Source organism: Oncorhynchus clarkii, chromosome 13, assembly GCF_045791955.1.
Source record: "Oncorhynchus clarkii lewisi isolate Uvic-CL-2024 chromosome 13, UVic_Ocla_1.0, whole genome shotgun sequence".
Taxonomy (NCBI): Eukaryota; Metazoa; Chordata; class Actinopteri; order Salmoniformes; family Salmonidae; genus Oncorhynchus; species Oncorhynchus clarkii.
Window position 1 is genome coordinate 33,978,350 of NC_092159.1, and position 72,089 is coordinate 34,050,438.

At 42.2% G+C, this 72,089-nt stretch overlaps 1 pseudogene; it reads right to left on the reverse strand.

Annotated features, from left to right (window-relative positions):
* Positions 1–457: 457 nt before the first annotated feature.
* Positions 458–43,577, reverse strand: LOC139423548 (integrin alpha-IIb-like; annotated as a pseudogene).
* Between the last annotated feature and the right edge of the window lie 28,512 nt (positions 43,578–72,089).

The following is a 72,089-nucleotide window of genomic DNA, read 5'->3' on the forward strand; positions in this document are numbered from 1 at the left end:
AGATGATATGTTTATTTCAATACAAAATAGAATAGCTAATAGCTAGATACCCTTTTTTAAATGATGCATCTTTAGAAAGTGTGCAGTTATAGGGAGTAGAATAGTACTACCTCAATCATCCTGACTAACCAGTGTCTCGCTACTTTTATAGCCTCGCTACTGTACATAGCCTTGTCTTTTTTACTGTTGTTTTATTTCTTTACCTACCTATTGTTCACCTAATACCTTTTTTGCACTATTGGTTAGAGCCTGTAAGTAAGCATTTCACTGTAAGGTCTACCTACACCTGTTGAATTCGTCGCACGTGACAAATAAACGTTGATTTGAACAAGAAGCCCATTGCAACATTTACAAACAGTAAATGAAACAGTTTAAAACTCATAAAAAGGGTGGGCGTCTGTGTCAAAACAAATAAATACATAAAACACCAGGGTTTCCAGGGTGATACAGTAGTTGTTTATTCTTGCTTGTTCTCTGCGTTTGGGGGCATCTCAGTGTATTCAGACTGTCCAGCCCCAGCTAGCTGTTCTGCATTATCATCATCATCATCACACGGGGGACGGTTGCGATTAAAGAACCCCACCTGAAGCACAAACACAAAACATTTACATTTCCACATATTATTTTCGGATTCAGGTTTCCTATGTATGTCATTGAGGTCATTCTCCTTTATGTCCCTTCCTTTTTTTGTCTCCATACCAACCAATAGTTACAGGTTTGAGAAAAAACATATAATTCAAAAAGACTGAGTGATCAATACTTAGATGATAGCTGAGTAGCACCATCTAAATGCTACCCAGTTATGGGGCCCAATCTTGCACCACCTTCTGTTTTAACTATGTCAGTACATTACCTTCCAGAAGATCAGAGCTAGCAGAGCGAGGAGGAAAAGGCCAGAGACCACAGCCACAATGATCCACCACACCGGCACCTCCTTCTCTCCATCAGGAGCCCTCCACACCACACTGGTATGGGTCTTCACACATATACACACATGGTCAATTGGCTCCAATTCAATTTGTCCAATGACTACTGAAGAAATGGTTGCTTTGTGAGATATCGTTGCGTGTACATGCCTCAAGTAAGTCATTTACGTCGTTAGTGAATAAATGTTGTCTACACACAAGCAGAAGTGGAAATGGGAAACTTTGGTTCATTTTTTACCTCAGCCTGTCCACTTGGCAGCTCTTCAGGCTGGATCTTAGAGGGCATATCTATAACCGCATAGCGTGCTGTAGAGTGGAGGACATCATTCTCATGAGGCCTCTAGGGGAAACAGAATGAGGGTTTCATAATCCTTATGGAATAATGTCAAATAAGTAAGATCCTACAAAATGCTATCTCAATTTGATGCAGAGCTGTCTTGGAGCACTTTTCCTTTCTGCCTATGATTGTAGCTATGGTGAAATATTGTGTGGAAAATATGTCACTGTGATATGCTATAGGCTCCCATATTAGTCTCTCTCTCTCTCTTTTTCTCACCTCCAGGAAGGTTTGTACCCAGAGTCGGGACATCACCTTCACCACAGCGCTCCAGTCTCTTTCCAGACCTTTGGCCTCACACACAAACCTAAGACAGGTATCTCCACTGGTGCAGTTCTGTGGAGAAATCGAGAGAGGACCACACCGAAGTGTCAACGTTTTCCCCCATGACACATCAATGGAATGTCCCCATCCACTTGAGAGATGCAATATTTTGTTGTACAACCCCCTCTTGTGGCATATATAGAATATTGCAAGTTGTCTCTGAAATTGCAGTAAAGTGGAACTAGCCTACTGTACAGCATCAACTAAAGACAAAACAGTTTGATTGTACACGGATGCATGTCATTATGTTAATCGCATGAAGCGACACTTGTTTACCACGTGAACGGTCTCTTTGCGCTGAGGCTCCGGCCGTTCCACCTCATTCTGTTTAACCTTGTACACTCTACCAACAGTAGCATTCCCAGTCTTAACCAACTGCCAAAACAAAAGAGTGTTCCCCAATTTCATATAACCAAAACATCATCAAAAGAACAATAGAAAATATGGTTTGCTTTCCCTTTAAATAAAACATAATGAACGGAAAAAGCAACTTGGTTTTTCCGTTACAGAAATATTTGCTGTCTGGCACACTGCATGGCCACAACATGGCTACCTCTCTCACCTGATATGGGTCGATGTCAGGGGAGTCAGTGTGGCAGATGAGGAAATCCTCGGAGGCGTTAGCGAACACATCGAGCAGTAAGTCTCCATGGTGATGGGTGGGGATCTCTACTACCACCCTGGCGTTGACCATGCTCGGACCCAGGTTTCTCAACGGAGTGTTTCAACACAAAAACACGTGCTTTCAGATTTCACTCACTAAGTTGTATCTCATTGTCTTTGTATAAATATGAAATAACGTACACAAGCGTACTCTATAACGGCCTTTTGAACTCTTCAAATAGATGTTGTGCATTTTGGCCTAAAACTGCACAAACCTCAGAGAGACCGATGTCTTAAACGCTTTGTTTCTTTTCTGAGTGAACCACTGAGTGAACCATATAAGGTTACCTCATAGACGTGTTCCACTAGCGTGCCAACCTCCTCCAGGTCAGCAGGCTGCTCCTTCTGTTCCCACTTGGCAATGGGCAGGACACACTCAGGTGGAGAGGAGCCCCTGTCCAAAAAACAACAGGCTACAAAGGTGGACCAAACGCTGAGGACAACACTGAGAACATTAGCCTGGTCCTAGATAGGTTTGTACTGTCTTGCCAACACTTATATGGTTGTTGTCATGCATGGCAGTGCAGACAGTAGATCCGGCATCCAATAGATTGCCTCATTTCTCACTGATCTTAGTGGGATATAGGGATCAGACTGCTTCAGGATGCTTCATTTGCACCTCTTAGTCATATAGTTAAATAGTCCTGGTGATAATTAGTAACTACATGTCCTGGGAAAGCCAATAACTACAAGGACAAGAGGAAACCATGCTGTTACTCTACCGTAATACGCTCACATTAGGACAACATCTTCCAATGGCAAACATCACTAATCCCTTTTGGATGTTAGATATTCAGTCTGCTACTTGTCTGGCAAGGCAGCTCTGAATTGTCACACAGAAAGTGTGTCTCAGGAGTCAGGAGGAGTGCTCATTTCCATGGTAGAACAAAACAGCACAGTTTATGGCTCTGAGGATAATTGGAGGACAATAAGGAAAGCCCACCCACCCCCGCATCTCCAGAGCTGCCTCAGCGCTGACATCGATCCTCAGATGGGCCACATTATACTGTCAGGATTCTGGCTGTTCTTGCTAGAGATTATAAAGGAAGGAAGAAGCTGAACCAATGTTGAACATTTCCCTTGTGTCATTAGAAAAGCCACAAATCTTCAGGTGACACCTTGAATGTCTGAAATACAGACAACTGGATTAACAAGCATGTCAACTATATGTATCTCAGAGACTCTAAATATGCCTTACATTGTGTTGATTTCCCCATTAAAATGTTGTATTACAAACACAAAAACAATGCCTTGGTAGCATCGAGGGCATTAAAGTCTCAACCTTTTGATCTGTAATGTGAATGACATGTGGCTCTCCACCTTCTCCAGGTTCCCCACGCTGAATAACAGACCAGCCTGGAGCTACGACAGACAGAGAGAAAAACATACTGTACAGTATCATTCAGACTGACAACAGAGCTATTGCAAACACATAGTCACATGTCATCCACGTCCGTTGACAGTAAAGACCCAGAACGGCCGGAAGACTCCTTGATGCTTTCACACATTCACAGGAACCCAGAGCACACAGTGACATGTCTGGGTAACACATCCACACCTCTCCCCTTGCACTAGCTATGGTTAGTGGTTACCACAGAAATCCTATTGAATTACTATTATTTTATGTGTAATTCTATGCCAATGGGTCTCCATCGGTCTCTGCTTGGCACTCAGATAGCATTAAGGAGATTAGATTAGTGTCCTGTCTTTCAAGCTGCCTCACACTACAGAAACAGGAGATAGGCTCCTGCTCCAATGACCAATTACCTTCTGGCCCTGCTTCATAGGGTTCCCCAGCTCACAGACCACCACCACTGTCTGGTTCTCCTTCTTCTGAGCACAGATCAACCTGCTGAAGCCCTGGGGGAGTTGGAAAACTAATTATATAGTACACTATTTTTGACCAGGGCCCATGAGGCTCTTGTCAAAAGTAGTACACTACTGTTTAAAGGGAATAGGGTGCCATTTCAGATTCAGACAGTGTGTTTTACATAGGGCCAGTAGGTAATGCTGACCATGTAACCTGACCAGCAAAACTCTGGGCTCATACAGTGCCTTGCGAAAGTATTCGGCCCCCTTGAACTTTGCGACCTTTTGCCACATTTCAGGCTTCAAACATAAAGATATAAAACTGTATTTTTTTGTGAAGAATCAACAACAAGTGGGACACAATCATGAACGACATTTATTGGATATTTCAAACTTTTTTAACAAATCAAAAACTGAAAAATTGGGCGTGCAAAATTATTCAGCCCCTTTACTTTCAGTGCAGCAAACTCTCTCCAGAAGTTCAGTGAGGATCTCTGAATGATCCAATGTTGACCTAAATGACTAATGATGATAAATACAATCCACCTGTGTGTAATCAAGTCTTCGTATAAATGCACCTGCACTGTGATAGTCTCAGAGGTCCGTTAAAAGCGCAGAGAGCATCATGAAGAACAAGGAACACACCAGGCAGGTCCGAGATACTGTTGTGAAGAAGTTTAAAGCCGGATTTGGATACAAAAAGATTTCCCAAGCTTTAAACATCCCAAGGTGCACTGTGCAAGCGATAATATTGAAATGGAAGGAGTATCAGACCACTGCAAATCTACCAAGACCTGGCCGTCCCTCTAAACCTTCAGCTCATACAAGGAGAAGACTGATCAGAGATGCAGCCAAGAGGCCCATGATCACTCTGGATGAACTGCAGAGATCTACAGCTGAGGTGGGAGACTCTGTCCATAGGACAACAATCAGTCGTATATTGCACAAATCTGGCCTTTATGGAAGAGTGGCAAGAAGAAAGACATTTCTTAAAGATATCCATAAAAAGTGTTGTTTAAAGTTTGCCACAAGCCACCTGGGAGACACACCAAACATGTGGAAGAAGGTGCTCTGGTCAGATGAAACCAAAATTGAACTTTTTGGCAACAATGTAAAACGTTATGTTTGGCGTAAAAGCAACATAGCTGAACACACCATCCCCACTGTCAAACATGGTGGTGGCAGCATCATGGTTTGGGCCTGCTTTTCTTCAGCAGGGACACGGAAGATGGTTAAAATTGATGGGAAGATGGATGGAGCCAAATACAAGACCATTCTGGAAGAAAACCTGATGGAGTCTGCAAAAGACCTGAGACTGGGACGGAGATTTGTCTTCCAACAAGACAATGATCCAAAACATAAAGCAAAATCTACAATGGAATGGTTCAAAAATAAACATATCCAGGTGTTAGAATGGCCAAGTCAATGTCCAGACCTGAATCCAATCGAGAATCTGTGGCAAGAACTGAAAACTGCTGTTCACAAATGCTCTCCATCCAACCTCACTGAGCTCGAGCTGTTTTGCAAGGAGGAATGGGAAAAAATGTCAGTCTCTAGATGTGCAAAACTGATAGAGACATACCCCAAGCGACTTACAGCTGTAATCGCAGCAAAAGGTGGCGCTACAAAGTATTAACTTAAGGGGGCTGAATAATTTTGCACGCCCAATTTTTCAGTTTTTGATTTGTTAAAAAAGTTTGAAATATCCAATAAATGTCGTTCCACTTCATGATTGTGTCCCACTTGTTGTTGATTCTTCACAAAAAAAATACAGTTTTATGTTTGAAGCCTGAAATGTGGCAAAAGGTTGCAAAGTTCAAGGGGGTCGAATACTTTCGCAAGGCACTGTAGTTTTTCTTGCAGGTCACATGCGTGGGCCAGTTGATGTCACTCTGTTAACAATTCCCTTTTATTATGAACAGGAGAGTCACAGTCACCTCTCTGTCAGTCACCATACTCTGGTAGTGTGTGTTAGCTGGTGGGCGTATCTCCACCTTGGTCTCGTAGGCCCCCTCTCCTCTGTTCTCCGCTGTGATGACCAGCAGGGCAGGGTGGTCATCCCCTATCAGAAGACGGTCGGTACCTCTGAGGATGGGTCAAAGGTAGAGGCGTGAAGGGTTGTATAGTAGACAGGAATAAAATGCTCTAACTAGACAATAATTTCCCTGATATTCAGTTACCTGCATGGTTCGTAGTACAAATAAAAAGTCAAATGTAACCCTATTTTCCCTCACACTGATCTCATGAGATCTCCCTTTGCCAATGTCTTGAAAATGTAGAGTGACCAAGAAAACAGATGACACTACTGAGTGATGTGGAACTCAGGGGAGTTTGACACTCACGCTTCAGAAGTCAGCCTCAGGTCAGGGACACAGACATTGTCCTCTCCGCAGTCCAGAATGATCCTGGTCTGCACAACACACAGATACATACACACATTTTTATACCCAAAGAAACAAACACATTTGCTAATTCATAGGTTGCAACTATGTAATTACCACTTAGAAAATGTTATTCCTTTGCAAACTAAAATGTATTAATACATTAAGAATGTGATGTCACCTGTGCGACCACAGCTCTCTGGCCATGCAGTATGGTCTCCTGGGAGTTGGAGTTGGACAGGCTGTAGTTCAGGGAGATGAAGATGGGGCTCAGCTTGTCCTTGAACTCTGACTCATGCTGGAAAGAGAGACAGGATGCAGTATTGACCGTATCTTGAACAAACAGAAAACTCAAACTCAAGGAGAAAATGTATCTTTCCTCAGGAACAAATTACTTCAGTATGCGTCTCCTACCTATCTCCTCTGGAATGCTGTGGCCAGACACACTAATGCACATCATGACTGTGAAGCTGTAAGGAGAGAGACAGACCACATCAGTCATAATGTTATTCTGATTTTACAATAACAATTTCACACAACACCACGGGAAAGACCAGTCTCACACAGCCAGGAACTGTCCAGGCATGTCACACATCTCAGTAATATGTTAGGAACCTAGAGGAACACTACAGGAATTCTACATAGTGCCAATACGTGCATTCTTGCCGTGCCCACCAACATTTGTCCATCAGAAATGTTCTTCCCAGTTGGCCAAAAATATTCCTGCAGCAGTGAGTTTGGTTAATGACATAGTCACGGGAGGTAGGGGTGCTGAGGGTGCTGCAGCACCCCCTGAAAAATCAGAATAAAAATAACATTGATAAAAAAACAAAATAAATGGTCACAAATGTATTGCACTGGACCTTTAATAGGGCTGTATTAGCGGACCAATATAGTGTCTGTAGTGAAGGGCACCACCCCTCCCCTCAAATAAAAAAACTATATCAAATATACAATCACAATTAACGCAACAACCCCACCCCCAAACAACTTCTCGAGGCTATGGTTAATGCCGACACTAGCGGTATGATACTCTGGTATGAGAATAATCTTTACCAGGCCACAGGCTCGTTGGTGGTGGTGCGCTCACACTCCTTCACATCTGGGTTCAGGAAGTCAGGGTAGAGGGAGAGTTGGGTCTTTGCCATCACCACGGCTTGAGCCCTGGTACCACCCCACACAGACAGAGAACAAACGTTCTGGGTACATTGTGAATGCAAATGTTAAACTTCGACAGATAACATTTCTCAAGTTAATTTAAAGCACATATGTCAGAGTCAAGGCCCGCGGGCCACATCCGGCCCGCAAGAAGGTTTTTTACGGCCCCTGGGATGATCTTGATTTATTATTAGAACCGGCCCGCAGCAAGCCGGCAGCCCGCAGATCTTTTACACGCACCAATACTACATTTCCCACAATGCAAAGGTGACGCACCGAGCAGTAGGCTGCTTCATTTCAATATTCATTGGCACAGCAGTCGTCAGCATCACAGTAAAATTAACTTTCAGATACCCATCAAAAATGGCAAAACGGAAGGTGGATACTGAGAACCGGGGGTTTCAAACAAGGTGGGAGTCGGAGTATATGTTCACGAAGGTAGCTGGAAAACCTGTGTGTCTTCTGTGTGGAGAAAGTGTGGCGGTACTGAAAGAGTATAATCTGAGACGACATTATGAAACGAAACACGCGGACAAAAACAAGAATATGGACATGGAACAAAGGCTACAAAAGGCAGAGGAATTAAAACGAGGCCTCAAATCTCGACAGGCTCTGTTCAAAAAAGCCAAATCACAAGGCCAGGCTGCTGTCAAGGCCAGTTTTATTTTGGCAGAAGAGATCGCTAAATCAGCCCGGCCATTTACGGAGGGGGATTTCATCAAAAACTGCATGATTAAAGTTTGTGACGAAGTTTGCCCAGAAAAAAGGCAACTCTTTTTAAATGTGAGTCTGAGCAGAAACACCATTGCCGAGAGAGTAGACCAGTTGTCCATCAATCTAAAAGAGCAGCTTGTGAAAAAGGGAAAAGATTTTATTGCATATTCCTTGGCTGTGGATGAGAGCACCGACATTTCTGACATTGCCCAGTTGTCAATTTTCATCCGCGGAGTGGACTCCAACCTAAGCGTGACAGAGGAGTTTTTGGCTTTACGTCCTATGCATGGCACAACTACGGGGCATGATTTGTATGAAGAGGTGTCAAGATGTGTAAATGAGATGGAGCTGCCTTGGGAAAAACTCGTGGGTTTGACAACCGACGGAGCACCTGCGATGTGTGGACACAGGAGCGGACTGGTGGCGAAGATACGGGAAAAGATGCAAGAGGAAAACGCGACAGGTGAGCTGACAGCTTATCATTGTATCATACACCAGGAAGCGTTGTGCGGTAAAGCCTTGAAAATGGAGCATGTAATGAGCATCATCACGCGCACAGTTAACTTTATCAGAGCCAAAGGTTTGAATCACCGCCAGTTCAAGGCATTTCTGACGGAGTTAGAAACGGAGCATGGTGATTTGCCTTATCACACAGAGGTGCGATGGCTAAGCCAGGGAAAGGTGCTTCAAAGATGTTTCGAGCTTCGTGAGGAGATTTGTCTGTTCTTGGACAGCAAAGGGAAAGACACAACACAACTCCGAGACGAAATGTTTCTGTGTGAAATGGCTTTTCTGTGTGACATTACGAGTCATCTGAATGCAATAAACTTGCAGCTGCAGGGTCGGGATCGTGTCATCTCTGATATGTACAGTACAGTGAAGGCATTTAAAACCAAACTGACTCTGTGGGAGACGCAGATGCGGAAAGAAAATTTGAGCCACTTTCCCAGCTGCCAGACCATGAAAGAGAAGCTCTCTACCAGTGCGTTCCCGAGCACACAGTTGGCTGATAAAATAGGTATGCTTGCCGCTGACTTTCGACGCCGATTTGCTGACTTTGAAGCACAAAAAAGCAGGTTGGAACTGCTCGGTAACCCATTTGCTGTTGACGTGGAAAGCTCACCACCAAACCTCCAAATGGAGTTGATTGACCTCCAATGCAATGATGCACTGAGGGCAAAATATGCGGCAGTGGGTGCTGCGGAGTTCGCCCGTTTCCTCCCCGGCACAATGCCCCAGCTGCGCATCCAGGCTGCTCAAACGTTGTCTATGTTTGGCAGCACATACCTGTGTGAACAACTGTTTTCTTTGATGAACCTGAACAAAACATCACACAGAAGTCGACTTACTGCTGAACACCTCCACTCAATTCTGAGGATTTCTTCAGCTCAGAGCCTTACCCCGAACATTGATGAACTTGTGGAAAAGATGGGACACCACCAAGTATCACCCTCAACCTCAAACAAGTGAACATTACTGTGCAATCACATATTTAGAGTTTTTACTCAGTTCAAGTTTAAAAGTTAAAATTGAATATTTGTTTTCACTGCATGTTACTTCTCCTTAAACAAAGTGTTGTTTTTGATTAATAGATTTTTGCACTTTATTTTTTTGTATTTCAATCCAATTATATTTTAAAAATATTTCAGTTGAGTGGATGATAGAAAATTGCTATTATTGTTTTTTCTTTGAAGTAAATTTAGCCCACTTTTGCTAAAATAGAAAATATAGTCTACTGATGGTGCCTTGAATACCGGTTTCTTTCATTTAATGTTCATGTTATGGGGATATTTATATAAAGGAAATTTGTCTTTTGTGTCTGTTGAAAATTAAAGATTACTGACAGAGCCATAAGAAAATATTGCTTTATTTATCTGATCATATTGTAATATATTTGTTAGGTTTTCAGTAGGTTCAATTAGGTTCACTAGACTATATGCGTCATTTAAAAATTTTTCAATGAACATTCGAACAGTCCGGCCCTCGTCTTGTAGCTGATTTTTTTATTTGGCCCTCCGTCCATTTGACTTTGACACCCCTGATTTAAAGTAACAAATAAAGTGCTTGTTTACCTCACACTACTGTACCGGTACACAGCAATCTTATTGACTCCCCATTCACCAACAATTAGATCTGTGAGGCCACAAAGATTGATAGTAACAAGTTGCAAGCTCTTATTTTTCTAGTCTTGAAACAAGAAATATAGGGTCATGAAACAGCTTTGGAATGTACATTATCGACAGCACTTTCTCATGAAAGGGTACCAAAAAATAGTCAATGGGATTGATCGCCCTTTGGTAACAGCCAGGACCTCTGCTTTCATATCACAGTGACTCCTAAGAAACTCAATGTAGAAAACAAAACTATTTTCAAGGAAATAGGTCAGCTGAAAAAAAAGAAATTGTTTTCACAGTGACCAGTTTGTCTCAAAGAGTTGAACTGTAACAGCCTCACTGGGGAGTGTCTTTAAAAGCCAGAGGTGTTGCACATCAAAAAAGCATTGCTGTGTTGAGAGTAGCTGAACTAGTTTCCGAGGGACACCAAATGTATCCCTATTAGGTTCTCTCCCCCGGACAAATGTCGGCCCCTCCACTGGATGAGTGACCTTTCTGTTTCTCTCTCGTGTGTCCAAGAAACTTTGCCTTTGCCTCCAGGGGACGTTTTTACTGGGGCTGAAAGGAACGAGGACTTTGTTAAGTCGTGGCAATATGTCCTTGGGTAGTAGTCAGCTACAAAGAAAAGGACAACAGAAATCTTTGCTGTTGCTGTCGTTGAACTGCGCCAGAGGCTGATGGTTGGAGTCGTAAGGGAACAGAGTGACCTCCAAGTGATCTTACAGTTTGACATCTCCAAGTGGTCTTGGCAGGATTGACACTGTGGCTTGACAAGAGAGGTAGGGACATTGTTGGAAATTGTTGGCGGAGTAAGGTTTGTTGTTCCATAACTTCTCAGATCCTGATGAGATTATTATTTCACGATTGTGGGCTAGAATGAATTACTTCGAGTCAAAACACATGTATAACCCAAATATAATCAAATCCACATCTATTTTAAATCAAGGTAAGCAAGCCCACAGTTTCCGAAGAGTTTGTTTTCAGACTAACCTGGGTAACCATTTAAATCAATGTCAGTGGCTCCTCTTAGGGTGAAGCCAAACTGTGCTGGAGAGCCTGGGGACCGGAAGGGACTCTCAATGACCTGGGTATACTGGGGAGACAGTCCATCGCTAGACCCCATGGAAATGAAAACCCTTCCTTCAATGCCTGAGGATGGGGCTCCCACAGCAACATCTGAGAGAGAGGGGGAGAGCGAGAGAGACAGAAACGCTTTATAGTGATGAGTAATCCATGGACAGAGTGCATTGAAACACTGCTATAACAAAAGCATTCCCCACCATTAGACAATTTAGCATTTCAATCATGAAATCAAAGATTGTTTCAGAAAGGAGATTCAAGTGTTTTGCAGAGGATATTTTCACATTTAATATCATTCCTTGTTTTAAGTTACAGAGAAAAGCAGATACTACTGATTCTGCTGCCCCCGAGGCAGTTACTATATGAGAAGGGAAGATACATATATTATAAGTCAAATGACTGTATATCAGAGCTTCACCATTAAAACCGTCATTGTCCAGGTCACTGAGGGGGGGCGATGATGCTGCCAATGCGTCCATACACCTGGGAACCTGTCAGCTTCTGGTCTGGCTTGGAGTGGACGATGGAGCGCCCTCTCTGCAGGTACACACTCACCTGGGAAAGGGTTACACACATCCATTATCTCGGAGCAAGTGCTGGGTATTTAAAAAAGCATTGTTATTGTCATCACATGTTATAGATTTATTTGATAACATTTTGACCACCCAGGGCTCATCAGGTTTTCACTCACCTGGCACACCTCCTGCAACTACTGGCCCGACACACGCTCCATGAAGAGGGGCGCCCCGATTAGGATGTCATCTCGTCTGTGGTAAACAGAGAACAGAGCAAGAATGGCTCAATGGCTCAATCTCTTTTTTCATGGTTCCTCGAGACAACAAGCCGGCGACCAGTGGCTTAGATGTTATCAGATGGTTGATTCATGTTTAATACTTCAATGATTATGGACTAAAAAAAAGTAAGTAAGAGAGTTCTGACATACCCATCATTGTTAAATATCAGTTACTGCAACGCTGTGGCCAAAGTAAGAGGCCACCTGCAAGATGAAAGTTGCATGTGGTTTTGAGTGGACTTACATTGCTCATCACTCAGATATCAACACAAAGCCCTATCTGTATAGACATGTCACATAGTGATCACTTCTTCATCACTCTCCTGCAAACAAGTAAATAAAAATAAAATATGAATAGTCTCACCTGAGAGCCTAAGAATGTGTATTTCATTCCCAAAAAAGTCAATTGTATTTCCATTATAGATTTTGAACTGGATACAAAACCAAAACATTAGCTTACATCACTCTCTAATAAATTAACATTAAAAGTAAATGATCATAACACAATCGGGAGCCCTTACTGAGCCTGCTGTGTTGCAGTCATTAGGCACTCCAACCACATAATCTGAAACAGAAAATACATACTTGTACTGGATTTTAAACACAAAACAGACTTAATTCATTCATTATTGAGAAACGTTTCAACCCTTTCTATCTTGTACAGCTGTCACTATCTCACCCAGTCACATAAAGTGTAGGAAGTGTAATTTTATAGCCTGGGCACCACTCTGTAGCCCAATGTGCTACCATTCCAATCCTTGTCATGGCAAAAATGAACCAATGTTTGGCATGACAATGAGTTGGAATGATAGTACAAACTGGGACCAGGTTAGTAATTATCTGGTTGTGTGAACACTTTTGACGGAAACTTTCTTTCTCACCTGGTATGGAGTCTCCAGTAAACTCACCAGCGGCCACAGAATAACCTGTTGGTGAACCAGTGTAATGCATTAACCTTTCTGGTTGATTGAACTAATGATAATGTCTCTGAATATCATTGGACCGAATATTTTAGGCCAGTGGTTCTCAAAGCTCTTCTCGGGGTAGCACACCTGATTCAACTTGTCAACTAATCATCAAACCCTTGATTAGGTGAATTTGGTTTACTAGCTCAATCATCAAACCCTTGATTAGGTGAATTTGGTTTGCTAGCTCAGGGCTACAACAAAATTGTGAAACATCTGGGCGTCTCTGAGAAGAGGCATGAAAACCATTGCTTTAGACCACAAGTCTTGCGTGTAACTCTCTTACCATGGTAACGATCGCATCCACCAGTCTCAGGGGAATGGGTTTGTCCAGCCACATAAGGTTTGGCATTCGGGCTCTTGGCACTGTTGACCATGTCAGGCAGTCCTGCACTGATGATCTGACCTGCAACAGAAAGGTTAAGCGCCACAAACAGCATTTTGAGAAGACACTTTAGTAATGTTTATACATATTTATACATATGTATTCCATAATATTCCACAGTAATACTAGTAAACTAAAGCAGACAGGTTGCCTCCCACATGAACAATGTTTGACATTGTTTACCAGGACTAGTAATTTGATAATTCATCATGCTCAGTCATCATCAACCTTCCCAGAGACATCCTAACAACAGGGCTGTTAATGTACACGTTTATCCTAGGAGTGTTGATGAAAGCAATAATGGAAGCCATCATAATTATGGAAGCCACCAGCCTAAGAACCATTTATGGTGACATTTTATATTTCTTGTATTTTAGTGTTTGTCCACCCCATTTTTGGTCAATGCTCTAGCAGCAGGAGCAACCGACCCCCATTTCCCAGCAGCCTCAGCAAGTGTGGCATCCAGCTCCAATGACCCAGCAGCAAATGTTATGCCCCAGCAATTTTATGCCCTAGCAGTTTTACATCTGTGTGGTAGGCAATCTAGTTTAACCAGGCTAATCATTTTGTTTACACACTCTGAAACACCAGATGGGACATGTTACCTTGAAAGTAGTAGCCTCCAGGGGCACCAATAAGGAGCCTTCCCTCCTAGAATAGTACAGCAAGAAACAAATCAAATCATTGTTATAGATGGTATCATAACACTGTTGGCGTAATTACTACCTGACAGTAGCATAAACTATGTGGATCTAACCATTACTGATCTAATCTGCTACATTACTGTGTAATATACAACCTTATATGAATCAAAAGGATCAAGTTTGATGAGAAATGTTTGGAGTGCGGGCACCTTTGTTATGTCGGAGATAAATCCCACTTCACAGTATCGTCTGTCGTTATCTGAGAATCAATATTAGGATCAAAGATGAAAGCACACAGAGTGGGGAAAAAACAGCAGGCAAACTTGTGAACATGAAGTCAACTGCTGTTTTAAGAAGGAATACCCTAGTAGTTCTGTGGCATAGCAGGGACAATAATCCTCCTTTTGAGTGGACAACAGAGGAACCTGTTACTGTACTGTACAGGTACTAATGGGATGACTAAGATCTCTTACTGTACTTCAGGACTTTGTAAACCTTCTCAGTCATGATGTCTCTGCAGGGGGAGAAGTTGACCGTTTCCCCTGTCATTGTGTTCAACACTAGCCAGTTCCCCACTGGAGTGTTCTGGGACTCATCACGTTCACCCACGTCTATCACGTTCCAGTGGAACAGGGGGGCACAGGCCTGGCGCAGGGGGATGGAGGGAGAGAGAGAAGGGAGGAGAGAGAGAAAGAGAAAGAGGGGGAGAAGGAAAGTGATATAGAGAAAAAGAGAAGGGTAAATCAAAGTGATGTAGAGAATGACAGCAAGAGAAAGAAAGTAAATTAAGAAGGACCAGAGGCATACAAACATTGGTAGAAAAAGAGAAGGGGGTCGGTGGTCGGGAGAAACAAAATGTTAGAAGGAGAATGACAGTGCAAGAGGAAAGAAAATACATTAACGCTACAGAACATTCTAGACGATTCTGTGCTTCCAACTTTGTGGCAACAGTTTGTGGAAGGCCCTTTCCTGTTTCAGCATGACAATGTCCCATTGACAAAGCGAGGTCCATACAGAAATGGAGCCCTTACCTCAACCCCATCAAACACATTTGGTATGAATTGGAACGCCGACTGCGAGCCAAGCCTAATCGCCAAACATCAGTGCCCAATCTCACTAATGTTCTTGTGGATGAATGGAAGAAAGTCCCTGCAGCAATGTTACAGCATCTAGTGGAAAGCCTTCCCAGAAGAGTGGAGTCTGTTATTTTTAAAAATATATATATTTCACCTTTATTTAACCACGTAGGCTAGTTGAGAACAAGTTCTCATTTACGACTGCGACCTGGCCAAGATAAAGCATAGCAGTGTGAACAGACAACACAGAGTTACACATGGAGTAAACAATTAACAAGTCAATAACACAGTAGAAAAAATAAATAAAAATAAATATATAGCAGCACAGGGGAGAACAAATCCATAATAATGCCCATGATTTTGGAATGAGATGTTTGACGAGCAGGTGTCCACATACTTTTGGTCATGTAGTGTATATGCTGGTATTACTCTTATATTAAATTGGGCAAGGTATGTGGAACTGGAATGGCTTTTCATCAGATGCTTGTCTGAAATCCCAAAGAGGTTAAGATTTCCCTTCACTGGAACTAAGGGGCCTAACCCGAACCATGAAAAACAGCCCCAGACCATTATTCCTCCTCCACCAAACTTAACATTTGGCACAATGCATTTGGGAAGGAAGCGTTCTCCTGGCATCCGCCAAACACAGATTCGTCTGATGGACTGCCAGATGGTGAAAAGTCATTCATCACTCCAAAAAAAACGCATTTCCACTGCTCCAGAGTCCAACGGAGGCGAGCTTTACACCACTTCAGCCGACGCTTGGCATTCCTCATGGTGAGCTTAGGCTTGTGTGTGGCTGCTCAGCCATGGAAACCCATTTCATGAAGCTCCCGACAAACAGTTATTGTGCTGATGTTGCTTCCAGAGGCAGTTTGGAACTCGGTAGTGAGTGTTGCAACCGCGGACAGATGATTTTTACGTACTACGCACTTCAGCACTCAACAGTCCCATTCTGTCAGCTTGTGTGGCCTAGCACTAGCACTTGTTGCTCAAAGACTTTTCCACTTCACAATAACAGCACTCACAGTTGACCGGGGCAGCTCTAGGAGGGTGGAAGTTTGACAAACTGACTCGTTGGAAAGGTGGCCTCCTATGACAGTGCCACATTGAAAGTCACTGAGAGCTTCAGTAAGGCCATTTTACCATTAATGTTTGTCTATGGAGATTGCATGGCGGTGTGCTCAATTTTATACACCTGTCAGCAACGGGTGTAGCTGAAATAGCCGAATCCACATGTTTTTACTTACTTTCATGTATACAGTGTAGTTTAACAGATACCATAAAAACGATGCAACGCCTACTGAATGATGCAAAGTCAAAACTTAACAAATAGTACACTGCATTACTTACGTTTTGTTGCTAAACTGATAGAAATCTGCAGAGAAGCCAAAGAAGCTTCCCTCAGGGCCAGAGAACTCAGTGAAGTTAACCAGGTTTAGATTTAAGGTGTCAGAGTAATGTGGGAGAGCAAATAGCAGGAGACCCATCATTTGTATTGATGTATGAATGCGGTGTTCCTCCATCTTTATCAGCTATAACGCTTCTCTATCTCTGTCAACTCCCTTACCTAAAGGAAAGTACCCTCAAGTGAAACTGTAATCCAAATTTCTTGCCAAATGTGTTCTTCCTATGTGAGTAATTCTTATCATCTTCGTTTGTTTCCGCAAGGCAGGGAACTTACACAGTAATGTCGAAAGGGCTGTCATAGGTAGTGCAGAGTTATTGATGTGAGTTGAAGGATTTTTTTCTTGCTAAGCAAAATTTATTTGCGGCTCTCATTGCATTGTAGTGAGTGGAGTGTAACTAACTGCTTCCTGTAGATAGGACTTTGCAGAGAATATTTTGCACAATGAAGTGAAGATATGGGAGTCTGTCAGAACAGAACTCAGCTCTCACACACCTTAGCACATACATTTATAGTTATATTAACTTACAAACAATGTCTCTCATAGTACATAAATTAATTTTAAAAAAATGGCACTTTAATTTGCAAATAAATTCATAAAAAATCCTACAATGTGATTTTCTGGATTTTTTCTCTCTCATTTTGTCCGTCATAGTTGAAGTGTACCTATGATGAAAATTACAGGCCTCTCTCATCTTTTTAAGTGGGAGAACTTGCACAATTGGTGGCTGACTAAATACTTTTTTGCCCCACTGTATAGCGTCATACCCAAGAAGAATGTGTGTAGATTGATGAGGAAAAAAAGCTATTTAATACATTTTACAACAAGGTTGTAAACTAACAATGTGGAAAAAGTAAAGGGGTCGGAATACTTTCCGAAGGCACTGTAGCGGTGTAGGAGTCCACCTTGGGGCCCTTCAAACAAAACACAATCATTTCATTGATACAGGCCTGGTTCGAGGCCCCTGGTCTGTCCCGGGTTGGGTTATGCCAAATGCAAACGGCTTGTAAATTGTGATCCGTCCCAATGACCCCTGTTCCAATGTGCGCTTTTTGGTCTGATCGTCTCTGACTACTGAGTCACAGGTTTGCGTCTCAAATGACACCCTATATAGGGTACTCCATTTGACCAGAGCCCATTGGTCACTCCTACTTTTGACCAAGGGCTAAGGGTGCCATTTGCGACGCAGCCAACATCACGTAGCAGCTAAGTTGTATTTTGGTGATGGCTTTATGACCTTGGCAGCAGAGTCAGAAGTCGTGATGCACACTGCCAGAACCATTTGAAGATGGAAATGGTCAGACCTAAGCGGAGCTTTTATTATTGACCTTCTCTGGCTTTTTTATTGCAGTTGAAATAATCTAATAAAGGAATCATAAACACTTTATTGCACGACTGGAAAGCTTTTTTTGAAAGGGCTTCTGTGCTGTAGTAAGCCCATCATAAATGTGGTAAAATGTCAATGTGGTTTCATTGACTTGTTTTCATGCAATGTTTGGTACACTGAACAATCCTTGAAATCATTAGCTATGCGTCAGTCATGTACCCTTGATGTTATTAATATGGAAACGAGGGATGGAAATGGATGACTGCTTAAAGTGTGTGTTTGTGTGCACGCACTTGTGCATACATGTATGCACATGTGTTCTTATCCCTTAGTTGTCTAATGTCACCAGATGTCTTTCGGACAGCCAGTAAACCAGCTTAAAACGACACGTTGAACAGCATGCTTTTAAAGACTATTTTCACTAGAGGGCAACGTTGTTTCTTTGAAACAGACCAGCTCAGTCAGATGTACTGTAGTAGTATTCACCAAAACTTGTCAAGGGGGAACTACAGTAAGCAGGCTTATGCTCATCCACTCATCAGGTCCTCCCTCAAAATACAACGTAGTTCATTAATCTGTTCAGTGCTTTGATATAGTGCTCCAGGTTTGCTTTGCAAATAAGCAGTGCTAAAAACATGACAACAAATCCCTCTCCTACTGTACGTCTGCACTCGTTTAAAACAGCTTCATCGCCCCCACCAACACGAAGCAGTGAGCCTAATCAAACAACTCAGGATATCCATGATCTTGTTTAAGTGTACATGTCAATTTATAAAGATGACATGAAAAGCCAATTAATTGTACAATGTGTTAGTTCACATTACTTACTATACAAAAGCGTGAAATAGAGATTGAGACAGGAAGAATCCAAGAGAGGCAGGCTGTTGAATAGAGAAAAGGCAGTGGTCCAGGAGGAACACCAACAATCTCATGGTGCCTCACATACTATTGTATTCTGACATGACATTGAAAGAAGAGCTGATGGGGAGAGAAGCTTATGTTGGCAGGCAAGTGGCATGTGATCAAGGCTCGAGGCGCCAGGCTCCAAGGTCTCCCGTTTGTCCGGCTCTGGGATGATTAGTGATAGCCAGGAGTGCTCACTGGAACCTAATTGCTGAATAAATAGTAGTGTCGCTAAGGGGTGTTGTTCAACTGGTCAATTGCTTGATAAAGAGTGATTCCCATGGCTAAATGGTAGACGGTGATCATCAGCAGGAGCCCTAGAGAGGTTTTACAGTGAACTGTGGCAGACTATTAGGGCTTCTATCAGTCACTCCTCTCCATTCAGTTGCTTTAGTTACAGGGGCTGTGCTTGTCTTTGCTATCTATAAAATCCCTGATTTGGAACAGAGTGCTCAATAGTTCTCGAATAATACAGCAAATCAAAATCAAATCAAATCAAATGTATTTATATCGCCCTTCTTACATCTGCTGATATGGCAAAGTGCTGTAAAGAAACCCAGCCTAAAACCCCAAACAGCAAGCAATGCAGGTGTAGAAGCACGGTGGCTAGGAAAAACTCCCTAGAAAGGCCAAAACCTAGGAAGAAACCTAGAGAGGAACCAGGGTACCGTTTTTTCAAACTGTTCAAAACACTTACATTCAATTTGCATGAGCTAAATACGGTCTGAAATTTCCAACTTAAATTGACATTTTCAGCACTAGAAGAACCGTTATGTCCGTATTTGTAAAATGTCGTATTCATCATTAAGACAAAAGTAGATACATTTGCACAAGTATTCTGGTAGCCTTTGTCAAAATTGACAACATTTAACATGACAAAGTGATAAAAAACATGTTTTACGTTATTCTCTATGGTCAAAAATACTAACCCTAACACATCCCATTACCCATTAACCAACCACAATGTGCTCGCTGAGATACTTTACGGTGATACTTGGAATCCTCCCTGAAGCTTCATATCACCGTGAAGAGTTGTTGATACAGTATATGACACATACTCCTTGTCTCATCGTGTTGGACGGACATTCTAAAAAGATGGAATATTTAGCTAGATTCTCTCCCCGTAGTATGCTGTACCTGCATGCATACTATGCAATGACACTCCACTCACATAAATAATGTGATTTCATTATTATTTCAAGATTGAGGACCTTTCTCTGATGGGGAACCAATAAATGGAGCCCCTGACTCAATAAATTGAGTCCCTGACTCAATAAACCGCTCAGCTAGTCTCCAGATTGTTTATACTGGAGAGAGACTTATCTTCACCCTGTCTGTACAGGAGAATAGGTTAGTGTTGGATACCGGACACAGAGGATACTCCAGTCCAGACCAGTCTTCTAGATCATTCTTCATCATCTGGCTCTTCATGACCAGAATGACATTAAATCAGAAGGGATATTCAGGGCTTATTTCCAATATGTCCTCTCGAGAGGCTACCTCAAAAAGTGAGGGCTGGAGATTTCAGCCGACCAAGTTTATGTGGAAAAACAGGGAGGTGGGACCCTTTGATCCTGGAACCATTTCCTTTTTTGACCAAATGCTTTCAGGACTGGACTGGTCATAGCAGTACATTTACTTCCTATGCACAGGGGTGCTCATGGGAATGGAAGATTTATTTAATCACTGAGTTTGACCTTTTTGACCTGAAGATCACAAATGCATCCAAGCCACATACTTAAAAGTTGATTAAGTTTATTTATCATGAAATTACATTTTAATTCACAATGCAGATATGATCCTGCGTATGACCAATGTGGTAACAATACCATGTTGGTAAATAGTCATTTTCTGTTCGACCGAATAGGAAAACATCTGTGTGAGCATTTGAAATTAGATCAGGATAAAAAAAATGTAGTTAGGTAGTCCAACATTCTCCCCGACATCCAACCATCCCAGGAGCAGGGTAGAAAGGAAGGTGATCGGGCTGCTTCGGCCTGCCAGCCAGCCACATCCCAAACAGTTGCACCTGAATCATTCCAGCTAGTCAAAGTACAGAAAATGAATCAATCAATAATTTTGCCAACATTGTCCCCAGTACTTTGACTTCGGTTTGCAGTATGACAAAGTCACTCACAAATATTGCTTATGCAGATGTTATTAGCAGCTTCTGTGGTAGCTACAGTGCCTTCAGAAAGTGTTCATACCCATTGGCTTATTCTACATTTTGTTGTACAGCCTGAATTCAAAATGGATTCAGATGATTTATTTTCTCACCCATCTACACACAAAAAGTTTCTCTCAAATTTTCTGCAATTTGTTTACATCAATGTTAGTGAGCATTTCGCCTTTGCCATCCACCAGACAGGTGTGGCATATCAAGCTGATTAAACAGCATGATCATCACACAGATGCACCTTGGACAATAAAATGCCACTCTAAAATGCACAGTTTTGTCACACAACACAACTCCACAGATGTCTCAAGTTTTGAGTGAGTGTGTAATTGGCATGCTGATTGCAGAAATGTCCACCAGAAATGTTAATGTTAGTTTCTCTACCATAAGCCACCTCAGTAGTTTTAGAGAATTTGGCAGTACGTCCAACTAGCCTCTCAACTGCAGACCACGTGTAACCACACCAACCCAGGACCTCCACATCCGGCTTCATCAACTGCGGGATAGTCTGAGACCAGCTGATGAAACTGAGGGTTTGCACAAGAATTTCTACACCAACTGTCCCATCTCAGGAAAGATCATCTGCGTGCTCATCTTCCTCACAGACTTCAGTGGGCAAAGGCTCATTTTCGATGGCCATCAGCATGCTGGAAAAGTGTGATGTAAGGATGAATCTCGGTTTCAATGATACTGGGCAGATGGCATATATGGCTTTGTATTGGCGAGAGGTTTGCTGATGTCAATGTTGTGAAAAGAGTGCCCCATGGTGGCGGTGGGGTTATGGTATGGGCAGGCATAAGGTATGGGTGGACAACGAACACAATTGCATTTTATTGATTGCAATTTGAATGCACAGAGATACCGTGACGAGATCCTGAGGCCCATTGCCATGCCATTCATCCGCCGACATTACCTCATGTTTCATAATGGTAATGCCCCATGTCGTAAGGATCTGTACACAATTCCTGGAAGCTAAAAATGTCCCAGTTCTTCCTTGATCTGCATACTCACCAGACATGTCACCCATTGAGCATGTTTGGGATGGTATGGATTGATGTGTACGACAGCATTTTCCAGTTACCGGCAATATCCAGCAACTTTGCACAGCAATTGAAGAGTGGGACAACATTCCACAGGCCACAATCAACAGCCTGATCAACTCTGCAAATGAGATGTCTCGCTGCGTGAGGCCAATGGTGGTCACACCAGATACTGAATGGTTTTCTGATCCACTCACCTACCCTTTTTTTAAAGGTATCTGTGACCAACAGATGCATATCTGTATTCCCAGTCGTGAAATCCATAGATTAGGGCCAAATGAATTTATTTCAATTTACTGATTTTCCTTATATGAACTGTAACTCAGAATTCAAAATTCAAAATTTTCAAAATTGTTGGATGTTGCGTTTATATTTTTGTTCAACATACGTATCCACACAATGGATACAATTCCAGCTGTGTGTCTTTCTGGGTAAGTCTCTAAGAGCTTTCCACACTTGGATTGTGCAACATTTGCCAATTATTCTTTTCACAATTCTTCAAGCTCTGTCAAATTGGTTGTTGATTATTGCTACACAACCATTTTCAGGTCTTGCCATAGATTTTCAAGTAGATTTATTTTTCAAGTAGACTGTAACTCGGCCACTCGGGAACATACACACAGGATGGCGCAGATGAAGATGGCAGCATCGCAACTAGCTCTTAGGAAACTTTGCAGTATTTCGTTTTTTATGTACTATTTTTTACATTATCATCTCAGGCAATGTTTGGATATTAGAGCGGCGGTAACTCACCAGAACTACCAGCAATTACGACCAGGAATACGACTTCCCTGGATTAGATCCTTTGTTCACTCTCTTCAGATCAATTTAACTTATTCCACAGGCCGACCCAAAACATTGCCGGCGGAGGAGAGGCACTCGAGGCAGCCTGCTGGTTCGACTTAGGAGGCGCACACACCACCTACCGCTTCCGAGTATATTACTCCCTAATATTCAGTCCTTGGAAAAACAAAGTTGATGTGCTTAGAGCAAGGATTTCTTTCTAGATAGACATCGGGCCTGTAACATACTTTGTTTCATGGAAACATGGCTCTCTCGGGATACTCTATGGGAGTCGATAAAGACACCAGGATTCTCACTACATCGCGCAGACAGGAATAAATATCTCTCCGGAAGCAGAAGGGCGGAAGGGGGTGTTAAATGATTAATGGCTCATTGTGTAATTCTAGGAACATCCAGGAACTCAAATAATTTTGTTCACCCAACCTAGAATAGCTCACAATTAAATGCTGACCTTATCTCCCAAGAGAATTCTCCTCCGTCATCGCCGTGGTCGTTTACATCCCACCTCAAGCCGAAACCTCGACAGCCCTATAAGAATTCACTGGACTTTGTGCAAAATGGAAACCACATATCCTGACGCTTTATTTATTGTAGCTGGGGATTTTAACAAAGCAAATCTGAGGATTAGGCTGCCGACATTCTATCAACATATTGACTGTCCTACTCGTGCTACCAAGTCTCTCGACCATTCAAACTTCCTGAATGCTTACAAGGCCCTCCCCCGCCCTCCTTTTGGAAAATCTGACCACGACTCCATCTTGCTCCTCCCGTCCTATAGGCAGAAACTCAAACAGGAAGTGCCTGTGCGTCGTACTGTTCAACGCTGGTCTGACCAATCGGAATCCACGCTTTCAGGATTGTTTTAATCATGTGGACTGGGATATGTTCCGGGTAGCTTATGAAAATCATCTAGACGCATACACGGATATGGTGACTGAGTTTATAAAGAAGTGTATATTGCGAATTGACGCATTTAACCATGGCAAGCGACTGGTAACTGGCGACTGGCACAAAACTGCCGACTGGCTCAGACACAAGACGTTTGTGGCAGGGACTATGGACATCAAAAGGAAAAACAGCCACGTTGGCAAGACCGACGTATTGTTTCGGGACAGGCTAAACATGTTCTTCGCACGCTTTGAGGGTAACCCAGTGCCAACGACACAGCCCAGCCCGCTAACAAGGACTGTGTGCTCTCCTTCTTCGTGGCCGATGTGAGTAAAATGTTTAAACGTCGCAAGGCTGCCGGCCCAGACAGCATCCCTAGCCGCATCCTCAGAGCCTACACAGACCAGCTGGCTGGTGTGTTTACGGAAATATTCAATCTCTCCCTATCCCAGTCTGCTGTCCCCACATGCGCCTAGATGGCCACCATTGTTCCTGTACTCAAGAAGACAAAGGTAACTGAACTTAATGACTATCGCACTGTAACACTCACCTCTGTCATCATGAAGTGACTGGTCAAGGATCATATCACCTCTACCTTACCTGCCACCTTAGACCCACTTCAATTTGCTTACCACCCAAGTAGATCCACAGACGATGCAATCGCCGTCACTCTACATACTGCCCTATCCCGTCTGGACAACAGGAATACCTATGTAAGAATGATGTTTATTGACTACAGCTCAGCATTCAGCACCATAGTACCCTCCAAGCATCATTACGCTAAAGGCCCTGGGTCTGAACCCCACCCTGTGCAACTGTGTCCTGGACTTCCTGATGGGACGCCCCCACCTCCACTTTGCTGATCCACAACACTTGGGCCCCACAAGGGTGTGTGCTCAGCCTCCTTCTGTACTCCCTGTTCACCCATGACTGCGTGGCCAAGCACACTTCCAACTCAATCATCAAGTTTTCAGATGACACAACAGTAGGCTATATTAACAATGATGACGATTAACAATGATGACGAGGCTCTGGGAATGTGGTGCCTGGAAAACACCCTCACTCAATGTCAACAAAACAAAGGAGATGAACAGCAGAGGGTGGACCCCCCTTATCTACACCGAAGGGACCACAGTGGAGAAGGTGGAAAGCTTCTCCACTGAAATGGACCACCCACACAGACAGTGTGGTGAAGAATGTGCAACAGAGCCTCTTCAACCTCAGGAGGCTAAAGAAATTTGGCTTGTCACCTAAAACCCTCACAAACTATTGCAGATGCACAATTGAAAGCATCCTGTCGGGCTGTATCACAGCCTGGTATGGCAACTGCACCGCCCTCAGCGGCAAGGCTGAGACAATGAAGATCTGTGAAGTTATTTGAATTTTTGCAAATTATCTTTGAAAGACAGGGTCCTGAAAAAGGGATGTTTTTTTGTTGTTGCTGAGTTTATGTACTGTATCTTAGTCCGTTTCGCTCTGACATCGCTCGTCCATATGTACATAGTCTCAATTCATTCCTACTTAGATGGTTGTGTATTTGGTATAAGTTGTGTAATTTATTGGATATTACAAGAAGCTAGAAGTACAAGCATTTCGCTACACTCACAATAACATCTGCTTATCACGTGTATGTGACCAATAAAATGGATTTGATCTGGTAAGTCACTCCAGTGTAGATTTGGCCTTGTTTTAGGTTATTGTCCTGCTGAAAGGTGAATTCATCTGTCTGGTGGAAAACAGAATAAAACAGGTTTTCCACTAGGATTTTACCATTCCTTTAAATGTTTTATCCTGAAAAACTTCTCAGTTGTTAATGATTACAGGCTTACCATAACATGACACAGCCACCGCTATGCTCAAATATATGGAGCATGGTGATATTGGATTTTCCCCAAACATGACACTTTGTATTGTATTCAGGACAAAAAAATGATTGGTTATGCCAATTCTTTTGCAGTATTACTTTATTACCTTTTTGCAAACAGAGGGCAAGTTTTAGAAAAAATGTTTTATTCTGTTCTGGCTTTCTTTTCACTCTGTGAATTAGGTTAGTATTGTGGACTAACTACCATGTTGTTGATCTATCCTTAGATTTAAATGACTGTGATAGGAGAACACCAACTGTTTGTTTTAAAAAAGTCTCTCACCATTGGCCTTATGATAAAATCCCTGAGCTGTTTCCTTCCTCTCCGGCAACTGAGTTGGTGTGCGGTACAGAGATGAGTTAGTCATTCAAAAATCCTTTTGAATACTATTACACACAGTGAGTCCATGCAACTTATGTGACTTGTTAAGCAAATGTTTAATACTGAACTTATTTAGGCTTGCCATAACAAAGGGGTTGAATACTTATTTCATTTGTAAAAATGTTGAAAAACAATTCCACTGACATTATGGGGTATTGTATGTAGGCAAGTGACAAAACAAATGGGTGGCAGTGAATGAATGAATGAAGGCATTGTAGCAAACTAGCTTTAGCTTGGTACCTAGCGCTAGCACCAATGTAACCAACCTGAAAACTGCAATCGTTTTCAATACTAGCAATGATTTAGGAATCCATGCGACTGAGTATTAGCTAGGCAGTCACTTGTTGTTCTCTTAATGAAATTAAACTTCAGTTTATGAAAATAACTAGCTTAGATAGGTGATGGTTCGAGGCCTTTAAACATGAAGTTGATCGATCCCTTCGAGTGAGGAGGAGATTTATTTTGTATATGACAGTAAAACATTATAACTATAACATTTGTTGGCACCTTCAATTCTTGCACATTTACTCAAAGTATATTTCAGCACTCGGCCCTGCTGAACAACTAAACTTGGAACCAATCAGAACTCCCATACAGACCCCTCGCGATGAAGGCAGCCAATACAATGTAAACATAGCCTCTTGTGAAAATGCAAGCTGCTGTCTGATGAAGATGAACAGATATAACTAGCTAGCTCCCAGACTGAAATAAGATAAATCTGTTTGAGTGCACTTGAAATATGCAGATTTCAATACAAATTGTCTTAATCATATAAAGAGGTAACTCCGTTGACCATTTGTCCAATTTATTGAAAGCTAGCCAATGTTACAGACTAGCCTAGCCAGCCACTGTAAATGTACACTTGTGTTTCATTGGCTATCTCTGTCAGTGAATTCAACAGTTGACTCATGTTTTGTCAAGATTATACAGTGAGTCTCATTTCAAGTAACTCACTGCAGGCTTCAATAAACATTCAATCATACACTGAGTGTACAAAGCATTAGGAGCATTTTCCTAATATTGAGTTGCACACCCTTTTACCCTCAGAACAGCCTCAATTCATAGGGGCATGGACTCCACAAGGTGTCAAAAGCATTCCACAGGAATGCTGTCAGAGGTTGAATCCAATGCTTCCCACCGTTGTGTCAAGTTGTCTGGATGTCCTTTGGGTGGTGGATCGTTCTTAATACACACAGGAAACTGTTGAGCATGAAAAATTCAGCAGTGTCGCAGTCCTTGACACACACAAACCGATGCGCCTGGCAGCTACTACCATACCCCGTTCAAAGGCATTTAAATATGTTGTCTTGCCCATTCACCCTCTGAATGGCAAACACACTCAATTGTCTCGAGGCTTAAAAAATTGTCTTTAACATGCCTCCTCCCCTTCACCGACACGGAATGAAGTCCATTTAACATGTGACATCAATAAGGTGCCATGGCTTTCACCTGATCAGTCTGTCATAGAAAGAGCAGGTGTTCCTAGTGTTTTGAAACACTCAGTGTATACTTTGCATAGGAACCCAATTAAAAGCATTTAGATAAACATGCGTGTGTGTTTGCATGAATGGTTTAAAAATGACAGCTGCATATGCATATTAGCCCATACATGTGAAGTTCCCCAGCAATAAAACCAAAAATGTCGCTCAAACACCTCACTAACGAGGTGACACCGGTGCTGTTTACGTGCTGTACCTGCTAAAAGTCCAACCTCAAAACATAAATGGAAAAACTGAAACCTGTAATACATAGCATACCTTGCAATACAATCTTCTCTTATAACAGTTATACAGTTATACAATAAGATAACCAGAGTTAGATTTCTAATCCAGATAATAAACCATAACAGTTCCTAATACCATGGTGGGCATGCATAATGTTGGATGCATTGGAATATAACGTATGGAGAATGATCAAGAGCCTTTAAGATGATGTAAAACGCAGTTGGGAAATGAATGTTTGAGTTTCAAATACTACATGTTCAGTGAATGTGAGTATATTTAGGTGGTTTAAATTATTAACTTTCTAACTAAAAGTGAACACTGCCAAAGTTTTCCATAATGTACATTTCATGCATATACAAAGAACACCATCACAAATAGTGTTTTATGTATTGAGTACCGAAGTAAATAGCTAAGGTGTCTCAGGCAGTATTTGAAGTATCTATACTGAAAAAATATATAAATGCAACATGTAACAATTTTAACAATTTTAATGGAGTTACAGCTCACATAAAGAAATCAGTCAATTGAAAATCATTAGGCCCTATGGACTTCATATGACTGGGCAGGGGCACCACCAGGGATGAGCCTGGGATGGCATAGACCCACCCTCTGGGGGGCCAGGTCCAGCCAGTCAGAAGGAGTTCTTCCTCACAAAGGGCTTTATTACAGACGGAAATACTCCTCAGTTTCATCAGCTGCCCGGGTGGCTGATCTCAGACGATCCCGCAGGTGAAAAAGCAGGATGTGGAGGTCCTGAGCTGGCATGGTTGCACGTGGTTTGCGGTTGTGAGGCCGTTTGCACGTACTGCCAAATTGTATAAAATTATGTTGGAGGCGGCTTATGGTAGAAAAATGTACATTCAATTCTCTAGAAAAATCTCTGGTTGACATTCTTGCAGTCAACATGCAATTTGCACACTCCCTCATCTTAAGATATCTATGTCATTGCGTTTTGCAACAAAACTGCACATTTTAGAGTGGCCCTTTATTGTCCGCAGCACAAGGTTCTAGATATGCCACACCTGTCAGGTGGATGGAATATCTTGGCAAAGGAGAAATGCTCACAAACAAGGACGTCAATAAATTTGTGAACAAAATTGGAGACGAATAAGCTTTTTGTGCATATGGAAACATTTCTTTTATTTCAGCTCATGAAACATGGGAACAACACTTTGCATGTCACGTTTATATTTTTGTTCAGTAGTGTAACCTACCAATCAATGTATATCAAGTGCTGTGGAAGGCACAATCCTATAATGTTGCAGTCCAGAAATGAGAGCTTTACCATCTATGCCAAAAGCCTAGGCCGCTGATGGAGTCTGAAGGACTGTCGTCAACACATGCTTCTCTCTACGGACATTTGTGTGCCCAGCTCCATTGGCATATCGAAAGGATCCCACCCTCGTCACCAATGTAGCTGATTGATGTAGAGACATTTACATGACATTTGTCATTTAGCAGACACTCTTATCCAGAGCGACTTGCAGCTGGAACTAGGTGCCTTCCACAAGGGCATATCAACAGATTTCTTTCACCAAGTCGGCTCAGGGATTCAAACCAGCAACCATTCAGTTACTAGGCCCAACGCTACTAACTGCCAAATGTGGTCTCAATGTCTTAATAGTGACGACAGGGCTAGTTCAAACTGAAGGACTTGGTGAATAGATCATGGGAGAGAAAAGTGAGACAATCATGAATAATGATGCTCAAACAAGTATGTGCGTCTGTAGTGGGTGTTCAACTCTAAGATGCACTAGACTGTAAGACAAAATCCAGAAATTAAAACAGGCAAATGCATATGTGGTCCCAATGTTTAAATAGTGACAGCAGGGCTAGTTCAAACTGCAGTAAGATGGTTCTCCTCGCATATGAATGAATCAGCCCTTGCTTGGTGAATAGCTCTTGGTTGATCTCTGGAATCATGTGAGACAAGAATAAATCAAATAAATCATCACAACAAAGGAATGCAGTTAAGCTAAATGAACATCCTGACAGTCTGAGGTAGGCTGCTCTGCAATCATCCTACTCCAACTATTGACAGAGATAATGAGACATTTCTTATTTGTCAATATGAATGGAATTAGTGGGTCCTGCCTTGACTGTATTAGATTTACACATCTTGTCCAATAGATTTTTGTAGTCCTAAATTATTACTCGGAATCAGGGCCGGATTACGTAGTCATAGTGTCACGATCCTCGTAATGAGTAGACCAAGGCGCAGCGTGCGTAGAGTTCCACATTTTTAATAAACCGAAACTCAGCAAAGCAAAGAAAAACAAAACAAAACAAAACAAAACAAAACAAAACAAAACAAAACAAAACGTGACGCTACTGGTGCACACAGGCAACTATCCGTAGACAAGATCCCACAAACACAAATGAGGAAATGGCTACCTAAATATGATCCCCAATCAGAGACAACGATAAACAGCTGCCTCTGATTGGGTACCATATCAGGCCACCATAGAAATACAAAATCACCTAGATGACCCACCCAAGTCACTATCACGCCCCAACCAACACAGAGAATAAACAGCTTACTATTGTCAGGGCGTGACACATAGGCCCTGTGGCTTTGTATTTTTGTATAACCCTCCAAATAGCAAAGCAAATTAGTAGTCAGACCCTTTGCTATGAGACTCGAATTGAGCTCAGGTGCATCCTGTTTCCATTGATCATCCTTAAGATATTTCTGGAAAAGATTTGGAAAGGCACAAACGTGTCTATATAAGGCTGACCGTGCATGTCAGAGCCAAAACCAAGGCATGAGGTTGAAGGAATTGTCTGTAAATCCAAATCCAATTTTATTTGTCACATACACATGGTTAGCAGATGTTAATGTGAGTGTAGCGAAATGCTTGTGCTTCTAGTTCTGACCATACGATAATAAACCTTCTTCACCATGCTGTCTGTGTGGGTGGACCATTTCAGTTTGTCCGTGATGTGTACATTTTTTTAAATAAATATTTTTTATTTAAACTTTATTTAACCAGGTAAGCTAGTTGAGAACAAGTTCTCATTTACAACTGTGACAACTCATTTACAACTGGCCAAGATAAAGCTAAGCAGTGCGATAATATCTAACAAGTAATCAAACAATTTCACATCTTATACACACAGGTGTAAAGGAATGAATAAGAATATGTACATAAAAATATATGGATGAGCAATGGCTGAATGGCATAGGCAAGATGCAGTAGATGGTATAGAGTACAGTATATACATATGAGATGAGTAATGCAGTGGCTAGTGATACATTTATTACATCCAATTTGTATTTATTAATGTGGCTAGAGATGAGTCAGTATGTTGGCAGCAGCCACTCAATGTTAGTGAAGGCTGTTTAACAGTCTGATGGCCTTGAGATAGAAGTTGTTTCTCAGTCTCTCGGTCCCAGCTTTGATGCACCTGTACTGACCTCGCTGACCTTCTGGATGATAGCGGGGTGAACAGGCAGTGACTCGGGTGGTTGTTGTCCTTGATGATCTTTTAGCCCTTCCTGTGATATCGGGAGGTGTAGGTGTCCTGGAGGGCAGGTAGTTTGCACCGGTGATGCGTTGTGCAGACCTCACTACCCTCTGGAGAGACTTACGGTTGTGGACGGAGCAGTTGCCGTACCAGGCGGTGATACAGCCCGACAGGATGCTCTCGATTGTGCATCTGTAAAAGTTTGAGTGTTTTTGGTGACAAGCGAAATTTCTTCAGCCTCCTGAGGTTGAAGAGGCGCTGCTGCGCCTTCTTCACCATGCTGTCTGTGTGGGTGGACCATTTCAGTTTGACCGTGATGTGTACATTTTTTTAAATAAATCTTTTTTATTTAAACTTTATTTAACCAGGTTAGCTAGTTGAGAACAAGTTCTAATTTACAACTGTGACAACTCATTTACAACTGGCCAAGATAAAGCTAAGCAGTGCGATACAAACAACAACACAGAGTAACACATGGAATAAACAGGCGTTACAATAACACAATAGAAAAAAAGAAAGTTTATATACATTGTGTGCAAATGGCGTGAGGTGGTAAGGCAATAAATAGGCCATAGTAGGGAAGTAATTATAATTTAGCAGATTAACACTGGAGTGATAGATGAGCAGATGATGATGTGCAAGTAGTGATACTGGTGTGCAAAAGAGCAGAAAAGTAAATAAAAACAATATTGGGAAGAGGTAGGTAGATTGGGTGGGCTATTTACAGATGGACTTTGTACAGCTGCAGTGATCGGTTAGCTGCTCAGATAGATGCTGTTTAAAGTTTGTGAGGGAAATATAAGTCTCCAGCTTCAGCGATTTTTGCAATTCGTTCCAGTCACTGGCAGCAGAGAACTGTTAGGAAAGGCGACCAAAGGAGGTGTTGGCTTTAGGGATGACCAGTGAGATATACAGGTACCTGCTGGGGGCGTGCTATGGGTGGGTGTTGTTATCGTGACCAGTGAGCTGAGATAAGGCGGGGCTTTACCTAGCATAGACTTATGACCTGGAGCCAGTGGGTCTGGCAGCCGACTAGAGCATACAGGTCACAGTGGTGGGTGGTATAAGGGGCTTTGATAACAAAACGGATGGCACTGTGATAGACTTTATTAAGTTTGCTGACGCCGAGGAACTTAAAACTTTCCACCTTCTCCACTACTGTCCCGTCGATGTGGATAGGGGGCTGCTCCCTCTGCTGTTTCCTGAAGGTCACGATCATCTCCTTTGTTTTGTTGATATTGAGTATGAGGTTATTTTCCTGGCACCACACTCCAAGGGCCCTCACCACCTCCCTGCAGGCCGTCTCATCGTTGTTGGTAATCAAGCCTACCACTGTAGTGTCGTCTGCAAACTTGATGATTGAGTTGGAGGCGTGTATAGCCACGCAGTCAAGCTCCAAGACAGGATTGTGGCGAGGCATAGATCTGGGGAAGGGTACCAAAAACATTCTGCAGCATTGAAGGTCCCCAAGAACATAGTGGCCTCCATGTTCGCTGCCTGCACCCGCACGCCTGACTAGCATCACCACCCTGGATGGTTCCGACCTTGAATATGTGGACATCTATAAGTACCTAGGTACTTACTATCCTACCGATCCTCGACTTCGGCGATGTCATCTACAAAATTGCTTCCAACACTCTACTCAGCAAACTGGATGCAGTTTATCACAGTGCCATCCGTTTTGTCACTAAAGCACCTTATACCACCCACCACTGCGACCTGTATGCTCTAGTCGGCTGGCCCTCGCTACATATTCGTCGCCAGACCCACTGGCTACAGGTCATCTACAAGTCCATGCTAGGTAAAGCTCCGCCTTATCTCAGTTCACTGGTCACGATGGCAACACCCACCCATAACACGCGCTCCAGCAGGTGTATCTCACTGATCATCCCTAAAGCCAACACCTAATTTGGCCGCCTTTCGTTCCAGTTCTCTGCTGCCTGTGACTGGAACGAATTGAAAAAATCGCTGAAGTTGGAGACTTTTATCTCCCTCACCAACTTCAAACATCTGCTATCTGAGCAGCTAACCGATCGCTGCAGCTGTACATAGTCTATCGATAAATAGCCCACCCATTTTTACCTACCTCATCCCCATACTGTTTTTATTTATTTACTTTTCTGCTCTTTTGCACACCAATATCTCTACCTGTACATGACCATCTGATCATTTATCATTCCAGTGTTAATCTGCAAAATTGTAATTATTCGCCTACCTCCTCATGCCTTTTGCACACAATGTATATAGACTTTTTTCTACTGTGTTATTGACTTGTTAATTGTTTACTCCATGTGTAACTCTGTGTTGTCTGTTCACACTGCTATGCTTTATCTTGGCCAGGTCGCAGTTGCAAATGAGAACTTGTTCTCAACTAGCCTACCTGGTTAAATAAAGGTTAAATTAAAAAAAAAAAAAAACATCTTAAATGGAAGAAGTTTGGAACCACCAAGACTCTTCCTAGAGCTGGCAGCCGGGCCAAACTGAGCAATCGGGGGAGAAGGGCCTTGGTCAGGGTAGCCCAGCACCCTGACTCATCTAAAGAAGAAGAAGCCATATGCTTGGATAACATGATTGGCAGGCGTGATCCGCAGAGATAGTATGATGGATAGTACACCATTTTAGATTGGTTTACAGTTTAGTACTCAGCAGTGTTTTCCTGTTCAGCTAGAGAACATAAAACTAAGATATATATTTTTAAGAATTTACATTGACAACAAACAGAAATGTATTCAGAATAAATAAATATACACAACATGTTAAAACCAGCTCCTCCCTTGACATAGATCCGAATATCTCAAAAACTAAAGCAGATGGCTTGCTACGGCCCACCACCTAAGCTAGATAACAAACTACAGTGAGCTCCAAAAGTATTTGGACAGTGACAATTTTGTTAGTTTTTTCGGCTATGTACTCCAGCACTTTGGATTTTAAATTTGACATCGACTATGAGGTTAAATTGCAGACTGTCAGCTTCAATTTGAGGGTATTTTCACCCACATCGTGTGAACCTAACACTTTGGACCTCACTGTAAACAAGTTAGCCAGTTAACTAGCTCTGTTGCCCTAGGCTAACGTTATAAACAGCTAGCTAACTTAATCTGGCTAGTGTGGCTTGACCGTACCATAACATAAAGTTATGAACGTGTAATTATGTGACGTCAGATTCCGGTCCTGATTGATCAACAAGATTATTTGATGTGCCAAATCGTGATATTTGAAGCTTCAAATAATGATATTTGACTTTTTCGACACTCAAAGACCCTAATGGCGTTCCATTTCAGGACACTGTGAAGCCAACATCCTCTACCAGTGAGAATGGCTACGTATCAACAGCTATCATTTCTGTAATCAATGCTGTGATTTTCTCACTCCTTCCCTCATTGCACATCTTTCATGTGAAGAGCCTGTCTAATGTCTGTTGTTGGGGGCCTGCGCTGCTGCCAATTAGGGTCTCATGGTGCCTCCCTTTCAGATGGTTAAGCATTGCACCTGTACTGCCACTGTAGCTCAATTCCACCTCGTTAAACAAGTTAGTTAAACAGTTTAAAGGAAATGCTACCAAATACTAATTGAGTGTATGTAAACCTCCTGACCCACTGGGAATGTGATGAAAGAAATAAAAGCTGAAATAAATCATTCTCTCTATTATTCTGACATTTCACATTCTTAAAATAAGGTGGTGATCCTAACTGACTTAAAACAGGGAATTTTTACAAGGATTAAATGTCAGGAATTGTGAAAAACTGAGTTTAAATGTATTTGGCTAAGGTGTATGTAAACTTCCGACTTCAACTGTTAAAAAAAACAAACAGTACATCCAAACTACTTCCCATGGATATGCTTCAAACCCCAAATTCTTACAGACCAGGTGTACATCTGCACGTCTAACCAAATATTGATAACCCACCTAAAAACAAGTCTACTGCTAAATGTCAGCCCCAATATTCATACAAACCAGGTCTACACCTGTACTTCAGCTCCAATTGAAATACCTATGAAGTCTCCACCTCTGCTTGAACCCAATTAGTAAACTTAACCAGGTGTAAATATGTACCGATGCCTGAATGCTCATGAACTGTAAACCAGGTCTACACCTTTGACCAGCTACCTTCCTCCCACCACCCCCTCCAATGTCTCACAGTCACACACTGGCATATGTGACAGAGGGGAGCAGCCCACCCATAATATCACCAATAATCCCGACCTGAAAGAGAAATCATTTTGAAGTGACATGTCCAATGTGCATTCTCCATGAGTTCCCCCTTGACAGAGCTGAGACAGAACTTCAGGTCTGGTGTGTTGTGGATACAGAGAGTCGGGAATGATACACCTTTAACAGTTGCGTGTATGGTGGAGGTCTACTGTACGATCCTTCTGCCTTAGAAATGAATGGTATAATATGGAATGGTTAATTCATCCGTTCTAACCCAAGTTTCTATAAAAAGAATACCCCCCGGGATGCTTTAGGGGTATTTGTGTGTTCGTTTAGACTTTGCAACAACAGACGCCCGCAGCAAAGGAAAAAAGCCCCAGAACAGACAGTATATTTATTTTCAAAAGCTCTTAATGCACTTCTGTAGACTATCCTATTTGTTAATTGTTCTGAGGAATAAAAGATTCGGATTGCATCCCAAATGGCATCCTATGCCCTATACAGTGCATTACTCTTGTATGGTGTCTCCTTCCTCAGGGAAGTCATTGAGAAAAAATCTTCAAAAAACTCAGGAGAAATTCCAAGAAGACTGCTCTAAAAATAAACATACCGCACTGAATTAACATAGCCCAGAAAGCTGTAACATAACAGTGTTATACAGACTGACTGTCACTGTGTACATCACCGTTTGTATCCTAAACCTCAAGTTGTCTAGCAATGAATTGCAGGTTGTTGAAGGAGTCCCTGGTTTTCTATTGTGTTCTGTCCTCTGGTTACCCTATTTAGAGGTCTTACCTGACAAAAGGGATAGGCAAATTCATTTGAAACAGGCCATTTTCACGAAGGCCATTACATTAAACGTCTTCCATAGTCCTGCTAGAATTCCATTTGGATCTAATACAGTGATGATCAAAGCTTCTTCACTTATGGTTTGTAGCAGTTACTAAACACATGTGTTTTCCTTTCAGGTTCTAGGATTACAGGCCACACCAACACAGACACCAGAGAGTCAGAGGTAAAGTTCCAAATTATAGTTTTTATTTTAAATTGAAATGACAAGGTGAAATCTCTTTTTAAAACGGTACAGTACACAAACCACAACAAACAATGTGATAAAATGTTCAGAATATCCTAGGGTAAATTTCTTCCGCACCACAGAACTCCAATAAATGTGCAGGTTAGTCCAATTATGTGTGCTCTGTTTTGTTTCTCAAGTCCTACAGTTTCACCCTCCTGAACAGACCTCAGGCCTCTGTGCTGGGTTGGTGGGCTGTACCCTCAGAAGGCACAGGCTGTGCCGATCCATCCGTGTGCTTAGTGACATATGGCCACCTCACTGGCAAGAAGCCGCTGTGATAAAGATGAACACCAACGGTGACGTTGGCAGGTCACCACTCATGTGCGTCATCCATATTAGCTTCAGATTGCTGGAGTGAGTACTGATGTCCCCACCCCACTGTCATCCACCCCCTGAGGCAACCCTGATCCACCCTCTCCACTGTCATCCACCTCTTCTTTCATTTTGCACTCAGCTGCCACCAACACCTCATGATCCACCTCCCAATCTCAATAACAATGGTCTTGAACTACCCTGACGGAAGGAGCTCAGCAGGCCTAATCAATTCATTGCGGATGCTTCAAATAGGCTAGATTTAGATTACCTGGTGCAACTGATGGAATAGTCACAAAAGTGCAAATCCCATCCATCTGGCACTCTAGGTCTTGGTGTAGATCTATCCAGTCCTATGACTTAGTGGTAATGACAGACAGGAGATGGGGCAAGAAAACTATTTAGAGTCCGTCTCTGACTCAACAGGACACATTCCGTGTTTCTGAAATCAGGATGACGAGCGGCCATTTCCATGGACTCTGATTTCTTTGACAAACATTACGAGATTGCTTGAACAACTCAGAAATGAATTCAATTGACCTAATAAATACTTCCTACTCTACTTACAAAGGAAGGACTCCTAGGAAAGTGAAAGTGTCTGGCAAATGTTAGCACTGTAGCGGGGGCAATGGACGACTAATACATTTGATCGGGAAATTCCCTGAATTAATCTGTTACTGGTCCACGGTATTGAAATCAGTTTAAGGAATTATATCATTCCATTTTGGACCCAGTCATATGTCTATTAAATCATCTTGGAAACAAAATAAGTTGATGTCCCTTTTGTGTACTAAACATCACTATAGCGACCCAAGGCGAGACCCAGATGCAGACACAGGAGGCAGATGGTTTGAGCTCTGATATTTATTATAGTCCAAGGTGTAGGCAAAAGGCAGGTCAGGGACAGACAAGAGTTCATAACCAGGTCATGTCCAAAAATGATACAGGGGGGCAGGTAGAACGGTCAGGCAGAAGGGCACATAGTTAGGACAGGCAAGGGTCAGAACCAGGAGGACGAGAGAACCAGCAACTAGGGTAAAACTGGCAATAGGAGAAAACTGCTGGTTGACTTGGCAAACAACACAAACTGGCACAGACAGACAGAAAACACAGGTATAAATACACAGGGGATAATGGGGAAGATGGGCGACACCTGGAGGGGGTGGAGACAAGCACAAGGACAGGTGAAACCGATCAGGGTGTGACAGTCAATGAATTGGAAGAATAATGATGTGTCAGAGGGAATGAGGATCAGAAATTATCTGGACACACTTATGTTGGAAAAACGGTCCTGTATTTTGAATTATGTGGTAACAATGTGGGATGCAATTACAGGCCTGATTTATGATAACCATCTCTTACAATAACTGAGGTTGGATGTGTGGATGACTGAGGGACGGTTTTCCGGACATGGATTGGTCTTGGTCCTGTGCCATGAAGGACTCTAACTGGAAACCTAATTTGGTTGTGCTTTTTTGACCCGGGGCCTGGTCTTTGTCCGGTGCACCGGTCCTGGATATTTATGTATTTATATGTGTAGGCTATATAAGTTTATGTATTTGTCTACTCTTGTAGATGCTTGAACATTGATGTCAATCTTAAGAAATGCACAACCTCACCCCTTAATTCCCATATTATAGGATGTTAACATTATATAATGATCTATTTGAATGTATGAACTGCTTTGGTTGTAATGTATTTACATTGTATTACATATTTAATGAATTTATTGAAGTGGTTGACTATAGAGCTAAGAAACACAGAACCAGTCGAAAGTTTGGACACACTGACTCATTTCAGGGTTTATTTACTTTTACCATTTTCTACATTGTAGAATAAAATTGAAGACATAAAAACAAAAAAAATAGCACATATGGAATCATGTATTAAGCAAAGTGTTAAACAAATCAAAATATATATTTGAGATTCTTCAAAGTAGCCACCCTTTGCCTTGATGACAGCTTTGCACACTCTTGGCATTCTCTCAACCAGCTTCACCTGGAATGCTTTTCCAACAGTCTTGAAAAAGTTCCTACATATGCTGAGCACTTGTTGGCAGCTTTTCTTTCACTCTGCGGTCCAACTCATCCCAAACCATCTCAATGGCATTGAGGTCGGGTGATTGTGGAGGCCAGGTCATCTGATGCAGCACTCCATCACTCTCCTTCTTGGTCAAATAGCCCTTACACAGCCTGAAGATGTGTTGGGTCATTGTCCTCTTGAAAAACAAATTATAGTCCCACTAACCGCAAACCAGATGGGATGGTGTATCGATGCAGAATGCTGTGGTAGCCATGCTGGTTAAGTATGCCTTGAATTATAAATAAATCACTGACAGTGTCACTAGCAAAGCACATTCACACCATCACACCTCCTCCTCCATGCTTCAGGTGGGAATCACACATGCAGAGATCATACATTCACCTACTCTGCGTCTCACAAAGACATGGTGGTTGGAACTAAAAATCGCAAATTTGGACTCATAAGACCAAAGGACAGATTTCCACCGGTCTAATGTCCATTGCTCACTTTTCTTGGCCCAAGCAAGCCTCTTCTTATAGGTGTCATTTAGAATTGAACTTTTCCTCTTCAGCAGAGGTAACTCTGGGTCTTTCTTTCCTGTGGCAGTTCTCATGAGAGCCAATTTCAATTTCTTCATAGAGCTTGATGGTTTTTGCGACTGCACTTGAAGAAACTTTCAAATGACTGACCTTAAAATAATGATGGACTGTCATTTATCTTTGCTTATTTGAGCTGTTCTTGCCATAATATGGACTTGGTTATTTACCAAACAGAGCTATCTTCTGACTTGACCTTGTCATAAGAACTGAGTGGCTCAAACGCATTAATAAGGAAAGAAATTCCACAAATTAACAAGACACCCCTTTAATTGAAATGCATTCCAGGTGACTAACTCATTCAGCTGGTTGAGAGAATGCCAAGAGTGTGCAAATCTGTCATCAATGCAAAGGGTGGCTACTTTGAAGAATCTCAAATATAGGATATATTTTTATAGCACTTTTTTGGTTACTACATGTGTTATTTAATGGTTTTGATGTCTTTACTATAATTCTACAATGTAGAAAATAGTAAAAATTAAGAAAAACCCTGGAAGGAGTAGGTGATTCAACTTTTGACTGGTACTGTATACACACAGTTGAAGTCGGAAGTTTTCATACACTTAGGTTGGAGTCATTAAAACCCGTTTTTCAACCACTCCACACATTTCTTGTTAACAAAATATAGTTTTGGCAAGTCGGTGTCACGAATCCCGCCGAAGATGGTGCCTCTTCCTGTGCACTTGGCGGTCGTCGTCGCCGGCCTACTAACTGCCATCGATTCCCTTTCCTTTTGTTTCTGTTAGTTGGGTCTAATTGGTTACACCTGTTTTGAGTTTAGTTTTGTTTGTAGGCTATTTAAGGGCACTAGGCCCGCTGGTTATTGTGCGGGCTTGTTCTCTGTTTTAGGGTGTTGGTTGATTATTGTGATCTCTATTTTTCCGGACAGTTTTAGTCCTGTTTATTTGGACAGATTGTTTCATGCGCCCTTGTGTTTTGAATGTCCGTTTTTCCGCTGTCATTGGAATAAAAGATCCATGTACAGAACTACCTGCTCTCTGCGCTTGACTCCTCCACCCACCATTCATAGAAGTCATAACAGTCGGTCAGGACATCTACTTTGTATTTGACACAAGTAATATTTCCAATAACTGTTTACAGACAGATTATTTCACTTATAATTCATTGTATGAATTGTATCACAATTCTAGTGAGTCAGAAGTTTACATACACTAAGTTGTCTATGCCTTTAAACTGCTTGGTTTAACAGTCTGGTTCATTCTCGGGAACAATTTCCAAACGCCTGAAGGTACCACGTTCATCTGTACAAACAATAGTACGCAAGTATAAACATCATGGGACCACGCAGCCGTCATACAGCTCAGGAAGAAGACGTGTTCTGTCTCCTAGAGATGAATGTACTTTGGTGTGAAAAGTGCAAATCAATCTCAGAACAACAGCAAATGACCTTGTGAAGAGGCTGGAGGAAACGGGTACAAAAGTATCTATATCCACAGTAAAAAAAAGTCCTATATTGACATAACCTGAAATGCCGCTCAGCAAGGAGGAAGCCACTGCTCCAAACCACCATAAAAAAGCCAGACGATGATTTGCAACTGCACATGCGGACAAAGATCGTACTTTTTGGAGATATGTCCTCTGGTCTGATGAACTGTTTGGCCATAATGACCATTGTTATGTTTGGAGGAAAAAGGGGGATGCTTGCAAGCCGAGGACACCATCCCAACCGTGAAGCACAGGGTGGCAACATCATGTTGTAGGGATGCTTTGCTGCAGGAGGACTGGTGCACTTCACAAAATCGATGGCGTCATGAGGCAGGAAAATTTATGTGGATATATTGAACATCTCAAGACATCAGTCAGGAAGTTAATGCTTGGTCGACAATTGGTCTTCCAAATGGACAATGATCCCTAGCATACTTACAAAGTTGTGACAAAATGGATTAAGGGCAACAAAGTCAAGGTATTGGAGTGGCCATCACAAAGCTCTGACCTCAATCCCATAGAAAATTTGTGGGCAGAACTGAAAACGTGTGTGCGAGCAAGGAGGACTACTAACCTGACTCAGTTACACCAGCTCTGTCAGGAGGAATGGGCCAAAATTCACCCAATTTATTGTGGGAAGCTTGTGGAAGGCTACCCGGAAAGTTTGACCCAAATTAACTAATTTAAATTTAAAGGCAATGCTACCATATATACAGTGCCTTGCGAAAGTATTCGTCCCCCTTGAACTTTGCGACCTTTTGCCACATTTCAGGCTTCAAACATAAAGATATAAAACTGTATTTTTTTGTGAAGAATCAACAACAAGTGGGACACAATCATGAAGTGAAACAACATTTATTGGATATTTCAAACTTTTTTAACAAATCAAAAACTGAAAAATTGGGCGTGCAAAATTATTCAGCCCCTTTACTTTCAGTGCAGCAAACTCTCTCCAGAAGTTCAGTGAGGATCTCTGAATGGACAATGCATCTGCCTTAGTGTTCTCAGAGCCTGGTCTGTATGAAAGGGTAAATACAAAACGGGTGAAAAACATGGCCCACCTTGCCTGGCGAGGGTTCAGTCTCCTCGCCGCCCGAATATACTCCAGATTACGGCGGTCAGTCCAGATGAGAAAAGGGTGTTTAGCCCCCTCATGTCAATGTCTCCACGCCTTCAAAGCCTTGACAACAGCCAACAGCTCCCGGTCCCCCACATCATAGCTTCTTCAAGAATAAGGCATAGGGGCGGAGCTCCGTCCACCTCCATTATGAACGCCAAAGAGGGATCCGGATGTGCCAGCACGGGAGCCGAGGTAAACAGAGCCCTCAAGTGACTTAAAGCCCTGTCCGCCTCAGCTGACCACTGCAAGCGCACTGGGCCTCCCTTCAGCAGTGAGATAATGGGAGCTGCCACCTGACCAAAACCCCGGATAAACCTCCTGTAGTAGTTGGCACACCCTATGAACTGCTGCACCTCCTTAACCGTGATGGTTATTTGGCCAATTACGCATGGCTGAAATGTGGACACTCTCCATCTCCACCCCTTACGTGGAAATGCGGTACCCTAGGAAGGAGACGGACTGTTGGAAGAAAAGGAATGTCATGCTCCAATAGGCGACCAAGCACTCTGCGCACCAGGGACACATGCTCAGCGCGTGTCGCAGAGTATATCAAAATGTCATCAATATACACCACTACACAAGGCCCGTGCAGGTCTTGTCTACAAAGGCTTGGAAGACTGAGGGCGCATTCATAAACCCGTACGGCATGACGAGGTACTCACAGTGCCCAGAGGTGGTACTGAAGGCCGTCTTCCACTCGTCTCCCTCTCGGATACGCACCAGATTGTAAGCTCTCCTGAGATCTAGTTTGGTGAAGAAGCGCGCCCCGTGCATTGACTCTATCGCTGTAGCTATGAATGGTTACCACCTCACCGTGATCTGATTCAGACCAGGAATTCTACCAGGAGTTCTATTGCACAATCGCCCCGTCGATGAGGTGGTAATTGAGTCACCTTCTTTTTAGAGAAGGCGAGAGCCAAATCGGTATATTCAGGGGGAATGCGCACGGTAGAGACCTGGTCTGGACTCTCCACCATTATAGCACCAACGGAAACCCCTAAACACCTACCTGAGCACTCTCGCGACCACCCTGTGAGAGCCCTCTGTGGCCAAGAAACAGTGGGGTTATGACAAGCTAACCAGGGTAGGCCCAGCACCACGGGAAACGCAGGAGAGTCAATGAGGAAGAGACTAATTCTGTCCGTATGACCCCCCTGCATCACCATACCCAACGGCGCGGTGACCTCCCTAATTATCCCTGACCCTAATGGTCGACTATCTAAGGCTTGAACGGGGAAGGGCACATCCACAGGAACGTCCTCGCGCAGACTGCAACGACAATGGTCGATCAGGGCCCTGACGTTCCATCCCGCGCCAACAGCCAGGGTCCTAAACTCCAGGGTGAACTCCTGGGTGTTCCTCGTCTCCTGCCTCAGATGGTAGAGGCGCTCACCCGCCGGTCTACCCTCGGTCTGGTGGTCGAAGACTGCCCCGGAAACGGCGGGTGAACTCCTCAAACTTGTCCAACGCCGCATCTCCCTCTCTCCATATGGCATTGGCCCACTTCAGAGCTCTCCCAGTGGGGCATGAGACGTGGGTGGACACACTCTCACAATCAGATGGAGCCGGGTGGACGGTGGCCAGATAAAGGTTTAATTGCAGTAAAAAAAAAACTGGCAGTTCGAAGCCCTCCTGTCATACTCCTGGGGCAAGGAGAGACGGATCCCACTGGGTTCAGGCGGGAAAGGGGCACTCAAGAGAGACCCCGGTTGTGCTGGTGGAGGCGCTGGAAGAACTCCCTGTCTCTCCCAGTGGTCCATCGTCTGGACAACGCCAAGATGGTGAAAAGTAACTGCATGCTCCTGGACGCGCTCCTCCACCTCAATGGCCGGGGTACCCTTTCCTGCTAACTCCATAGTATGGTTGGAGATTCTGTAATGTGGTGCGTGCTGGTGGCAGGGAAGTCAGGCGCAGGAGAATGAACTTGGTAAAAACGGAGCTGTTTAATGTACATCAAAACCTCCGAATACCAAAGTCTACAAAATAACAAATAGAGGGTGCAAAACCCGTCGCACACCAGAATAACAATAAACACCTTACATACAACAAACAATCTCCGACAAGGATATGAGTGGAAACGGAGGGTTAAGTACACAACATTTAATTGATGGGATTGGATCTAGGTGTGTAGGAAGACAAGACAAAACCAATGGAAAATGAAAAAAGGTGATGATCAATGATGGCTAGAAGGTCGGTGATGTCGACCGCCAAACATCGCTCGAACAAGGAGAGCGGCCGACTTCGGCGGAAGTCGTGACAGTTATTCTAAAATGTATTAAAGTTTTTGTTTTCCCTCATCAATCTACACACAATACCCCATAATGACAAAGCAAAAATGTAAATGTAAATGTTTAGCTAATTTATAAAAATTGTCTAAACTGAAAAATTACATTTATTTAAGTACTCAGACCCTTTACTCAGTACTTTGTTGAACCACCTTTGGCAGTGATTACAGCCTCAAGATTTCTTGGGTATGTCGCAACAAGCTTCGCACAACTGTATTTGTGTAGTTTCTCCCATTCTTCTCTGCAGATCCTCTCAAGCTCTGTCAGGTTGGATGGGGAGCATTATTGCACAGTTATTTTCCGGTCTCTCCAGAGATGTTTGATCGGGTTCAAGTCCGGGCTCTGGCTGAGCCACTCAAGGACATTCAGAGACTTGTACTAAGTGCTTTGGTCAGATCATTTTGCCTCAATCTTGACCTCTCCCCCAATCCCTGCCTCTGAAAAACATCTGCACAGCATGATGCTGCCACCACCATGCTTCACTGTAGGGATGGTGCCAGGTTTCCTCCAGACAGGACGTTTACCATTCAGGCCAAAGAGTTCAATATTGGTTTCGTCAAACCAGAGAATCTTGTTTCTCATGGTCTGAGAGTCTTTAGGTGCATGTTTGCAAACTGCAAACTCCAAGTGGGCAGTCATGTGCCTTTTACTGAGGAGTTGCTTCTGACATAAAGGTCAGTCTAACATAAAGGCCTAATTGGTGGAGTGCTGCAGAGATGGTAGTCCTTCTGGTTGGTTCTCCCATCTCCACAGAGGAACCCTAGAGATCTGTCAGATTGACCATCTGATTCTTGGTCATCTCCCTAACCAAGGCCCTTCTCCCTCGATTGCTCAGTTTACCCGGATACAGCTCTAGGAAGAGTCTTGGTGGTTCCAAACTTCTTCCATATTATAATAGAGGCCACTGTGTTCTTGGGGACCTTCAGTGGCCCAGATCTGCGTCTTGACACAATCCTACCTCGGAGCTATACGGAAAATTCCTTCGACCCCATAGCTTGGCTTTTGCTCTGACATGCACTGTCAACTTTGCGACCTTTTTTAGACACGTGTGGCTTTCCAATTCATGTCCAATCAATTGAATTTACCACAGGTGGACACCAATCAGGTTGTAGAAACATCTCAAGGATGATCAATGGAAACAGGATGAACATGAGCTCAATTTCGAGTCTCATAGCAAAGGGTATGTATACTAATGTAATAAGGTATTTCATTTCAATGTGTAAAGACCTGTTTTCACTTTGTCGTTATGGGTATTGTGTGTAGAGTGCTGAGGATTAAAAAAAAATCCAATTTAGAATAAGGCTGTAACATAACAATGTGAAAAAAGGAAGGAGTCTGAACACTTTCTGAAGGCACTGTGTATATATATTTGTTTAAAAAAAGTGCTGATGAGCGGCCATCAGCCCAAAAATACCTATCTGATTGATTTGCATGTTATGAAAGCTCTTCCAGTACACTGCATAATCATAATTCTTAGGACGATAGGACGTTTCCGGGTGTATCATCTGACCATGCGGTGTCACGCCCCGACCTTAGAGATCCTTTTAATTCTCTATGTATGGTTAGGTCAGGTTGTGACTCGGGTGGGAATGTCTATGTTTTCTATTTCTTTGTTTTTGGCCTGCAGCTTGTTCCCAATCAGCTTGTGCCTGTTCCCAATCAGAGGCAGCTGTCTATCGTGGATCATTTGTCATAAGTTGTCATTTTCCTTTTGGGTTTTGTGGGATCTTGTTTTCTGTTTAGTCTATTAGCCGGACAGAACTGTGCGCTTTTGTTTTTTTGACTTTGTTATTTTGTTTGGTAAACAATACGAGATACGATGCCCCCTTGGTCCACTCCCGCAGACTCCCGCAGACTCATCTTTTTTAATTTTTAATTTATTTTTTGAATTTTACCCCTTTTTCTCCCCAATTTTCGTGGTACTATCTTGTCTCATTGCTACAACTCCCGTACTGGCTCGGGAGAGACGAAGGCTGAATGTCATGCGTCCTCCGATACACAACCCAACCAGCCAAACTGCTTCTTAACACAGCACGCATCCAACCCGGAAGCCAGCCACACCAATGTGCGGGAGGCTACACCGTGCACCTTGGCTAGCGCGCACTGCGCCCGGCTTGCTACAGGAGTCGCTGGTGCATGATGAGACAAGGAGATCCCTACCGACCAATCCCTCCCTAACCCGGACGATGCTAAGCCAATTGTGCGTCGCCCCACGGACCTCCCGGTCGCGGCCGGTTATGACAGAGCCTGGGTGCGAACCCAGGGACTCTGATGGCACAGCTGGCGCTGCAGTACAGCGCCCTTAACCACTGCGCCACCCGGGAGGCGTATATTCTCTTCTCAGGGTAGAGGAATATGACACTGTGTCAGCATTTAAAAATTCCAGAGATTTCAGAATTCAAGTATTACACCTATTTTCAGTAACCTAACCTCAAAGCTGTAAGTAAGATACAGACGCATTTCGATGGCTGTGTGTATGCTATTGTGCGATATCAGAGACCTACTGTATTATTAATTATAATTATAACTGTATAATAATAATTATTATTATTAATTGAGGATTAGGGTTCAATAGGGCTGTTTTCTCCTGAAAACAAGGTGAAGTTCTTGGTGCTTGACATGGGCAGGAGTACCTATACCTCGAATAGAAGCAACAAATATTGTGGAGCTCCTGCACCAAATGTAAAATGTACCTGCACCTATTTCAGTCCAAGTCAAGCACTGGATGGTTTTAGAAAATAGTTGTTTTCAGGTATTATACACAAGAGATTTTGTTTTAGCTGAGGCCTCCATGATCTCACTGAGAGAAGGGGAGATACAGACTAATATTGCGACAATGTTCTTGTGTTCCTAAATATGTATATTTTTTTATATTCAGTGCAGCAGTATACTCAGAGACTCAGCGGTTGAAAATGAGAGGTTTTCCAGAAAGGACTGTGGGTTAACAACTACAATAAAAAATGTCAGAACATTGTGTATTAAATCAGCCTAGTACAACATCTTGTGGGGTATCAAAAGGGACACTTAAATGTTGTTTGTCACAATATATATCTGAGTGTATATAAATGAAAAGATATAGTAAGCTGTCAATAGTTACAGCAATTTTCTCCCTCTAACTCAAAATCCCCGCCATCATTCTTGGTATCCTTGAGACAGAGTAGTTTGTCTCAAGGATACCAAGAAAAAAAAGAACATAAGGGAAATGTGTTCAAGCATTTAAACAATAATCACTGTTTACGAGATCTAAGTTGGCAGACGTCTGACATATTTTTGTGAATGAGACCTATAAAAAATAGGTCCCATATCTGCTTTGCTAATCATTGTAGAAAAACACTATTCAGTTAAAAGAATGATGGAACACCTGTAAATCACCATCCCCTGCCTAACATAAACAGACGGGGGAGCATACCACCACATTTAAGACAAGCGGGTTCTGTTATAACAGCAAACTGAACGGTTTATCACGCTGATACATTTTTATGTGTGTATGGGCCTTGAACTTAGCCAGGCTTTGAGCCATCTATCTTGGAAAAATAAACACTATTACAAGAAAGCAATTGTTGATGTAATGCTGGCATGATAAAAGGGGTTCTCACCAGGACACCACACTGACATTTGAATTTGCTCAGACATATGAATCCCACCAACTGACTTAGTACTTTGGTTTCGGAACACACTGTATAAAGTAAATTGGCTGTTTATTCTTCTAAGGGATACAGGTTACACCTCTAGCTTTGAGTCCTAAAACTATTGATGTCATTTCTTAACCTTTCTAAGCAAGACAAACAATGAAAAATAGCATGCTGAATCTTAGAGAAGAGAGAAGGAACATTTTGTCTGAAAGACCACTGGCAATAGTTTAGTGTCAATATCATATCAGAAGTAGTAGTTGAGCAAACACAATCCTCTTTGCCTACCTGCAATTATTATTAATTACAATTGAAAATGTAGTAACAAAAATGTGACTATGACCTGCATTGCAATAACATGCAAACACAAAGCCAAGGTGGTAGATTACAATTAACGTTCATGAACAAGCCATTATAAACGCATATAAAGGTTTATAAATAATGAAATACGTGTTGATAATAGTTTATAAATAACAATAATTATCCATGAAAGTTAACATAAAGTGTTACAAACGCCAACACATTGAGCCACTGGGGGAAAAAGCTGGACTCTGACGTTGAGGGCTTTTAACGTTGAGGGTCATTCATTGGAAATTTTTGTCTTTTCTTTGTAAACAGCAAGCAAGTTTCTACTTTAGAGGTGTAGACTGGGGTGAGCTAATTCTGTTGGCAGGTGTTATTTTGACAATGTCAGGCTTTCCCCTTGAAACGAGCTTCACCCAGCCTGGCACATTAGCAGAAGTCTCCACAGAGCTGAGTCAAGTACACTGCACAAGATCTGCTGAGATCTGAGATTCAGAAGTGACCTTAGCTTCAATTTAAATAATTCTCAATTATTTTATTCCTGGAGATGTGCTCTCTATCTATTTACACACATTTGGAAAACATATTTAATTACTTCAGATTAAATTTCTGTTGGCACTAATATCACTCCATATTAGATATGAATGATTACACCCAAAGTTTATCTCATGCTTAGCCTCTTTGGTTGTTTTAGCAACAAAGGGAGATATCATATACCAAGTGATTCACTACTGCCTTCTGACTGTACTCCTATCCATCCAAGGTTCAGAGAAGGGCAGAGCATGCTAATGAAATCAGGACACAGCTTTGGTTGAAACATCTGTTCTGGATAAATGGAAACAATTTTCCCTTCGAGAAAATGTAAATATGAGATCTAGGCACATCATCAAACTTATAGATGCCTCAAAAAGGCTGTAACCGACAGTGAGGTGTGAGGTCAAGGCACTAACATCCTGTTGTAGCCAGGCTAGACAGAACAGAACCGCCAGGCTAGACAGAACAGAACATCGTATAGGATATTGTTCGTTCTATCAGTCAACATTTTAGATCCGAATAGGAAAGAACCTGACAAACTTTTTTCCCCATCTCGCAATGGCACTGAAAACCTGTCCACAAATTATTTTTTAATTATAGCCATATTCTTATGATGTGCAACATTCCATTTTAGTCCTTGTAGGTCAAATATTCATCAAGCTCAATGTAGCTGTTTTGTTACATTTACACTTATTAAATGTTTTATTGAACCTTTACTTAACTAGGAAAGTCCGTTAAGAACAAATATTTTTTTTTTACCAGAAGGCAAAAGGCCTTTCTGCGGAGATGGGAGCTGGGTTTAAAAATACATTAAATAAAACTATAGGACAAAACACACACCACAACAAAAGAGACAACACTACATAAAGAGATACCTAAGATGACAACAACAGCATGGCAGCAACACAACATGAAAACAACAACATGGTAGCAGCACAAAACAGGGTACAAACATTGTTGGACACAGACAACAGAACAAAGGGCAAGAAGGTAGAGACAACAATACATAATGCAAAGCAGCCACAACTGTCAGTAAGAGTGTCCATGACTGAGTCTTTGAATGAAGATATTGAGATAAAACTGTTCAGTTTGAGTGTTTGTTGCAGCTCGTTCCAGTCGCTAGCTGCAGCGAACTGAAAAGACGAGCAACCCAGGGATGTGTGTGGTTTGGGGACCTATAACAGAATGTGACTGGCAGAACTGGTGTTGTATGTGGAGGATGAGGGCTGCAGTAGATGTCTCAGATGGGGGGGGGGTTATAAATATGCAACGATCAGTGGGTCTTGCCCAGTTTACAGAAGAGTATAGAGTGCGGTGATGCGTCCTATAAGGAGAATTGGTGGCAAACCTGATGGCAGAATGGTAAAGAACATCTAGCTGCTCGAGAGCACCCTTACCTGCCAATCTATAAATTACATCTCCGTAATCTAGCATGGGTAGGTTGGTCATCTGAATCAGGGTTAGTTTGGCAGGTGGGGTGAAAGAGGAGCGATTATGATAGAGTTGACTAAGTCTAGATTTAGCCTGCAGCTTTGATATGTGATGAGAGAAGGACATTGTACCGTCTAGCCATACTCCCAAGTACTTGTATGAGGTGACTACCTCAAGCTCTAAACCCTCAAAGGTAATAATCACACCTGTGTGGAGAGGGGCATTCTTCTTACCAAACCTCATGACCTTTGTTTTGGAGGTGTTCAGAACAAGGTTAAGGGCAGAGAAGCTAATTGGATGCTAAGAAAGCTTTATTGTAGAGTGTTTAACACAAAATACGGGGAGGGGCCAGTTGAGTATAAGACTTTATCATCTGCATATAAATGGATGACAGAGGTTCCTACTGCCTGAGCTATGTTGTTGATGTAAATTGAGAAGAGTGTGGGGCCTAGGATCGAGCCTTGGGGTACACCCTTGGTGACAGGCAGTGGCTTAGACAGCAGATGTTCTGACTTTCTACACTACACTCTTTGAGAGAGGTAGTTAGCTTACCAGGCCAAAGACCCCTCAGAGACACCAATACTCCTTAGCTGGCCCACAAGAAGGGGATGGTATACTGTATCAAAAGCTTTGGCCAAGTCAATAGAAAAGGCAGCACAACATTGCTTAGAATGAAGGGCAATGGTGACATCATTGAGGACCTTTAGGTTTCCCTGCATTAAAGTCCCCGGCCAGTAGAGTTCCGCTTCTGGATGAGCGTTTTCCTGTTTGCTTATGGCGGTATACAGCTCATTGAGCGCGGTTTTAGTGCCAGCATCGGTCTGTGGTGGTATGTAAAGACAACTAAGAAAAATACAGATGAAAACTCTCTAGGGAGATTGTGTGGTCTACAGCTTATCATGAGATACTTTACCTCAGGTGAGCAAATCCTCAAGACTTTCTTATGCACCAACTGCTGTTCACATATATGCACAGGCCCCCACCCCGTGTCTTACCAAAGGCTGCTGAGGCTCTTTTTCCACTAAATCTCTGTTTCCTTCTCCAACAAATCACGGGGATCTGGGCCTGGTCGGTTGTGTCTGTAGTAGTATGTCGTGCAGTTCTGATGTCCAGAAGCTCCTTTTGGTCATAAGAGACGGTAGCAGCAACATTATGTACAAAACAAGTTACAAACAACACGAAAAAACAAACAAAATAGCATGGTTGGTTAAGAGCCGATAATGTGAGCCGGATGTGTCCCTCCCTTCACATTTTTATTGTGTTACAAAGTGGGATTAGAATAGATTGTATTGTAAAAATAAATGTCAACAATCTACTGAAAATACTCTGTAATATCAAAGTGTAATAGATTTTTTTTATTAATACAAATGTGATCAGGGGTTCAGGAGTAAACTGCCGTTTAAATTACATGGACTCTGTGTAGGGATGGACATAATAGGGATTGTGATGATTTTTGGAGGACTGACTCTTCCTCTGTCCCCAATACGTACAGCACATGTAAGGTCCCTCAGTCAAGTATTGAATTTCAAGCACAGATTCAACAACAAAAACCAGGTGGCTTTTCGAAAGAATCCTGAAGAAGGGCAGTGATTGGTAGATGGGCAACATTAACAAATCAGAAAAGGAATATCTCTTTATTAAGCATTGTCAATTTAATAATGATGCTGTGGATTATTCATTAAACCACCCAGACACATCAAATATACAGTCGTCATTCTGAACTGAGCTGCATGACAGGAATGAAACTGCGCAGGGAAGTTACCATGAAGCCACTGGTGATTGTAAAACAGTTACCGAGTTCTATGACTGTGATGGGAGAAAACTGGAGGATGGATCAACAACATTGTAGTGATGTCACAATAATGACTTATTAAATGATGATGAAGAATCCCAAAAATACCAAAACATGCATATTGCATGCAACAAGGCACTAAAGCAATACTGCAATAAAACTGTGGCAAATACACGTACTTTATGTCCTGAATGCAAAGCATTATGTTTGGGGTAAATCCAGCACAACACATTACTGAGTAACTGCTTCTTTGTTTTCAAGCATGGTATTGGCTGCATCATGGTATGGGTATGGTTGACATTGGCAAATACTGGGCAGTTTTTCAGGATAAAATAAATTAGATGGAGCTAAGCACAGAGAACATCCCAGGGGAAAACATGCTTCAGTAAACTTTACACCAGACACTGACAGAGCAATTCACCTTTCAGCAGGACAATAATCTACAAAACAAGGCCAAGACTGCACTGGAGTTGCTAACAAGAAGACAGTGAAGGTTCCTGAGTGGCCAAGTTATTGTTTTGACTCATATCTGTTTGATAATCTATGGCAAGACTTCAACATTTTTGTTCAGCCATGATCCCCAAAGTCTTCACAGAGCTTGCAGAATTATTAAAATAATAATGGCTAATTTTTCACAATCCAGGTACGTAAAGCTCTTAGAGACCTGCCCAAGTATACTGACAGCTGTGATCGCTGCCAAAGGTGTTCTAACATGTATTGACTCAGGGAGCTGAATACTTATGCAATGACTATATTTTATATTCTATTAATCTTTTTTTTCCCCCACTGTGACATTATTTTGTGTAGATTGTTGACACAAAATTACAATTAAATCCATGTTTATCTCACTTTGTAACACAGTAAAATGTGAAGAATTCCAAGGGGTATGAATACTTTTGCTTGTGTCCCTGTTCTGTCTTCCGTGCAGCACCAGCCACCTGCGGGTATGTTTCCTCTCTCATCCCACCATCAACCCCATTCCAGAACTATTAAAAGCATTGGCTTGTGGGCTTTGGAAGGGCCAAAAGCCATTGCAATTATTTTAATTAGTCTTAGTGACAATCAAGAGCTAACCTTTCAGACTGCACCATCCCTTCAGGGATGTATGTGTGTGGGGAGGCTTTGCAGGGGGGCTGAGTGTGTGGTCGCACGCATGTTTGCATGTGCGAACGTATGTGTGTATGAGGTTGTGACTGGTCACGGCAGGCCTCTGCACACACACAGGGTATTAATAATCTCATTCTCTCTTCACCTAACATCAACCAACTGCACGTCATAAAGTTGGACATAACCACAGCTCTGCTCCCGGGCTGCTCCGCTGTGAGTTCAGTTGTAATAATACAAATGATCCAGCAGATAGGATTCATGTAGAGCCAAATATGCTCCTCAATAATGCAGCAATAAGGTAAAACAAAATAATTGGGATAAGATAGAACAGAGGCAGGTGCAAACAAACAAGGAAACCACTTCCAGCCAAACACAATTGGATGTCATTGTCATACACAAGCTTTTCGACTGTCTCGGTATTCCCTTTCCAAGAAGAAGAGGAGGAACAGGTGTAAATTCACTAGTTTAAATCGAACTAGACATTTGCACTCAGGCAAATTTAGTTTGTACTTCATGTAATTGCCACAGGGGATAGAGAACTGATGGGCTGCACCTGTATGAAAATGCACATGCAGTTATTAGTTAATATAATGTATAAGTGAAGTAATACAGAATCACCTGATTTCAGCTAAAATTATGCAAAGCACTGGCAAACTGATGATTTCAATCTCCCACGACAGCAATTTCATAGCAACTAAGTCAGATGCATACAGACAATTTGTTTTTTCATAAAAAATATCTCCCTATTTCCATACACTGTAAAACATTAAGTAGTTTCCATCAGGGATCGTTCCACTCTATAATTGTGCGATAATCAAGAAAAATGTAGGACATTTACAAATTATTGAAGCACCAGACTTTTATGGGAGCCAATCATAACGTTGTTGTATGTGCAACTGCTATCTGCATTTGTGTATTGTCATGCCAAACATGTATACCTTGATAAACATAGAATAGTTGGCTGGAGAACATATGGAACCAGGCAAATTGACAAACACTGTAAAAATGATCTATGGATACATTTTTATTTATTTAACCCGTATTATGGTAACGGCCATGGGATGTTTAGTGACCACAGAGTCATGACACCTGTTTAATGTCCCATCCAAAAGACGGCACCCTACACAGGGAAATGTCCCCAATCACTGCCCTGGTGGAGTTTTGATAGACCAGAGAAAAGGATGCCTTCTGCTAAAGGCAGAACCACAAATCTTGGTTCGCTTAAAGTTGTCTACAGTATGTAGGCATACAACAACAGCAGCATATCACCCTGCATACTTGTTTCTGAAGCTAACCAGGGTCGGTCCCTGGATGGGACACCAGATGCTGCTGGAAGTGGTGTCTATACTTGGCATATAGGTTTCTCACTCATGGGTGGTAGACATTAATATTTTGGGGGAAATAGGCAGGGATATGCAAATGACTATATTAGCATGCCAATGCAGTTTGTAGTATAGTATTCGACATTATACAATGGCATTGAATACTAGTTTCTGATTGGCTTGAAGGGCATTCTAGAGCGTGCATTATTTACCTATAACGCAAGGTAGAATTCAATGGCTATAGTTTATTCTTACATGTTCTATTGAGCTGTTTTTGAAAGCAAAATAATTTAAAACCTTATTGGCAATGTCGTATTCGATTTTCATGATAGCAAAATAGGACTGATAGTTTGGTTAGCTAAACTAGCAAGTCTGTTTTTTTGGTTACCAAGCAACAGCTTGTAATAAACTTGCTAGATACTTCAGTAGATGTTGAACACATTTCTAACTGCAAATTAACAAGTTTATAGAGGCAAATATGTTAAAATGTAGCCATGGTTTAAACAACTCAGGGCTTTACGCTTTCTCTGGAAAATAATGCAACTTCATGGAAGGTTAGTTCCACTCCACGAGCACATCATGGAACACACCTTCCATGTCATTCATTATTTTCCAGAGAACGCATATCCCCTCGTTGATTATCCCTTACGTATTCCACACAATTATATAGTAAGCACTGCACGATCGAGGGATACTACAGTGTGTAGCATAATATTCCACAGTGTCAAATCAAATCACATTTTATTGGTCACATACACATATTAAGCAGATGTTATTGAGGGTGTAGATAAATGCTTGAGTTCCTAGCTCCAACGGTGCAGTAATATAAAAAAAAAGAATGGAACTAAGAAATATTGAAATATTACAATGAGCAAAGTCGGAATCCGGAGTAAATATATATACTGTTGAAGTTGGAAGTTTACATACGGTATGTGTAAATTAGTGCACGCGACACGAGCAGTTTGGTCAGCATGTTAGGCTACACATCATGAAATATAATGAGGCAAATTTTTGACTGTAGGCAAATAGCAAAATAAAACTCAATTGAATGAACATGCAATGTATCTCGGTTTTTATTGGAAGAATATTTTTATCCTTCGATTGTTTGTAACAATTGCAAAGACATTGGCAACTTTGTATTTCTAGTCAACTTCATTGAGAAGTTACGTTTAGCAGAGATCTTCTGTGTATAAATACTGTGCATAAAACGATGCACTTAGCTGTTCTACGAGTGGTCTGAGACAGGCATTATATTTTGAGTGTTTTTCAAGTGGGAAACAGATCAGAGATTTAACAATGCTCATACGAAGGTTCTAACGATGAACTTAGCCTCAAGATACTTTTGGGAAACCGGGCCCTGGTACCTGTATGTAGTTGTTAGGAGGCTCGATCCCGGCAGGGAAATTGGTGTTCTCTGACTGGGATGGAATGTGTATAGTCATCTAGCGGAGGGAGTTCAGTCAAGATCTCTCGGCACCAGGACAGGAGGAAGAATCAGAAGGAAAAGGGAAAGATCATTCAACATAAGAAATAGTATCTATACAGTCAATACAGTTGGTCTATGGCTCAGTAACTGGGGTCTCTGTTCTGGTAGGGGTTAGGGTAAGGGTTGAGGCTATGGTTAAAGTTGAGCCAGGATGTGGACATGAGTCTAGGGTTATGGTTATTTGATGTCTTTCCCAATTGTACATAATGGCAAATGCACACAACCAGCACATTTTAAAAATAACACCTGTCACGCCCTGACCTTAGAGCTTTTTATGTCTCTATTTTGGTTTGGTCAGGGTGTGATTTGGGTGGGCATTCTATGTTCTTTTTTTCTACGTTTTTGTATTTCTTTGTTTTGGCCGGGTATGGTTCTCAATTTGGTAGCTTTTCCCACAGGGTTTTTGGGGTAGTTAATTTCTGTTTAGTGTTTTGCACCTTACAGGACTGTTTCGGTTATTCTCTTTGTTATTTTTGTTATAGTGTTCAGTTTCATTAAAACCTCTTCGGGATAGGGGGCAGCATTTTCACTTTTGGATAAATAGCTTGCCCAATTTCAACTTCCTGCTACTCATCCCCAGAATATAAGATAAGCATATTATTAGTATATAGTATATGGATATGGATAGAACACTCTGAAGTTTCTAAAACTGTTTGAATCATGTCTGTGAGTATAACAGAACTTATGTAGCAGGCAAAACCCAGAGGACAAACCATTCAGATTTTTCTTTTGAGGTAACTGTCTATTCAATAAAATTTAATTGGGAAACCAAAATTCCAAGGGACTTGTTTGCAGTTCCTACCGCTTCCACTGGATGTCACCTGTCTTTGGAAATTGGTTGAGGTTATTCCTTTGTGTAATAAAGAAGTACGGCCATCTTGAATGACTGTCACGTTATGTGTACTGTTTGAGAGTTGCGTAAGACCAGAAAAGTAGTTAGTTTGTTGTATTCCTGTATTGAACACAGAATGTCCCGTCTTCAGTTTGATCGATTATTAACGTTTAAAATACCTAAAGTTGTATTACAAAAGTAGTTTGAAATGTTTTGGCAAAGTTTACAGGTAACTTTTGAGATATTTTGTAGTGACGTTGCCCAAATTGGAAGCTGTGTTTTTCTGGATCAAACGCGCCAAATAATTGGACATTTTGGATATATATCGACGGAATTAATCGAACAAAAGGACCATTTGTGATGTTTATGGGATATATTGGAGTGCCAACAAAAGAAGCTCGTCAAAGGTAAGGCATGAATTATATTTTATTTCTGCATTTTGTGTAGCGCCTGCAGGGTTGAAATGTGCTGTCTCTCTTTGTTTACTGTTGTGCTATAATAGCATCTTATGCTTTCGCCTAAAAGCCTTTTTGAAATCTGACATGTTGGCTGGATTCACAACGAGTGTAGCTTTAATTTGGTATCTTACATGTGTGATTTAATGAAATGTAGATTTTTATACTATTTTATTTGAATTTGGTACTCTACATTTTCCCTGGCTATTGGCCAAGTGGGATGCAAGCGTCCCGCCTATCCCAGAGAGGTTTTAAAATGCATGAACACTTACCACGCTGCGCTTTGGTCCGATTCCGCTTCCTCAGACGACGAAAAACAGTTACAGAACTACTCACCACAAGCGGACCAAGCAGCGTGGTATGGAGGAGCAGAGGGTTCAGGACTCCTGGACATGGGAGGAGATATTGGACGGACAGGGACCCTGGAGACAGGCTGGGGAATATCGCCACCTGAAAGAAGAACTGGAGGCAGCTAAAGCTGAGAGGCGGTGATATGAAGCAAGGCAGCGCAGCAGGCACGAGAGGCAGCCCCAACATTTTTTGGGGGGGAGGGCACACGGGGAGATTGGCGGAGTCAGGCGATAGACCTGAGCCTACTCCCCGTGCTTACCGGAAGCAGCGTGGTACTGGTCAGGCACCATGTTATGTGGTAAAGCGCACCGTGTCTCCAGTGTGCGCTCATAGCCCGGAGCGCTATATGGCAGCCCACCGCAAGTGCCATGCGAGAGTGGGCATCCAGCCAGAGAGGATTGTGCCAGCTCAGCGCTTGGTCTATGGTGCGCCGTTTCGGCCCAGGGTATCCTGCGCCGGCTCTGCGTACTGTGGGGGCGCTGGGACGGTTCAGTTCGTCCTATGCCTGCGCTCCGCCCGTGCCGGGCTAAAGTGGGCATTGAGCCAAATGGAGTGGAGTGGTGCCAAGGCTGCGCACCAGAGCTCCAGTGCTCCCCCACAGCCCGGTTCATCCGGTGCCTCCTCTACGCACCAGGCCTCCTGTAGGTCTACCCTGGTGGGCCCTGTGGCAGTCCCACGCACCAGGCTGTCGCTGCGTCTCCTCCCTCCAGAGTCGCCCTTCAGTCCAGAGCTTCCAGCGACGCCCTCCAGTCCGGAGCCTCCAGTGGCGCCCTTCAGTTCAGAGCTTCCAGGGACGCCCTCCAGTCCGGAGCTCTCAACAAGGGTGCCCAGTCCGGGGCCCGCTACGAGGGTCCTCAGTCCGGGACCCGCTACGAGGGTCCCCAGTCCGGGGTCGGCGGCGAGGGTCCCCGCTCTAGAGGTGCCACCTAAGAGGGTCAAGCCAGAGGTGGAGCGGGGTCTACGTCCCTCACCAGAGCCGCCACCGCGGAGAAATGCCCACCCAGACCCTCCCCTATAGGTTCAGGTTTTGCCGCCGGAGTCCGCACCTTTGGGGGGTACTGTCACGCCCTGACCTTCGAGCTTTTTACGTCTCTATTTTGGTTTGGTCAGGGTGTGATTTGGGTGGGCATTCTATGCTCTTGTATTTCTTTGTTTTGGCCGGGTATGGTTCTCAATCAGGGACAGCTGTCTATCGTTGTCTCTGATTGGGAACCATACTTAGGTAGCTTTTTCCCATAAGGTTTTTGTGGGTACTTACCACGCTGCGCTTTGGTCCGATTCCTCTTCCTCAGACAACGAAAACCGTTACAACACCAATCCCTCAGATTCCACTGTGAGAAATGCTAAATGCTACGCATTAAATACCATGTTAATTCATCAAGTTCAAAACTATAATAATCTGAGGGTTCAGGTTCACCTTCCATTGTTATTATCAATCCACCATGAAGCAATGTATTGCTTGTAAGACTTCCCAGGTGACCGCGTATCATTTTGGCAGTGTACCAGCTAAATCCACACCATAGAGAAAGATAAAGGCCTCTAGTAGCCAAAAGGCCATTTTAGCATGGGCAGCACCATTGAGGGCTTCCACCATGATTCTGCCATTTTATAGTAACTGGGTGGGAATTCAGAAGGGCAGATTGGCCATCTTGCCATTCTGGCAAATGCCAGATGGGCTGGACTATTTTTTGTTGTTGGGTGGGCTGGTATGATAGGCTGAGCTGAGGTCACGCAAACTCACATTCAAAGTCAAACGCAGCATCAACAAAAAGACCTGCTCTGACTCTGTCATCAGTTAGACAGTCAAGGTCATGGTCCGCAAGAAAAGGAAATGGGTGCCGTTTAAACATAGAAAGAGCACATTCTACATTCTCACCTCACTCAAAACATCCTATTTTTTGGGACGGCTAAAACAAATGATTGCTCAAACAATGAAGTGCATTATCCTCATGATACCTGTAACGAAAGTGTCTGTCATGCCCATGTGCCTGTGCCCTCGCTAGGGCCTGCTGCTGTGACCAGAGAGCCACTTTCCAATCCTCGCCATGCACCGAGAGAAACATTTGTTGGTGACGTGCAGTGATGTGGACTGGTGTGATAAAATGCAAGGGACAAATTCTTGTCCCAGTCCACCCCTGGGGATTCCTATGGGTTGTAGCCTAAATGGCGCTGCCAATGCTGTCACGGACGTTCTCTCTCTCTCTCTATCATCCACACCGGGTAACTATCACTAGCCTCAATATTAGTCAAAGAACATGCATTTTCCTCAATCTGGGCACTCATACTTCAGATTTATATAAACTTCAAAACAATCTCCACACAATGTTCTCAGTTTAGGGAAGCCTGATGAAGAAAGGTAAGAGTTGTGAATGCTACACTATCTTTGCAAAAATAGATTAGTCTATTCGTCTCCATTAAAAACATTAATTTCCCGCTATCTTGGTAATTAGACTAGGTTGTACATACAGTGCATTCGGAAAGTATTCAGACCCCATTACCTTTTCTGCATTTTGTTATGTTACAGCCTTATTCTAAAATGTATTACATTATTTTTTCCCCTCATCAATCTACGCACAATACCCCATAATGACAAAAAGAAAACAGGTTTTTAGACATATTTTCACTATTTTACAAAATAAAATACAGATATCTTACAGAAGTATTCAGACGCTTTGATATGAGACTCAAAATTGAGCTCAGGTGCATCCTGTTTCCATTGATCATGCTTGAGATTTTTCCTACCATAAAGCTTTAAGAGACTTCAAAACAATCTCTACACCAGGAATCATCAACTAAATTCAGCCGAGTGATGATGTTTTTTTTAATTTATTATTGAGCGGTAGTCGGGCCGGAACATAATTACAAATAATTTGTTGACATCAACCTAATTTACCATCTGATGTAGCATATCAGAGGAAGATGTGCATAGCTCACGTTAGCTAGCTACTTTGCTAACAATAGCTAACTGTAGCCCATTGGCATTTATGGTCAATACAGGGCAGGCACTTGGAAATTAGCTTGCTGGCTAATAATAGGATGTAGCCATTTTCTTTCATTGCTCAAACTGGCTAGCTAATGTTAGCTAGCTAGCCAACTCATTTCAACTCAGACAATAGGACAGCTAACCCAGATTTGCAAGTTAGGTAGCTAGCTAGCATTCGGGGGCTTCATCTGCTTACCCAAAACAACATGCCTGTTCTCATAAAAGTTGATCATGTATTTTCTAGGGCAAAAATAAGTGAAGGATGGTACAAATATAAGAATTGGCTCTGGCATTAAATAGCAAAACGTATCAGCAAGCATTCAACAACTTACACAGCTGGTTGCATAGTAACGTCATCAGCATCACCGGCCTGAATCTATTATTTAGTTTCAGTCTCTCTATTAGCATATGAAATATGTTATCGCTATATATTTATTGAGTGATGATATTTTATTTAATTCACAGGCTATGTACAAAACCTGGTGGATTTGTTGTTCAGCATCATCATATGAAAACCCTGTTAGCATATCAGGAGCTGTTACAGAAAGCTGGTCAATTGTCCAAGTACTATCTGTCCTGGAATTCACCCAACCACCAATGATAATGTAATCAGTGCTGTGTATATACACATACAAAACATTTGGATCACCTTCTTAATATTGCGTTAAACCCCTGTTTGCCCTTAGAACAGCATCAATTCATCGGGACATGGACTCTACAATGTGTTAAAAGAGTTCTGCAGGGGTGCTGGCTAATGTTGACTCCAATATTTCCCACAGTTGTGTCAAATTGGGTGGTGGACCATTTTTGATACACATGGGAAACTGTTGAGAGTGAAAAACCTAGCAGCATTGCAGTTCTTGACACACACAAACCGGTGCACCTGGTACCTACAACCATACTCTGTTCAAAGGCCCTTAAATATTTTATCTCGCCCATACACACTTTGAATGGCACAATCCATGTCTCAATTATCTTAAGGCTTAAAAATAATTATTTACACATGTCTCCTCCCCTTCATCTACACTGATTGAAGGGGATTTCACAAATGACATCAATAAGGGATCATAGTTTTCACCTGGATTCACCTTGTCAGTCTATGTCATGGAATAAGCAGATGTTCATAATGTTTTGTACACTCAGTGTATGTGTGTTTTGTATGTTGTAAGGAGGTGCCAATAGACTACTCATGCGCCCCAGTGAGTAATGCCAACCAGCCAGTGCCATGCTGGCACATGTCCCTTGTGAATTAGCAGTGAACACGAGACGGCCTACAGGGAGGAGGTGAGGGCCCTCGGAGTGTGGTGTCAGGAAAATAACCTCACACTCAACGTCAACAAAACTAAGGAGATGATTGTGGACTTCAGGAAACAGCAGAGGGAACACCCCCCTATCCACATCGATGGAACAGTAGTGGAGAGGGTAGCAAGTTTTAAGTTCCTCGGCATACACATCACAGACAAACTGAATTGGTCCACTCACACAGACAGCATTGTGAAGAAGGCGCAGCAGCGCCTCTTCAACCTCAGGAGGCTGAAGAAATTCGGCTTGTCACCAAAAGCACTCACAAACTTCTACAGATGCACAATCGAGAGCATCCTGGCGGGCTGTATCACCGCCTGGTACGGCAACTGCTCCGCCCTCAACCGTAAGGCTCTCCAGAGGGTAGTGAGGTCTGCACAACGCATCACCGGGGGCAAACTACCTGCCCTCCAGGACACCTACACCACCCGATGTCACAGGAAGGCCATAAAGATCATCAAGGACATCAACCACCCGAGCCACTGCCTGTTCACCCCGCTATCATCCAGAAGGCGAGGTCAGTACAGGTGCATCAAAGCTGGGACCGAGAGACTGAAAAACAGCTTCTATCTCAAGGCTATCAGACTGTTAAACAGCCACCACTAACATTGAGTGGCTGCTGCCAACACACTGACACTGACTCAACTCCAGCCACTTTAATAATGGGAATTGATGGGAAATGATGTAAATATATCACTAGCCACTTTAAACAATGCTACCTTATATAATGTTACTTACCCTACATTATTCATCTCATATGCATACGTATATACTGTACTCTATATCATCGACTGTATCCTTATGTAATACATGTATCACTAGCCACTTTAACTATGCCACTTTGTTTACATACTCATCTCATATGTATATACTGTACTCGATACCATCTACTGTATCTGCCTATGCTGCTCTGTACCATCACTCATTCATATATCCTTATGTACATATTCTTTATCCCCTCACACTGTGTACAAGACAGTAGTTTTGGAATTGTTAGTTAGATTACTTGTTGGTTATTACTGCATTGTCGGAACTAGAAGCACAAGCATTTCGCTACACTCGCATTAACATCTGCTAACCATGTGTATGTGACAAATAAAATTTGATTTGATTTGATTTGATTTGAATCAAGGTCTCTGATTGGCTATGTTCAACTGTGTACTGCTGGCTTCCATGACTGTATGGGGACAGTCTTTCTCTTTCTCCCTCCCTCTGTGATATAATGGAAAGGGGATACCTTGTCAGTTGCACAACTGAGTGCATTCAACCGAAATGTGTCTTCCGCATTCCACCCACTCTGAATCAGATAGGTGCTGAGTCGGATATAGGAGCCTAAGTTGGCTCCTTCATGACCAGTATCTGTAATGAGAGGGGCCTGGAGCTAATCTATGCTGCCATGCCCATCAGGCGTTGGCAAACACCTCAGAAGGGACAAAAGCTGATTACTAATAAGACAGTACTTCACAAGTGTTTAGTAATATCACCCTTTCAATAGTGTCACTCATCAACACTTCCTTATTTCTACAGACAGGCAGAAGAGATGCTTTTGAAATTAGTCATCTGACTGAAAGACAGATTGATACTGAATTGGGAGAGACCTGACACTCAGCAATACAATTATGCAAGACATCTATTACTTTTCATTGTCTTTTGTTTTCATTGAACTGAATGGTACTGTATTCTTGTCTGGGAACTCCTGTCTTATTTACATTGAACTGTTACACTTGAAAGTTATATCTGCATTGTTCAGCAATTGCAATCTTCTCATATACTCTGTAGGCTACTGACCGATGCAAAGATTCATTCTGCGTTACATTACATACAGTAGATGGAAGGGACTTCCTCACCCACTGGAGACTTGAAGACAGAACCTCACAAGAGAGCTGTGCATGTCAGTGAGTGGTTAGACAGCCAAATCCTTAGATATGCTCAAATAGACAAATATAATTCCCTTCTAGTTCTGGTTAGACAGCTGCAGTTGTACTCTAAACACAACTTGTTTTTATTTGCAGGTTAAGTGCATTTAAGTTAATTAAGGCATTTAAGCAAATCAATATGATATTTACAGCACAAAATACTTTGTGAAACAAAGACACATTTTTTTTGTTGATGAATGTATTTACACTCAAGCTTGGCGATGATTGTGCATTTTCCACACATAGCCTACAACTTTTGTATGGATATGAATAGTTCTGGGATTTGTCTATCGGTAAAGATCTAACAGCAGACGTAAGGAGAGACGACAAACTAGCCAGTTATAGAATATTGTGTTGTAATTGGTCAGCTGAGCTGACTAAAGACTGGGCGACGAACTTGCAGTTGATACCATTTCCAAGGAGACGTGATCAAACGTGGAAACTAAGTTGCAAGCTACTTTCATAGCAAGGTGTTGTAGAATGAGTGTCTTATGAAACATTCCAGACACCGGCTCTTGCTATCTTGCCATAACTGATTTGACAGAGAAATATCAGCTCGATAGGATGGACAGCTGCAGCTATTCCCAAGCTATGCTAGCTAGCTGCTGTCAGGTTGGTTAAACACAAGGTCAGCACAGATTTTAGCCTACACATAGAACGGATTTAGCTGACCATCTTGAGATTGCGAGTCATTCAACTTCAAAACTTTGTTCTCTCCATAACAAAGCTAGCTTAGTTTGTTGTGATTGAATGGCAAAGACAAACCCAAGAAACATTCACATCAAACTACTGTTACGTGGAGCAGGTGAACACAAAGGCAGACTCAGATGAGGAGATTGGGATAAGGTATTTAGGGTATTTATTGAAAATCAGGGGAAAGATGGTGTGCAGGCCAGGGGAAGCTTGGGCAGGTTGCTGGAAGCCAGGTTCTGAAGCTGAGGCTGGAGCGAGGGGAATTGGGGCCGGGTAAGCCGTTCCGGAGCGGAATCCAAGGAAGCAGTGGAGTGGGGGTTCTGGGCAGGGTGGCAGGACTGACGAGACGTGGGACTGGAGACAGGGACCAGAGTCAGAGCGGACGGAACTGTAGCGGAGAGAAAACAGCAGTCAGGCGACGAAAAACGTCCACGACATGAAAACAGGATCTATGTGTGAGCCAATGGCTAAAACGCAAACTGACTGAGTGGAAATGGCAAGGCTGAGAATTTGTAGAGGTCTTAATTATGGAACAGGTTGCAGCTGGTGGGGATCTGCTCTAACAATGTATTTCTGATCAATTTTAATGGACAAATTTTTTTATTTTCTTTAAAAACAAGGACATTTCTAAGTGGCCCCAAACCTTTCAACTGTAGAGTACGTTTTTCCAGCAGCAGATAATTGATTGATAATGTTAACGGTTGCTCTGAAGTCCAACAAAACAGCTCGCAAAATTATATTACTATGTATATTACTATATTACTATGTACTATATATATATTACTATGTACTATATATTACTAGTCATTTTTCATCCAAGTTGTCAGACCTAGGTGGCTTGTCATTGTTGACAACCATACTTTTTTCATATATTCCACACTCACTTACGGAATTCAAAATGATAACGCTTGTCTTTATACAGTAATTTGGTCAGTTATCCATGGATGTGTATGTAGGTTCAGAATTTGTGGTTGGCATGTCATGCCTAAATTAGAAAATGTTGTCAATTAAAAAATCATTAAAGTAGTTGGCAGTATCACTGGGTTTTGTGATGAATGAGCCATCTGATTAAATGAATGATGGAGCTGAGTTTGCCTTTTGCCCAAAACTTAATTTAAGGTGCTCCTAAGCTTTTTACTATTTGGGGGTGGCATGTAGCCTAGTGGTTAGAGCGTTGGACGAGAAACCAAAAGGTTGCAAGATCAAATCCCCAACCTGACAAGTAATAATCTGTCATTCTACCCTTGAACAAGGCAGTTAACCCACTGTTAACTGACTTGCCTAGTTAAAATAAATTATCCTTTATATAATTTTTTCTTTGTTTGATTGTACAGTTTCTTCTTCTTTTCATTTAGTTTAGTCACATGATATCTCAATGTACAGTACATTTTCCAATTGCCTGTGCAGCCAGACTTATATGCCATTCCTTTTGCCTCATCCCTGTCAACTATACAATTTTTACACAGGCATTGAACAGTTTTTAATGTCATGTTCTTAATGGGTGCATGCTTATTAGTAACTGGAATAAGCTATTTTATAGAGGTGTCAAATGCTGCATCTGGCTGCTCCTCTTTACACCACAGATCAGCAAATATTATTTACATCTTCAACATAGGAATCACTACAAATCCGCATACACTATATTAGGCCCAGCCTTTGGAACTTTGGGTTTCCTGGATATGGCTACTATATTATGATCACTGCATCTGATGGATGTGGATACTGCTTTAGAGATGATTTCTGCAGTACTAGTAAAGATGTGATAAATACATGTGGATAATTTAATTCCTATGCTGTTTGTAAATACCATGATATGTTGACTGATAACCTAAACTAGGCTGCAGATACTTGTTACAGTTTTAGAGCTGAATGATAAGTTCTTTTTGAGGTCAGCTCGGTTCTAAAATCACGTTTTATGGTTTAGGTTTCGATAATTTTTTAAACATTATATACATTATGTGGGTTGAATTCTGTAAAAATACAGAATAAAACAATGAATAAACGTCCCATGATGGGAGTAACTGGCCATTACTGCTGATCATGTCAGCGATTGGGTGTGTGTAATACAGACAAAACAAAATGAAACATGGATCAGTGGTGACTAGAAAGCCGGTGACGTCGACCGCCGAACACCACCCGAACAAGGAGGGGCCGACTTCGGAGGAAGTCGTGACAGATCACTTATTAACCGTCATTTATTCACAATACTTTACTTGAATAAAATATTTCAGTTGTGCATATTGCATTTGTTTCATTTGATGACTTTTTTTCATTCCAAGTTATCTCTATAGAGCTGCTCCCTATGCTGTCTGACAAAATCACAATTTTGTAGTGCTTCAAAGTAAATGAGGCATACTTTTATGACTGCTGAATACCAACTATCAATCACTTAGATCAGGGATGGGCAACTTTGATGGGGGTGGGGACCACAAAAAAACTGAAGACATCATGAGGGGCTACAATTCTTCACATTTTGCCATGGGGCGTACAATTGTTTTGCCGTTTTAAAGGAAGTTTGCTGCAATTGTATACATTTTGCCATTGGGAGGAGAGAAGATTTAGCAATTTCATGCAATTCTACGCGTTCATTCATAGGGTGGAGGCAAATGTTTGTAGTTTTTAGTGTGATAACCCCCTTCTTCTCAATTTCCGCCTGAAGACATACCCAAATCTAACTACCTGTAGCTCAGGCCCAGAAGCAAGGATATGCATATTCTTGGTATCATTTGAAAGAAAACACTGTGAAATTTGTGTAAATGTGAAAGGAATGTAGAAGAATATAGCACAATAGATCTGGTTTAGATAATACAAGGAAAAAAACATACGTTTTTTCATTTTATTGTTGTTGCATCATCTTTAAAATTAACAAAACAAAACAAACTTTCAGATAGGATGATGGGGACAATTTCAGTGAAAAATATAAGAGGGCAACAGTACTTCTGCAAAGTTTCAGAATGATAACTTCCGGAATGAGTGTGCTACATGACATTTAGCATGAAGTCAACTAGGTGTCCCACACAAGTTGCCCAAATGTACCCAAGTGGTCGAATTGGTGAAGTTATACATTTTGAAGCAAATAACTATAAACAAAATACCAAAATGGTATTCTAACACCCCCCCACCCCCCCCCCAAAAAATAACAAGGGTAACTATTTACACACTTTCAATATTTGGAACCCTCAGTCCTCTACACAATATTGTGCTGATGGTGCCATGTGCCATAGCAGTCTCTTTCTGCTGTAAAGCAGAGGGTCACCAAGCATGTGGTGCAGGTGATGGGGGACTTCATTTTGCAAAGAACACAACAACGCCTCCATGCTGTGCCCTTTTGGCCCTGAGGCACCTCCATGCCTGCAGAAATACATTTGGGCAGATGAACACCACTTGTGGCAGGAGCAGAAGGGACAGAGGTAGAGGGGCCAGAACATGGTGCAGTGGTGCTGTACCCAGCAAGCTCCTTGATGAGCAGCTCTCTGAAGGCTAGCTGTGAGATGGAGGGCATTCCACAGCTCTTAGCCATTTCCTTGTCTAGGATGAATGCATTTACCACAGCAATGTCGATGAAATGATAAAAGAATGTCTTGTACCATTTCATCGTCTTGTGGAGAACATTGTAATAGCCTATCAGTGCATCTGACAGGTCCACACCTCCCATGAACTTGTTGTAGTCCTTCACAGCAGCTGGAAATCGTAACATTTTTTTGTGGTCCATGCCCCACTACCGTCCTTCACACGCCTGACGACGTGATCGCCACTGAAGGACTTGTGGATTGTTGAGCACATCACCAAATCTCTGGTATCCATCCACTTCACAAAGAGCAGGTCATCTTCACGGATCCATCTCATGGTACCCCGATCAGCCCGCTTAGGCGTCGTTCACCTTCGTCTTCAGAAAGCCCTTCCTGTTGGTACGAATGGTGCCACAAGCCCACACATCCAGCTTCCTAAGGTCTGCAAACGGGGTAGGGCTTGTGTAGAAGTTATCCACAAACAGTTTGTAGCCCTTCCCTAGCAGTTGAAAATCCAATAACTCCATTACAGAGTCATAGCTAAGTCACATACCGGTAGCAAAACTGTTCTTCCCCTCATAGACAAAAAAATAGCATGTGTAGGCACACACAGAATCAGCCAACACAAACAGCTTGTAACCCCACTTGGTTGGTTTGTTTCTCATGTACTGTTTGAGGCCAATTCTAGCATTTGAGGCTACCATCCTCTCATCTATTGACACATTCTGGGCTGGCTGAAAGTAGGTTTTGCAGGTTTTATTTTGCACAGTCTATCAAACGTTGCTGTGCCTCTCTTCTTGTCATTCGCTTCATCAACCTTTGGGTCACTGATGTGAAGCGCCTGTGAGATAACCAGAAACCTTTTGCAAGACATAACAGTCATGGGGAAAGGCAGTTGATAGAGAGATTATGTTTTCCAGTAGTCCCTCAGGCTTTTCAGCTTCACCAGCCCCATGTAGATGACCAGTGAAAGGTAGCAGAAAAAGTCTGACATGGATATGGGCTTCCATGCTACCTTTTTGCCTGCTTGCTTCTTCTCCCCATACTTATTCGTGTTAGACACGAGCGAATCAAGGGGTGGAAGGGGTGAAAAACAGCTGAAAAAGCTGAAGGGGGCTGTACGTTGCAGTCATGTTCAGCTGAGGCCCTGGCTGCCTTTTCGGCCTAAATGTTGGTTGAGGTGGCTCCACATCATCTTCTAGGACAGTGTGCCAACGCCCGTCTGTCCCTTTGTTTGCAGGTTGCACACTTCCCCTCCTCCGAATCTTTGTCAGTGCCTTCACACCTCTAGATGGCCCAGGAGGTGTGGAGCCAGAGACAGCAGGGGTCTGGCTGGATGAACCAGCTTCAGTGGGGGACGGATACCTTGGCACTAGCGGCTCCAATTCAGAGTCAGTGTCACCGTGAAAGATAAAAATTCAGCTAGAATAGTTTCACGTATGAGCCCTGTATCAACAGGTATAATAAACAGATATATAGAGTACAGGGAACATAATCACTAGTTTGTAGTGCTGTTCCATTTCACTCTGGCCATTGTTGTGGGCCTGCCCTCCCCTCAACAGCCTCAAATAGCCTATTTCATGTGGGGGTGGGGTGGAGCGGCATACACTTGCATCTCGGCCATGCTCCCTCTAATTCACAATATGTTGATTGAGTAGAGGAGGCATGGTCGCTGTGTTGAGATGTGTAGGTTTGCTGTTACATTCTACTCCATTCCATTTTTATATATATACACACACACACACAAACAGGCTATGGGTCATACACATACCCCCACCCACAATGTATAGCCAATGTGTGCTTTACACATTTCATTACATGTATATATATTGCCAATAAAATTTTTAAAATCACGAATAATATTTGATATTATTAATTTCAAACAACGGTATTAAAATGAGAATAATTTACTGGTCCAAAACAATGTCCTCGCCGTGCAAAAAATAATCCTCCATCTTGGAATCATAGCTATGCTCGCTAATTGAATCTTCATCCAGGAGAAACTCTGTCTATCTAGATTTTGCTTTCCCTGACTTAGTCGCCACAATGTTTGATATAAAAATAGCTGAAGATGCGCTTTACCGTAATAATGCTGTGCGTAACACGCGTAGCTCCTTTCAGTATGAATTTTCAATGGCGAATGATCCTCTTTACGCCGGAGTTTACTACATGGGTTGGTCTTCCAACACATAACCATTACATATTCCCATTTACCTCAGCTTATTGGCTATCTACCCAGCTAGATTTCAAGACGATCAGTGGTCATTGGGTTAAAATACAGTCAATCAACGAAACAGCGGTCATATCATTGGTGCGCAATGATGTCATTACTTGTTGTCTTCAAATCAGTTTCTTTCAGTCAATATGTCCCGCGAAATGACCCATCAAGTTTGGTTGTGTTACAAACAAACCAGTTGATTGCAATGAAACCAAACATGACTGGAAAAGTCACGTTTAGTGTGTGTATTTACATTGAATGTGTTGGCGAAAATTTAATGAGACGGAATTCACGACACAAGCGCTTCACAAAATGTTTCGTGTTAGGCTATAAAAATGGATTTTATCAAACAGAAGACCATTCATTGTGTAACAATGAGCATTGGTATTGCAAACAGGGGAAGATCGTCAAAGCTAAACAATTTATTTTATTGCAGTTTGTGATTTTGTTACACCTGTGCTGGTTGAAATAGTTGTTTTTTATGGGGCTCTATCCTCAGATAATCACATCGTATTATTTTGCAGTAAATCCTTTTTTAAATCTGACAACGCAGTTTCATGACTATTTATGTAGCGATCACCGTATGTTGTCGAATTTCATCCCGCTAACGGGTTCGGTGCGCAGAGAGGTTAAGGGCAGTTTCTCTAAATGTATTACCTGGACGGAAAATAATCCCATAAGAATTTAGACAGTCATATAATACTTTAACCTTATCTCATATCAAATGAACCATAAAGGGAACTAACTCAGAAAACATGTATTTATTATTTTCCCATCCGACATACGTCTACATCTGGGTGCGCAGGTTAGTATATTGTCTATTGTTTAGTTCCATCATTACTTCATCAAATCTCTAGTAATCGATTATACACACATACAATTTGTCACATTTCCATATATTCACAGAATCCATAGGTACTCACATCAACCATTCCATTTCTGTTGGACTCTCCACAGCTACGAAGCAGCTCTCCAAACATACTCCCAGCGAAACAAAAAAACAACAACTTTTTGTTTAGCGGACAATGAAACCGCCCGTGATATTATATGATGGCCAGTGAAGAAACAGAACACCAAGATAATGTTATATCAAAGCTTAATATTCAAATCTCAATCATTTTATTATACATATTTCTGTTACTATCCAAACTTCAGATTACGACTAATTTCGACTAATTTCCACATTCACACAACTCTCATATCAAATTCACACAATGCTATTCCCAACCATACTTAATCAATATTTTTCATCAATATTTTCATACTTCTATAGGTGGATTTGGTTTATAGCTTTCACATATGTACCTAACCATTTTAAACCATTGCATATCATTAACTTATCTACTAACTATTATTTATCTCAGGCTCACAGAGCCTTCATAATCACTCACACAGGATTGATGAAATGCTCACACACAACATTCCTAATAACCATCCACAGAGGAATGGTCAGACCACTCACACAGAATTGGTCAGATGTCCACACAGAACATCATTGAAAGGTTACCCACACAGTCAACCTACCACACCCAAACAGAACGCATCTACAGAGATTACCCACACAGGATTTCAAACCCTGTCTATATGAACATGGGAACCCAAACCATTATCAAAATATTCCCCAATTAGTGGTCCCAAAACCCTATTTTACATCTTATTTTCTAGTACCAGGAATATCAAAAACATGCACAATTACACCTAACAATAGAAACCCAGGGCATACCTGTTTACCTCATTTAAGAAAACATTTGATCAGTTAAATACAAGTTAAAATTTGAACTTCACCAAAGTCAGATGCCCTCGCAATGCGTCACCTGCACTGTAGTTCCTCGTTCAATACAGTAACCTCACCAATCCTAC